General features: G+C 43.7%; 1 protein-coding gene across 1 annotated transcript; it reads right to left on the bottom strand.

Moving 5' to 3' along the window:
* Positions 1-15,862: 15,862 nt before the first annotated feature.
* LOC117355202 (thyroglobulin-like) lies at positions 15,863-57,424 on the bottom strand. The gene is made up of 8 exons (XM_033933390.1): positions 57,365-57,424; positions 52,243-52,407; positions 49,633-49,800; positions 40,317-40,498; positions 30,667-30,771; positions 21,614-21,754; positions 18,333-18,523; positions 15,863-16,479 (listed from the first exon to the last, which is right to left on the bottom strand). The coding sequence occupies exons 2-8, from the start codon at positions 52,375-52,377 to the stop codon at positions 16,358-16,360; spliced, it is 1,044 nt and encodes a 347-aa protein (XP_033789281.1). The 5' UTR covers positions 52,378-52,407; positions 57,365-57,424; the 3' UTR covers positions 15,863-16,357.
* Between the last annotated feature and the right edge of the window lie 14,665 nt (positions 57,425-72,089).

Raw genomic sequence — 72,089 nt, forward strand, 5'->3', positions numbered from 1 at the left:
TACTTCCATCCTGTAATTGATACTGGTTGCTTTTCTTGTCATTCACCACCCTGCATCCTCGCCATATATGTAACTATCATTGCATAGTAAACCGCTTCACCGCATTATTCTGTCCCTTGCATTGCATTTTGCTCTATAAGTCTCTCGCACTGCTTTCTCCACTATATAAATATCTCTGCTGTATATATACAGTCTCCTGCAAGGTAAATCTGCATTGTTCTTCGCTGTATAAACATCTTTACTGAATATGTACAGTCCTCATTGTATCTTCGCTGTAAATGTACAGTCTCTTACACTGTAAACCGCTCTGAACTGTTTGTGGTACTGCGGTATACAAAATAAAGTTATTATTATTATTATTATTATTAGATTGGTCAGGAGATGGATTGATGTGACCTTGGACTCCATTGGTTTTGTTTTACCTCCTTGGTCTCTGAAAGTGTTTACCAGGAATCAAACCGTGAAGCAACAGTCTGAATTCCAGGAAACATGGCCATGAATGGAAGAAGAGCACCCCTAGAGGAGCTTGTGGAACCAGCAAGAAATGTGTCTTATCAATGACAGTATTCAAGGAAATCAAGCCAGATACACTCTTGCTAATACAACAGATTTTGGTAGTTTCCAAGTTTATTTTCTATTTGATATGCAGCCCAGTGGCACAGCCATCTGAGTGGTTCCCAATCAGTTTTACAATCTAATCAGCTACTCTAAATATTTGCCCTATCTGATCCAATGGGCCCACAATCTAATTATGGTACCTGGAGCAATAAAGGCTTAAGCGACTTGCCCAGAGTCTCAAGGAGCAGTTATGGACTTGAACCTACAACTAGAGAATGACAAGGGGACAAATTTTTCCCCGTCCCACGAGAACTCATTTTTCTGTCCTGTCCCTGTGAGTTCTTTTCCTGTCCCTACCCCATTCCTGCAAACTCTGTCCTCATCTACACAAGCCTCAAACCCTTTTGAATCCTAAGTAGCAACATTCTAGAGCTCAGATTGTGATGTCATAATGCCTCATTCCACCAATGCCTAAGCTCTGTCCTCATCTGCACAAGCCTCAAACACTTTAAAATCATAAGTGTTCGAGGCTTGTTCAGTTAAGGCAGAGCTTACAGGAATGGGACAGAGACACCTCCTTTCCAACTGTCCTGCCAGCCCTACAGCCCTGAAATAAACCTGCTCTCTGCCTCCACGACTCTCTCGCTGGCTCCTCGGCTCTCCTGCTCTCCGTCACGACCTGCTTTCTGCCTCCCCCAACTCTCTCTCTGGCTCCCTGGTTCTCTGCCGCGACCTGCTTTCTGCCTCCCCTGCCTCTCCTGCTCTCTGCTGCCCTTTTCTGCAATGCAAGCCTATGGGTTTAACCCGTTTTATACCCACGGGTTAAAACCACAGGCTCGCACTGCAGAGAAGGGTGGCAGAGAGCAAGTAAAATAAAAAAACCCAGACAGCAAACACATGTACAGACCATCTACAGGCAAAGTAGATGGTCTGCACATGCGTCGGGATTGCTCCCTAGCGATCCGTGTCGGTGGATGGGGGCATGCCTCCAATCGCCCTCATTAGAATATTCTTGCTTCCAGAATTGATCGGGCATAGATCACTCCTAAGTAACCACATATAGTTAGAACAGCAAAAAGTTCTCTTTGTGCACACAAAAGGACTTGTGAATGCAAAACAATTATGGTATGCTGACATAAACTTGAACGGTAGTAATGCAGCAGCGGAAATAGCAGCTATAATTGTCAAAGGCGTGAAACCACGCAATTTAAGCATCATGATCAGGCATTGGTGACATTATGCCTTTTGAAAATATGTGTATGCATAATCGCCTGCCCTGCATATAACTACAGATAAATTGGGCCAGCAAAAAAATTGGACGATAAACATCCAGCACTGCTGAACGTACAAATAGAGAGTCTCTACTGGCACTTTACTTATCCAGTGGTCGGGCCCACTTAGAATCAGACCCATGGATTTCTTTTATTTAAATACATGCCAGTGACGATGGAGGCACGCGTGAAGTTTAAGTTCGGATGCTTTTGCTTTAAGGCACTATTCGGTTTAGCCCCTAAATATATAACTGACCTCTTCACCTATTCCGAGACCAAGATCCTTAGTGCCCCTTTTCAATCCTCCCCCCGCTCTGATCTACTCCCCTCCCCCCTACTTCTCTCCTTGCTGTTCGCAACTCTATGATTCAACTCGATATGTAACCATTTGTAACTACTCTCGCATTGCTGTTTGCTAATCTATGTTCAATTTGATAAATGTAACCACTTGTAATCTCTGTCTAACTAATGTGAACCGCCTAGAACTCTTCGGGGTATGGCGGTATACAAAAATAAAGGTATTATTATTATTCTCTTTCTCAAACAACAGACATAAGAGAAGCTCACACTTGAATTTTGTTTCCCCACCGGTTAAAGGATGTAAATTTAAAAAACACCATCAACATCTTCTCTCACATCAAGCGGCATTATGGGGCAAAGATCTGGAACAATTGCTCACGCCTACTACTTATGGGGAATTTAGGAAACACCTAAAAACATACCTGTTCTTGTACTAACCTGTACAATCCTACTCCACAATAACTGATCTCTAGCGATGTTAATAATTAGCTTCTAACCTTGTTAATTCTAATTAATTTGTAACATCTTTTAACCATTGTAAACCGCATAGAACTTCACGGTCCTGCGGTATATAAACTGCTATTATTATTATTTATGAAACATTCCTATTCTGCTAATCCAAGAGGTCGGGCTTTCAGCAGATTACAGTGGATGGCAATCTTTTTAAAAAAGTTATAAATAAACGTGCTGAGCGTAGAGACCATATGGCGAGCGAACGACAGCGAAAAAAATTGGTGTGCCCGCATAGAGTGAAATGCTCTTGGGCTGAAAAGAAAATAAACAGGAGGAGTTAAAGAAGCCGCCCTATGAACTCCAGCTATTTATTTCCGCAGGGGGAAAAGCCAAATCAGCAGTGCTTGTGTGGCACCTCACATTCCAGCAGCAGGTGGCAGGGGAGTGGTCCCTTTCATTCTCATCCAGTAGAAAAAAAAAAAAACTTTCTGGCCACAAGAAGGGTTGGGTTGAGGACTGAAAGCTGCACATGGTCTACTGTATCTGCTTTAAAATAAAATATGGCATGTGGCTGACCTCTCCCTTACGCTTATAGCTAAGAAACTCAGTGGGAGAGCTGGGACAAAGCCACCGCACTGCTCAGATATACTACTCCCTTCCCTACAGTGCCCTTCAATACTGGCTATTGTAGAGAATTATTGTTTATTTATTGTTTACTAAAAGCTTCTATACCAGGGGTCTCAAAGTCCCTCCTTTAGGGCCGCAATCCAGTCGGATTTTCAGGATTTTCTCCAATGAATATGCATGAGATCTATGTGCATGCACTGCTTTCAATGCATATTCATTGGGGAAATCCTGAAAACCCGACTGGATTGCGGCCCTCAAGGAGGGACTTTGAGATCCCTGTTCTATACTGTTACTAATGACTGGGGAATCAGTTCTGAGTGGTTTGCATGAGCTTCAGTAATGGTGCTACAATATATGAGCTTCAGTAGTGGTATTACAACACACGAGCTACATATATGAGAATCTGACCTATTTATACACCACTTATATACATATACTATAATTATTGTTTCTGTATTGTCATATACTCATCTTTCTTTGTATTATTTGCGAGTTCACCCTTTCGTGTTCCAAGTTTGGGGGGGTAGCCTGTTGCTTCCTCTGTGTTGCTATTCCCCCCTAAATGTTTCTTTATTTGCCGACGTGTTCTCTGAAGAGTATCGTCTTTATTCCTTTCTTGAACTTTTTGGTGTCCTTTTCTAGTTTTTAATTCCTTCAGAAGGGAGTTCCACTGCATTGGGGCCATCGCTGAGAACATTCTTTCCCTAGATGCTGTTTGTTTTGCAAAACATCCTTAATGGCTCACCAGCAGCCTAATGCTCAGAAACTCCTGCGCTGTTCTGTACAGCGCAGGAGAATACCACAAGAGGAGCGGGAGTGGAAGAAGGACAAAACGGAAGGAAATTGGAAAGAGCACAGGAAGCATCAGAAAGAATGTCACCGAGTGGTCAGAAAAGCCAAGAAAGAATACGAGGAGAGACTAGCCAAGGAAGCAAGAAATTTTAAACCATTTTTCAGATATGTAAAAGGGAAACAGCCAGCGAGAGAGGAGGTGGGACCTCTGGATGAGGGAGACAAGAAAGGAGTGGTAAAGGAGGAAAAAGAGGTAGCTGATAAACTAAACAAGTTCTTCGCATCGGTCTCTACAAAAGAAGACACATCCAGCGTGCCGGAACCAGAAAAAATCTTCAAGGGGGATCAGGAGGGTATATTATCATGCATGGAGGTAAGCCTCGAAGGCGTTCTAAGGCAGATAGATAGAATAAAAATTGACAAATCTCCTGGCCCAGATGGGATCCACCCGAGAATACTGAAAGAGCTCAGAGACGAAATAGCGGAGTTACTCAGGCATATTTGCAACCTATCCTTGAGAACAGGGATAATCCCGGAAGATTGGAGGATAGCAAATGTTACACCAATCTTCAAAAAAGGATCGAGAGGCGACCCGGGGAACTATAGACCGGTGAGCTTGACCTCAGTTCCGGGGAAGATGGTCGAATCACTGATCAGGGAAGATATCAATGAGCATATAGAAAAAAATAAACTGATGAGAATAAGCCAGCACAGTTTCTATAAAGGACGATCGTGCCAAACAAATCTACTACATTTCTTTGAGGGGATAAGCAAACATTTGGACCAAGGTAGCCCCATTGACATAGTTTATCTGGATTTCCAAAAAGCCTTTGACAAGGTACCCCATGAGCGCCTGCTGAAGAAACTGTGGAACCACGGGGTGGAAGGGGACGTCCACAGATGGATCCAAAATTGGCTGGCGGATAGGAAGCAGAGGGTAGTAGTAAAAGGACACTACTCTGACTGGAAAGGGGTCACGAGTGGTGTCCCGCAGGGGTCAGTGCTGGGACCGCTGCTGTTCAATATATTCATTAACGATCTGGAAACGGGCACGAAGTGCGAAGTTATCAAGTTCACGGACGATACAAAACTCTCCAACAGGGTCAAAACTGTTGAGGAATGCAAAGAACTGCAGAGCGACCTGAACAAACTGTGTGAGTGGGCAAAAAGATGGCAGATGAGCTTCAATGTGGAGAAATGTAAGGTCTTGCACATGGGGAAAGGGAACCCCATGTACAGCTATACGATGGGAGGAAGAGTGATGGGGAAAGGCACCCTAGAAAAAGACCTGGGGGGTATTGGTGGATACAACAATGAAGCCAGCGGCGCAATGTGCAGCGACCTCAAAGAAAGCGAACAGAATGCTGGGCATTATCAGAAAAGGTATCACTACCAGAACGAAGGAGGTTATCCTGCCATTGTATCGAGCAATGGTGCGACCACATCTGGAATACTGTGTCCAATACTGGTCACCGTACCTTAAGAAAGACATGGCGATACTTGAGAGGGTCCAGAGGAGAGCAACTAGGATGATAAAAGGAATGGAGAACCTTTCATATGCCGAAGGGTTAGACAAACTGGGGCTCTTTACCCTGGAAAAGCGGAGACTGAGAGGAGACATGATACAGACGTATAAAATCATGAAAGGCATAGAGAGAGTGGAGAGGGATAGATTATTCAGGCTAGCGGGGACAACAAAAACAAGAGGTCATCCAGAAAAACTGAGAGGGGACAGATTCAAAACGAATGCAAGGAAGTTTTTCTTCACTCATAGGGTGGTGGACACCTGGAACACGCTTCCAAAGGAGGTAATAGAACAGAGTACAATACTGGGTTTCAAAAAGGGACTGGATGACTTCCTGGAAGCGAAGGGGATTGCAGGGTATAGATAGAAGATTACTCTACAGGACAAAAGCAAAAAGCGTATGTGAGTTTTAGGGTAGGAGCACTATCAGGTCCTGGACCTGAGGGGCCGCCGCGTGAGCGGACTGCCGGGCACGATGGACCTCCGGTCTGACCCGACAGAGGCAATTCTTATGTTCTTATGTTCAGCACTATTAACGTGCAAATCATATGCACCTGTTGTGTATTAAAATTTCTTTCTATGTTTAAAGACTGTAGAGATATTTATGTGCCTCTAAATAATATCTTAAACTTATCTAAGAAGTAATACTCTTTTGAACTGAAAACACATGTATAAATATACAGTATGTGTAGAATGAGAGTCCTCAGTTTTCACAACTTACAAAGGGAAAAACCTTCATGCAGGAGTTGTCACTTCTCATTAACCCAATTGGGTAACTTTTCAGGAAACATCCCAGGACCTCTCTTGTGCAAAAACTCGTGAAAAATCAACATTGGGTCCTTCTAGTTAATCAATGTATCTCACAGTCTATGTCAATATAGCTGCATTTATCATATGCATCCAATATCCTCACTTTGTGAACTCATATAATGATCTTTTCATGAGCTGGATATTAGTCTTCTTGTGAGGATATTGGACGCATATAATAAATCTAATCTAATTTCCATCTTATATACCGGATCATTCCAGCAAGGACTCGAGCCGGTTAACAAAGATTTAAAAGAATATAATATAAAACAATAATGAAGGTAATAGAAAATTTTTCAATAAATTAGATCAGCCCTCAGTTAAGAATCTCTGAAAGAGATAAGTTTTCAGATTTTTCCTAAAAAGTGATAGAGATAATGACGTTCTGATAATCGAGGGAAGATCATTCCAAACAGCTGTATTGACATATATTGAAAAGGAAGGTCTCAACCGTAACCGAAAGAAACATTTTTGAGTAACAGCGCTAATTTGGTCGTGGTATGAAAGTTTTCCATCAAAGATAATCCCCAGTAATTTAATGATAGGAACAGTTTCTATTGGAATGGATTTAATCTCTATGGGGCTGGATAAAGAAAGTCCATCCCTAACGGGGAGGATCATAGATTTGGATTTATTGATATTAAGTGATAACATGTAATGTTCAGCTAGTCACTTATTTTTTCTAATTTCTGGTTAATGATACATAGGTCGTCTGGATTATCAAGATCAATTGGGTGGACTAACTGGATGTCATCAGCATAGGCAAAAGTGGTGAAAAACCAATAAACTGCCCTAAAGTTATTAGAGGGGCCAAGAAAATATTAAATAGTAGTGCTCCAGGCCCTCCAGATGCGGCCGAAGCTGGTTGTAGAAGAGAGGAGGCTTGCAGGAGGCAGGGCTGGGGGCGGAATGGGACAGGACTAGGGGCAGAACAGGGCGGAGCCAGAGGCAGAATGGGGCGGGGCTGGGGGGTGGAGTTATGTGTCCAGGGTTTTCTTTTTCAAAATAGGTTAACCCTAATAAGAACCCAACTCGGATTAATAAAGGAAAATAGAAAATGCTTAGCAGAAGGTTCGACACTGAACACCTTTGTAGGCAAACTGGATGGAGCATGCAGGTTTTTATCTGCCATTATTTGCTTTGCTACTATGTTACTGTAAACTAGGACCTGTGCCACATAACTAAAATGGTTTTTTATTATTATTATAGTAATGCCAAAATCCAGCCAGGTTACCAGACTTTCAGAAATCCAAGCCACATGTTTTAGCATGTGACTGGACAAAAATGCAAACCATATTTCAAAGCATTTTTTGGGGAACTATGACCACACTTTCCATCTTCAGTGTACATTTCAACTTTATCCTTTGCATGCTTTGATTGTCGATCCACAGTTTGAAATGTCTTTTGGTATCCTTGGCCTGAGAAAATTGTCCTTCCAGGAAGGCAGACCGGTAACGCCATGGCCAGGAGACTTTTGCTGAGTTGTTGCTCTGAGGAATTTTGCATTCTGTCTGCCTCTGTGGTTTTGAGGGTTACAGTATGACACAGAGCCCTGCATGTCGCAGCTCTCGACCCATCCCTCTCCTGGTAGAAGTTGACACTGTTGAAAGCTTGATCCTAGTTGAACAGATTGTAAATTGTGAGAAATGAAACTGTTTGTGGGTCAAAGCTGAGGGTTTTCATTCTTCCCCCCCCCCCCCATTTATTTATTAAATTTTAAAATACATGACAAGCAACTAAACACTTGTTTAAGCAAAAGGAAAAAGAGAGTTTCCAAATATAAATTATAATACAAGCAACAATTTGAATTCTTCTTAGACCCCCAAATAATTCTGTAGGGGGATTGTCCAAGGAAAAAAGGACTTAAATTTAACATAGGCAAGAAAATTAAATTCGAACTCATGGCATTAACAGTAATAGCTCCTCTCTATGTATCTCATCCAACTATCTTAACTCTTAGGGATATATTTAAAGTCCAAATAAGTCCTTAAATGGTCCGGAACAAAGAAAGTATATTTCAATCCTGCGTACTTAATTAGACATTTACATGGGTATGCCAGTTGGATATTGGCCCCCAAATTCTTTTCTTCCTGCCTCATTGCAAGAAAAAGCTTCCTCCTTGCTTGGGTTTCCTTGTTGACATCGGGATCTACCCAGACATGATGTCCCAAGAAGGGAGTCTGTGTATTTCTAAAATACATTCTCATTACAGCGTTGAGGTCTTGTGAGAAGACTAATGAGATACGTAGAGTGGCCCTCTCATCAATTGTTGATAATGCTGTCTCCAGAAGGGGTTTTCATTTTAATGTTTATTGGTATTTATAGACTGCTGGTTCGATACATCATCATAGCGGTTTACATAGTACAAAACAAGAAGAAAAGAACTCCATCCTCAATAGGAAATTAAAAATTCAGAAAACATAATGAATTACAGAGCATTCAGACTGTTTAAAAATAGGGACATAGTCAAGGGTGGGCCTAGGTAGGCCTGGGACCACCCACTTTGTGCTCACGCCCACCCAACAGTGATGTAGCCCTTAGGAGTGCAGGTTTGTTTCCTCCCTCCCTTACCATCTCTGCTTGGCCGCAGTTTTAATTCTACAGCAAAGTTGTACAAGACTGCAGCTCTCTGCATACTACAGCTGCATCCTCCGGGCCAGCTCCACCTCCTCCGAAAGAGGAAGTTATATCTGAGAAGGCGGGGTAGGGCCACAGGAAGCAGCCACAGTGTACAGACAGCCATGGTCTTATGTGGCTTTGCTGTAGAATTAAATCCTGGATCTGGCAAAAATGGTAAAGGAGGGAGAGAACAAAACTTGAAGCATGCTGATGGGTGGCTTGGGGGAAGGGCAGGGACATAGGGACAGGAGTACTGTTGTTGTGGAAGATTGATATGAGGCAATGCTAGGTGGGGTTGCAGGAACAATTGTTGGACATGAAGGGGAAGGAGAGATGCTTCACAAGGAGAGAAAGGAAGAATTATTGGATATGGATGGGGTGGTACAGGGAGATAAAAGCTGCACAGGAGTGAAGAACAAGAGGAAAAAATATTGAATGTGGCAGTGGAAGGGAGGCAGGGAGGGAGAGGTTAGAGAAAGGGGGATGTTTAATATGGTGGGGTGGGGAGGAGAGGGGAGATGCTGCACGGGGAAAGGAAGCAGAAATAGATAGATGCTATCGGTAGGTCGAGATATTAGACCAGAGGTGTAAGATTGGGGGGGGGGAGATGTGGACAATGGGAGAGAGGGAGGAGGGAAACGAGAGGAAGACATGATGGACATTGGGTTGGAGGAGAGGGAAGAAGAGGTGCACAAGAAGGAGAGGGGAGAAAGAGTGAGATGTTGGATCCAGGGACAGAAGGGAGTGAGGATGAGATGCTGGACAATGAGTAGGAGGGAAGAAAGGAAAAATTCTGGCCCACTGTGGAAGGGGCAGGAGGGGGGAAGAGATAGGTAGATACTAGGGAGGTGGAGTAGAAGAAACAGGGAGATGTTGGGCAATGAGGGTGGGGATAGAAGATTGAGGGAACAGATGCTGGGCTAGAAGTGTGGAGGGAGGGAGACACTAGAAATGATGGAAACTATGTGGGAGAGGTCAAGGAGGGGTAATGAGAAAGAAATGAATGATAGTGATTACAGAGGGTAGAAATATGGTAATGAAGATAGAAGGCTGGAGAAGCAGTGGGATGGGGAATGGGAGAGCTAGTGGATGAAAGAAGGTAATGGAAATTTAATAGGTACCTGAAAAGTAAAAGGTAAAGGAGATGGGACTTGATATGCTGCTTTTTCTGTGTGGTTACAATCAAAGTGGTTTACATATTTTAGACAGGCACTTATTTTGTACAATGAAGTATTATGTGACTTGCCCAGAGTCACAAGGAGCTGCAGTGAGAATTGAATCCACAACCTCAGGGTGCTGAGGCAGCTGCTCTAATCACTATGCCACTCTTTCACTCCAAAAAAAAAAGAAGGAAAAAGGTTAGACAGAGGGTGAAATTTGAGAGGACAGAAAAAAACTGAAAGGAGAGAGCTAAAATGTAAAAAAAATCAATATATCAGAGGCAGATGCAGCAAAGAAATGGAACAAGATAGAAAAAAAGACAAATGGACAGTAGCCGCTTGAAGGAGAATTAATAGACGATGGATAGGAAAGCAGAAAAGAGAAACTGGAACTAATATGATAGAAGAAAAAACGTCCAGAAAACAAAGGTAGAAATTTTTTAAAGTGAATTATGTTAGCCTAGAAAAATGTGCATAGTGGATGTCCTTTTATTGTGTTCATCGGAAACGGTAATGCATTTCTGTTTTTATTTCTCTAGTGTTGCATGAAGTTCCCAATTCAAATCTTGTCTGTATATTTTTATTTCTAATTTGCGATCCCATGTTCTGTATTTGGCAAGGGTTTGTCAAGTGTGATTTTAATGGCAGGAGGGGAGATGGAATGGGAAGCATGAAGAAAGGGGAACTGAGATGATCTTCTTTATTTTCTGCCCTGGGTCCCGGCACGGTTAACAGCAGCCCTGACCCTTGCTGTAACTGTCGGGGAGCCCCAAGACCTGCCAGCTGAGGACCTCTTTTGAAAGCAGCCAGAGCAGAAAAATTTGGCTAGATTGACCCTGGTTCAGAATACAGCAGTAAGAATGATTTATGGTCTGAGAAAGTATGACCCGTAACCCCCTATTACTGTGAGCTGCATTGGCTTCCAGTTGAGGCCCGGGTGATCTTTAAGTTGGGATGTTTATACTATAAAGTTGCTTTTGGTGTTGCCCCATTATACCTTGCCGATAGATTTGTTATTGTGGCGCATGAGAATAGTAGAAAATCTCATGCTCTATTTATGTTCCCTTCAGCCAAGGGCTGTAAAAGTAAGAAACATCACGGGCACTGTCTTTCCTACCAAGCAGCTTGCTATGACAAAGATTTCCGTCCATTATTAATTAGATCCACGTCTTATGAACATTTCAGAAAACTGTTGAAAACTTTTCTAAATTTCTGATCAATTAGATTTCTGTATATCATATTATTTCTGTATTTTCTCATAGCTTAATCTTTCGTTAACCGCATGGAACTTACAGCTATGCAGCCTAGAAATCTGCTATTAGGTTATGTTAGACGGGGGCAGCATCCTTGAGCCACCGACAACCAAGCATTGATGGCCTAAGAAGTTACTGCTGCCTGTCAAACTTGGTAAAAAGTGAGCTCTGGCTGTCTGTGGAGGAAATGTTCAGCTGACCTAGCTTGGGGATTCTTATCTGCTAAAATATTTATATTTTGGGAGGTGCTTGGGGGAGGGGGAGAACAGAGAGAAAAGTTTGTGCCCACCCACTTTGGGCTCAGGCCCACCTAAGATTGGCTGTCTGGCTACACCACTGTGTAGAATATTTGGATTTGGGTGTCCAACTGTCATCAGGTGGGTGCAAGGATTTACACCAGGTTTCAGCAGATGTAGGTCCTTGCGCCCAAAATTGGGCAAAGGAATGCACTCTAATGTCTATTCTATAAAGGCCACGTGATGCTTTTTTATGTGCGTCTCATCATTGGGTACAATTTTCTGAATCCAGTCCATTGTGTGTTCGATACAGGGCCAGCTCAAGGGACAGCAGAGTCCCAAGCTAACTCTCAAATATTAAATTCAGCGTCTTTTGAGTACACATTGGTCTGTCAGAGATGGTACAGTATGTGGTATGTTCATGTTATCCATTTGGAGACATGGTGAACATAAGAACATAAGAATTTCCGCTGCTGGGTCAGACCAGTGGTCCATTGTGCACTGCAGTCCGCGGCAGCCCATAGGTCAAAGACCAGTGCCCTGAGTCTAGCCTTACCTGCGTACTTTCTGGTTCAACAGGAACTTGTCCAACTTTGCCTTGAATCCCTGGAGGGTATTTTCCCCTATAACGGCCTCTGAAAGAGCGTTCCAGTTTTCCACCACTCTCTGGGTGAAGAAGAACTTCCTTACGCTTGCACGGAATCTATCCCCTTTTAACTTCAGAGAGTGCCCTCTCGTTCTCTCCACCTTGGAGAGGGCGAACCACCTGTCTTTATCTACTAAGTCTGTTCCCTTCTATTGTTTCAACATAGAGTTCTGGGATACCCTTTTATTAAATTGTGCTAAGCAGTTAGGGCAGGGGGTGTAACACTCGTCAGGTCACCTAAAGTTAGGTGCTGGGATGATGAACGTAATTGCCATTATAGAATACATCCGCCGTTATGTACCTACGCTAAATCAATGGCGAGAGTAAATTAACTGCTGTTAGTTTAACAATCAATGAGAGAATTCTACGAAGGGGTGCGGAAATGTTCTCCACCCGCCCAGCTTTCTTTTCTTTCTCCTAGGGAAGCCCATGCTGGGGCCCAGGGCAGAAAATAAAGCTCAACTCCCCGGTTCCCTTTCCTTCCTGCTTCCCCTCCAACCTCCCTACCTGCCATTAAAATCACACTAACAAACCCTCACCAAGTACAGAACATTTTTCCCTGTTCTGAGTGTTATTTTGCCACTGTAGCTGAAAAGAGTGTTATCTTATTTCATTAAGTGCCAATTTGCAGAAACTAAATTCTGTTCCTGACATTGTTTCAGATCATTGATTGAACCATATCCATGTCATTCTCCTCTTGATTGGGCTGAGAACTTTTCAGCACCCTCTCATACTTTAAGTCTCTGGGTAACCAGAGCTGTTTTTGTGACGTCATAATGCCTCATTCCACCAATGCCTAAGAGTCAACCTCATCAGTGATTTCACAATGGCTTGATTATCCTATACTCAGCTCACATAAGAATTGCCACACTGGGACAGACCAAAAGTGTGGCTCACTGGTAGAGCGGCTGTCTCTACACCCTCTGGCACTTGATCAGAAAAGCAATTGCTAGGCACAGCTCCTCCCTCCTGTCAGGCTGCTCTTCCTGCCCCAATCAACTTAGCCGCAGGGCTTCCCCTGCTGATCAGCTGTTCAGGCTTCCCCTGTTGGCTCAGCCCCTATCAGCTGAAGCCCTAAAAAGCTGAGCAGCAGGGGAAGCCCTAAATCCGCTAGTAGCCTTGGGGAATCCTATTGCTAAGTTGATTGGGGCAGAGAGAGCAGCTTTTTTTTTTTTTTTTAATGGGCACAGATGTTGTGCGTGTATTATAAACTTATCTCTGGAGGAATAGATGATTATACTCTGTGATGATAATCTATGACAATTTCAATAATCACAGCTCATATAGCAGATAAATAATATATAAATAATACTCTTATTGGAATGTGAGGTGCTCAGACCTTATAACCAGTGTTTTTAGTGTTATCACCAAAACGAGGTTAACAAGGGACCATCATTGCCTTCACTGTCCCCTGACCACCTGTATTGTATAGACAAACTCTAAACATGATTTGTTCATAATAAATGATGTACTTATCTTTGCCAGGTGGTAGTTAATGATGTTAAACCTCGTTCAAGCTAACGTAAACCTTAAACGTAAAATGATTATAAAGTGCGTGTATTATACACACATATCTGTGCCTATAAAAAATAAATTTTTTACAAACTGGGACCCCCCTCCCTTACTCTGTCCCCTGTACATTAGAAAAACAAACTCAGCAGGAGAAATGTCTACTCCCTCCTGCCAGTAGGCCCACCTCTTCAAAATGACAGGCCTTCCTCTTCCCAGTGTATCCTTGGGTGCACCAGGGAGGGCCTAAAGCCCTGATTGGCTCAGATGCCTAAGGTCCCTCCCCTTATATTAAAGTAGGATAGAAGATATCATTAGCACAGCATGGTCCACTGAGGAGAAAGCTTTCATCACTTCAGTGCTGCTGAAGGCTAATTTGTAGAGTGTCAAGCTGGCCTCAGCTGACATTGTCTGTGTTCTTGTCATCAGGTTTATGGCTTTTGCTTCACTGGGTAGACTTCAATCCATCATCCAATGAAAGTCTACAATGCTAGAGAATGGAGGAGTAGCCTAACAGAGCGATGGGTTCAGATCCAGGGAAGCCCAGTTCAATTTGTAACCCTCCATCTCCTCAGGTACAAATTTAGATTGGAATCCCTCCGGGATAGGGAAATATGTAGAATATCTGAATTATGAGAATGACACGGGGACAAATTTGTCCCCATCCCCGCAGGAACTCGATTTCCCTGTCCCATCCCCGTGAATTTTGTCACTGTCCCTGCCCCAATCCTGTAATCTCTGCCTTAACCGCATAAGCCTCAAACACTTCTGATTTTAAAGTGTTTGAGGCTTGTGCAGATGAGGACAGAGCTTAGGCATTGGTGGAATGAGGCATTATGACATCACAATCTGAGCTCTAGAATGTTGCTACTTATGATTTAAAGTGTTTGAGGCTTGTGCAGATGAGGACAGAGCTTAGGCATTGGTGGAATGAGGCATTATGACATCACAATCTGAGCTCTAGAATGTTGCTACTTATGATTTAAAGTGTTTGAGGCTTGTGCAGATTAGGACAGAGCTTAAGCATTGGTGGAATGAGGCATTATGACATTACAATCTGAGCTCTAGAATGTTGCTACTTATGATTTTAAAGTGTTTGAGGCTTGTGCAGATGAGGACGGAGCTTAGGCATTGGTGGAATGAGGCATTATGACATCACAATCTGAGCTCTAGAATGTTGCTACTTATGATTTTAATGTGTTTGAGGCTTGTGCAGATGAGGACGGAGCTTAGGCATTGGTGGAATGAGGCATTATGACATCACAATCTGAGCTCTAGAATGCTGCTACTTATGATTTTAAAGTGTCTGAGGCTTGTGCAGATGAGGACGGAGCTTAGGCATTGGTGGAATGAGGCATTATGACATCACAATCTGAGCTCTAGAATGTCGCTACTTATGATTTTAAAGTGTTTGAGGCTTGTGCAGATGAGGACGGAGCTTAAGCATTGGTGGAATGAAGCATTATGACATCACAATCTGAGCTCTAGAATGTTGCTACTTAAGATTTTAAAGGGTTTGAGGCTTGTGCAGATGAGGACGGAGCTTAGGCACTGGTGGAATGAAGCATTATGGCATCACAATCTGAGCTCTAGAATGTTGCTACTTATGATTTTAAAGTGTTTGAGGCTTGTGCAGATGAGGACGGAGCTTAGGCATTGGTGGAATGAGGCATTATGACATCACAATCTGAGCTCTAGAATGTTGCTACTTATGATTTTAAAGTGTTTGAGGCTTGTGCAGATGAGGACGGAGCTTAAGCATTGGTGGAATGAGGCATTATGACATCACAATCTGAGCTCTAGAATGTCGCTACTTATGATTTTAAAGTGTTTGAGGCTTGTGCAGATGAGGCCAGAGCTTGCAGGAATGGGGCAGGGGCAGGAAAAGAACTCGCCAGGACGGGATAGAAAAATGAGCTCTTGCGGGGGACGAGGAAAAATTTGTCCCTGTGTCATTCTTTAACCTGAATGTAGCTCACTTTAACTTATAGCTGAAAAAGGCGTGAACCACTACCCAAATAATACTTTCTTGTTCTTTGGATTTTTCTTTTGTTGAACCAAATTGTGCACCGAGATGATTCAATGATGTTACAACACACAAGCTACTTAATGTTTTCTGTGCTATGCTTTATTTTTTCAACAGTACAGATATGCAATCTGCATTAGCCGTCCGGCATTTACAAAACAGTAAAAGGAAGTAGCTCTATTTTATGCATTCTTTCTACTGCAAACGTAAAGAGTCATTTTTCCGATCTGTCAAGTAAAACTGTAGGCGTGCTTCAAATATTTTTCTATAGGTGAGTCGAGAAGGCGCCAAGGAGCTCAGCGTACTGAGGGGAAAAAAATCCATCGGTCTCATCAAAGATAGGCATTTTTTTCAGTCTGAGGTGCTGCAGTCTTGCACAAAATTTGAATCTACGATTTCTCACGTTAAGATTGAGGGGTTAATAAAAACCCTGGCTTCACAAGAAGCTGTCTGACAAAGCTATGATGAAGTAAACTACCATTCCTTGAAGGGAGACGCAATGCTGTAACATGCATCTGAAAAACATGGCCCCACACAACGCCGTAAATGGAAAGTCCAGAGCGTGGCATCGCATTCTAGCTGTAAGACTCTTTCTCCGGCATGGGTTGGGTGGGTGGAATTGTCACAGAATTAATCAGCGAATGGGAGTTTTCACCTCTGCTTCCTTCTGTGGCCTGAAGGCCATCATTCTTTGAACCTGCACATTAAAAAAAAATATGCAAAATAACTAGTAACAGGGTTTTGCTTCATATACTGCAATATACGGCTATTCAGTACTTGATGCATCGCTGTTTCTTTGCAACAGATCACAATGGATAAAATAACATAGACTAGCATAAGAATTGCCATACTGGGACAGACCAAGTCCTGTTTCCAACAGTGGCCAACCCAGGTCCCAAGTACCTAAAGATCCCAATAAAACAGATTTTATGCTGCTTATCCTAAGAATAAGTATTTCCCCCATGCATCTTAATAATGGCCTATGGCCTTCCCTTTCAAGAATTTATCCAAACTTTTTTTAAACCCTGCTAAGATAACTGATTCGCCACCACCTCCGGCAATGAATGCCAGAGTTTAATTACATGTTGTGTGAAGAAATATTTTCTCCAGTTTGTTTTAAATCTATTACTTAATAGCTTCATCACATGCCCCATGGTCCTAGTATTTTTGGAAAGAGTAAACAAGTGATTCATAGCTACCCTTTCCACTCTGCTCAGTTTTTTTACAGACCTCTGTTTCACATCACCCCCTGAGCCGTCTCTTCTCCAAGCTTAAGACCCCTCTGCTTTAGCTTTTCCTCAAAGGGAAGTCGTCTCATCCCTTTTATCATTTTCGTCATCCTTTGCTGTACCTTTTCTAATTCCGCTATATCTTTTTTGAGATACAGCGACCAGAATTGCACACAGTATTCGAGGTACAGTCGTACCATAAAGTGATTCCAGGGCATTATAACATTTTCATCTTTGTTTTCCATTCCTTTCCTGATAATTCCTAACATTCTATTTGCTTTCTTAGCCGCCGCACATTGAGCAGAGGATTACAACATATCCTCAATAATGACCTAGCTCCGGCTATCGAGGACCGGAATTGCCTACCCCTGGGTCCAGAGGAATGGACACGCAGCTCCTGATTGGTAAGGCCCGACTTAGCGCAGGAAGAGGCGGTCAAAGCATACGGCGAGCGATTTTCTGCACTCGCCGGCACTCCGGCTGTTCTCTCCTACCTCTCCCGCTGCCCTCTCCAGTCTCCCCCACAAAAAAAAAGTATTTGCGGTTTTTCAAGATTCATGGGGGCTCCTGGAACAGAACCCCCGCGAATATCGGGGCAGTACTGTAATTCATAGACAGGTTGGCCACTAGGATGGACTCGGGGCTCAAGGATCTCTCATACGAAGAGAGGCTGAACAAACTGCGGCTCTACTCTCTCGAGGAACGTAGGGAGAGGGGAGACATGATTGAGACATTTAAATACATCACCGGACGTATCAAGGTGGAAGAAGATATTTTCCTTCTGCAGGGACCCTCAGCCACAAGAGGGCATCCGCTTAAACTCAGGGGCGGGAAATTTCATGGGGACACCAGAAAGTATTTTTTCACCGAAAGAGTGGTTGATCATTGGAACAAACTTCCAATACAGGCAATCGAGGCCAACAGCGTGCCAGATTTTAAAGGTAAATGGGATGCCCATGTGGGATCCTTAAGAGGGTGGAGTTAAGGATGGGTCATTAGGAGAGGGATGGGTCATGGGGGGTGGGTCTGTGGAGTGGGCAGACTTGATGGGCTATGGCCCTTATCTGCCGTCATTTTTCTATGTTTCTAACCTCGGAAAATACTTTTTTACAGAAAGGGTGGTGGATGCTTGGAATGGCCTCCCAGTGGATGTATCTGAATTCAAGGCAGCTTGGGAGAAATACGTTGAATCTCTAAGGAGAGGAAGGGATAGTATACGGCATGGTCGAGCAGACTAGATAGGCCAATGGTCTTTATCTGCCTTCATTTTTCCATGTTTCTAAATTTGGCTAGTAATTTTAGGCTTTGGACTTAAACTTACCTGTAGAAGCTTTGAGTGAAGGGATATAGTCAGACCAGAAGGAACACTCAGCTTTTTTCAATCCTTTGCGGTTCGGAAGGGAAACAGTCAGCTCTTTGTAATTATCTCCACTAAGGTGTGCCAGAAAGGCAGGCCAAGGTGCCAAAGCCTCATTTAATTTTCTTGAGAAGACATAAGGATGGTTTGGATCTCTTAAAAACAAATAAATGAAGAAAAGTTACATAGGCATTAAATTGGCAAAGAGGACGCCACCTGCTGTTGAGGCAAACTGGAGGCCATTTTAAAAGCATCTTCACATGGTAAAACACCAGTATTTCATACATAGATCAGATCAGTGGCATAGTATGGGTGAGGGGTGCCCGGGGTGGTGGTGCTCCTCCCCCACTGCGAACCCACCCCCTTCCCTTTCCCCCTACCCCTTTTGGTATCACTACCTAAGCGTGGATCCAGGAAGTGACATCAAAGAGTGCCAAAAAGGTACATAGGAAGGCTAAGGGGTGCGCGCGGCAAGGAGAGGAGTGGAGAGCGAGCGGGCGGGGGAGCGAGCAGGGAGCAAGCGGGTGGGCAGGCAAGCGGAAAGGAGAAGGAGTACCACCGCGCCCTTAGGAAGTCTGTGCCCGGGGCGGCCCACACCCCCCAGATCCCCCTTTCTATGCCACTGGATCAGATGATGATAGTCTGGACTGACAATTTATAATGTATTCCTCATCTTACAATGGGAGTACATGGATATGCAAACAAATTTAACTGATGGGTTTTGCACCAGCTCAGAGGCATGCAGAGATTATAAAAACGTGTTTGTTTCATCCAGGGCTTTACACAAGGAAAGGAATAATTTGCCTTAATTCTCCATTTTTTCCCACTTCTGAATTGGTTTTTGATTGCTTTAGCATTTGTGTTCATCTGATCATCTGTTCTGCTTATTGAAGGATATAAGGCAGTGGTCTCAAACTCATGGCCCGAGGGCCACATGCGGCCTGCCAGGTACTATTTTGAGGTCCTCGGTATGTTTATCATAATCACAAAAGTAAAATAAAACAGTTTCTTGATCATATGTCTCTTTAGCTATAAATGACAATATTATTATTAAGACTTAGCCTAAAAGAAAGATTTATAAACTATAAAGAGTTTTACCTCATGCAAAATTGTCATTTCTTTAATAAGCCATTAACTATTTTTTCTGAGGCCCTCCAAGTACCTACAAATCCAAAATGAGGCCCTGCAAAGGGTTTGAGTTTGAGACCACCGATATAAGGGGATCTCATAAGTATCAAGTCTGACGTGGACGCATCTGGATGCTGTGGCACGCTGAGTTCTCCCGATGCAGCCCATTGACAGACGAAACATGGCCATGTTGGGCTTGATATTTGTAAAATCTCCTTATTTCCTTCACTACAAATTGTTCATCCGATCATTGGTTCACGTGTGAGCTTCTGTTCTTGCTCACTGTTGCTGGGACTTTCATGTCTACAGGAAAATGAGAACCTTGTTTCCGCAGGTGGGTGCATTTTAAAACTTCACATTTGGCTTCCCTTTGAAACCAGGCTCGCAGGCCCACAGGGATGGTGTCCCCATGGGCCTATGAACCCCTCTGGCAGTGTAAAATTGGAGAGAGAGTTTGCTTACAGAATTGCGACAAATGAGACAATGCCTGCGTTTGTACTAAATAACATGGTTTATGCCCTATTCTAAAGACTTCATATTTAGTGAAATTTTACCATGTTTTCTTGATTTGTTTATGTTTAAATTCATTGTATTGCACTATTTATATTTTAATATTAATAAAGATTTAAAAAAAAAAAAAAGATATATGATATATATATATATATAATAGAGAGTTGCGTGGGGACACCCATCCCCACTCGTCCCCGTCAGGATCCTCTCCGTCCCCACCAGGATCCTCCCCGTCCCCACCCATCCCCGCAAGGAATTACCGTATTTTCACATAGATAACGCGCACCCGTGTAAAACGCGCACACGGGTATAGCGCGCAAAAAACACATATTTATGTACATAAATTTTTATATACCGCGCACACCCGTATACCGCGCATGCTGCCCGACTCTTCTTTCGCCCGCCCCGACTCTCCTCTGGAAACCCTGACTCTGTTTTCGCCCGCCCCGACTCTCCTTTCCTCCTTGAAGTCCTGTCCCTACCTTGAAAGCCTGATGCCCCCCCCCCCGACGTCCGATTCACCCCCCCGCAGGACCGCTCGCACCCCCACCCCGAAGGACCGCTCGCACGCACCCGCACCCCCACCCCAAAGGAGCGCTCACACTCCCACCCCGAAGGACCGCTCGCACCCCCACCCGAAGAACCGCTCGCACCCCCACAGCCTCCCCTCCTCCCCCATGGAGAAGCTGTCTACCTTGTTTCCGGATGCCAGCGAGCCCAGCTGTTTCCTCTGCCGATGGTCCCGCCCCTTCTCTGAGCCCTGCTGTGCTGCTTTTTCTTCCGGCGGTCCCGACCTTTCTCTGACATCAGAGAAAGGGCGGGACCACCTGAAGAGGAAGCAGCGCAGCACAGGGCTCTGAGAAGGGGCAGGACCGCCGGCAGAGGAAGCAGCTGGGCTGGCATCCGGAAACAAGGTAGACAGCTTCTCCATGGGGGAGGGGGGGAGGCTGTGGGGGTGCGAGCGGTTCTTCGGGTTGGGGTGCGAGCGGTCCTTCGGGGTGGGAGTGCGAGCGCTCCTTCCGGGTGATGAATCGGGCGTCGGGGGGGGGGGGAAACTATGTAAAAAAATTTTTGTACAACGCGCTCATGCGTATAACACACAAGGGTATGCGCGGTTTGTAAAAACCACGTATAACGCGCGCGTTATATGCGAGAAAATACGGTACTTCCATCCTCGCCCGTCCTCATAAAAAGCAGTAATTACTTCTGACAGGATCATCAATTCCACAGTTTCTTTTGTGTTTGCGCTGCTGTTTTCCTTGTGGAATCTCTTTGGTGGAACCCTTTTTTTGTTTTCTGTTCAGATAAGGCTGACGTGCCCATTATATTATATGGATGAACCCTGCTTCCAAAGCCTTCCATCCCCGTGGGAGTCCCGTTGGCTAGAACGGGGTCCCTGTGGGAGTCCCGTGGGCCAGAGGGGGGTACCCGTGGGAGTCCTGTGGGTTAGGGGGGATTCCCGCGGGACACGCGGGCTTCCCGCAATCCCCGTTCCCATGCAGACCTCTAATATATAATGAATTAGCACGAAGGCGCCTTATTTTCTGTGTCACAAATATGTAAATAGCAGTTGGCCATAAAAATGTTATTTCAAATATTGCACATACCCAGATTTGACAAAGTTGGCTACGTATTGCATTATTTTTAAAGAAAGACTCTTTGCTTCCCTGGTAAATTGGTTCTCGTATTGCGAATGGAAAGGCAGCCCAAATATATATTTAACATCTTCAGGAAGATCCAGGCCGGAACTGAAAAAAAAGGCAAACCAAAGCAGCATAAACAAATAATCAATACTACCGTAATTGACTTTTTATTGACTGTCAGAGTAATATTTTGTCAGTTAGGTAGAGTTTGGAGATGTGCAAATATTCCCTAAGTTGGTATGTATAAATTTTCCAGAAAAAAAAATGCTCTAAGGGTGGTTGAACCATGCATCAGGTCTGCAAAAACTGAGATCAGCTTGACTTTTACTCATATGGAATAATTAAGGGTTGTATAACCACTCACATTTGGAAAAGGTCGTTTATGCAGTAACTGGAAATGGAGCCTTCATGAAGGTGGCTGGTTCAGGAATGTGTTTATGCAAAAATACCAAAGAGGCGAAAAGGGAAGGCACATGTTGACACATTTATAAAGATTACAGTGTAGTTAGATATGTAGCATGAATATAGATTGCCACTTGGCTCCTGACGCAGCCCTGGGTTTATCCCATTGCATGCACAGACTTGTAGTTCAAACTTTCCTGGAAGCTTACAGATCCATGGGAACTTTATATTCATGGATCTGAATGCTTACTTTTAAAAGGAATCTTCAAGTTTATTTATAATTTCTTATACCGCCTAATCAAACCTTCTAGGCAGTGTACAAAAATGTTAAAAACCATCTACTGACTAAAATACAGTTTAAAAAACACACAACATTAGGACAAATACTAGCTTTTAAGGACAAAAAAATTAACAAACGGAGACAAGCGGGAAAGGGGGCTGGAACTACAATATGTGGAGAAAAAGAGAACATGTAAGGGAGAAGAACAATAGGAAGGGGAACAGGTATTAAGATTCCTTCTCAATACTGGGTAGTCCTTAAAAGGACAATTAGGAGTTAAATGCGTCGAGAAAGAGAAATGTCTTTAGTTTTGACTGAAAGTCTGTAAGTGTGAGTTTTTTGCATAAGTAGTTTGGAATATTGTTCCAAAGAGAAGGGGCGCTAACAGAAAAGATTGAGGTCCTTAATGTATTTATATATTTTAATGATGGATAAGAAGAAGGTTTTGAGCTGTAGATCGCAAAGACCTTGTAATGTTGTAAGGGATAAGTAGGTTATTAATGAATTCAGGCTGATTATTTTCTCTGGTTTTAAAAGTTAATAAAAAAAATTTATAAGTAATTCTGTGAAGTTTCCCTTTGAAATTTTCTCCTACACACCGTGGATGCAAGAGTATTTATGGACTCGGCATCTTTACGTGAGTAGGTGTATAGTATGTTCACATCGAGACTACCCTCGAATTCCAGGATCCCCAAAACCTGGAATAACCTACCATTGTATTTGCGTCAGATCTCTTCCTACTACCATTTCAGGAACATGTTAAAAGACTTTTCTCTTTGTAATTCTCATGATCATCATTCAATTGTAATAAGAACATAAGAACATAAGCAGTGCCTCTGCTGGGTCAGACCAGAGGTCCATCGTGCCCAGCAGTCCGCTCTCGCGGCGGCCCAACAGGTCCAGGACCTGTGCAGTAATCCTCTATCTATACCCCTCTATCCCCTTTTCCAGTAGGTAATTGTCTAATCCTTTCTTAAACCCCATTACTGTACTCTGCCCTATCACGTCCTCTGGAAGCGCATTCCAGGTGTCCACCACACGTTGGGTAAAGAAGAACTTCCTAGCATTCGTTTTGAATCTGTCCCCTTCTATCTTTTCCGAGTGCCCTCTTGTTCTTTTATTTTTTGAAAGTTTGAAGAATCTGTCTCTCTCTACTTTCTCTATGCCCTTTATGATCTTGTAAGTTTCTATCAAATCCCCTCTAAGTCTCCTCTTCTCCAGAGAAAAGAGACCCAATTTCTCCAATCTCTCAGCGTATGAAAGGTTTTCCATACCTTTTATCAGACGTGTCGCTCTCCTCTGGACCCTCTCGAGTAACGCCATATCCTTCTTAAGGTATGGTGACCAAAATTGGACGCAGTACTCCAGATGCGGGCGCACCATCGCCCGATACAACGGCAGAATAACTTCTTTCGTTCTGGTCGCAATACCCTTCTTGATTATACCAAGCATTCTATTCGCTTTCTTAGCGGCCGCTGCACACTGTGCCATCGGCTTCATTGTTGTGTCCACCATTACCCCCAAGTCCCTTTCCTGTATACTCTCCTTCAATAATATCCCTCCCATCGTATAGTTGTACCTCAAGTTTCTGCTTCCCATATGTAATACTTTACATTTCTCAACGTTGAACTTCATCTGCCACCTCGTCGCCCATTCCCCTAGCTTGTTCAAGTCCCTTTGCAATTCTTCGCAGTCTTCTATAGTCCGAGCACCACTAAAAAGTTTGGTGTCGTCTGCAAATTTTATTATCTCACACTTTGTCCCTGTTTCTAGATCATTTATGAATATATTAAATAGCAGTGGCCCGAGCACCGAGCCCTGCGGTACACCACTCGTGACCCTCCTCCAGTCAGAGTAGTGGCCTTTCACTCCTACCCTTTGCTTTCTACCTTCCAACCAGTTTCTGATCCATCTATGTACATCTCCTTCCACCCCATGGTTCTTCAGCTTCTGGAGTAGACGTTCATGGGGCACCTTGTCAAAGGCTTTTTGGAAATCTAGATATATGATGTCTATGGGGTCTCCTCTGTCCATTTGTTTGTTAACTCCCTCGAAGAAGTGCAGTAAGTTCGTTAGGCACGATCTACCCTTGCAGAAACCATGTTGACTGGTTATCAGTAGTTCGTTCCTTTCGAAATGTTCATCGATGTTTTCTTTTATCAGAGCTTCTGCCATTTTTCCCGGAACCGAGGTCAGACTCACTGGTCTGTAATTTCCAGGGTCTCCTCTTGATCCCTTTTTAAAGATGGGCGTAACATTGGCTATTTTCCAATCCTCCGGGTCTTACTGTAATTATACCGGAAAATTTAGGAATCTTATTGTGAGCTGCAATAAATCCTTGTCGAAATTTGTGGGATATAAGAAATTGGATGGTATGGTATGATATGGTACATTTGGCAGCACTAGAGAAATGATAAATATGTTCCAAGAAGTATTGTTGGCCATTTTGAAATTGTGAGATATAGACATACATTTTGCTTTCAATCCCATGGTTCTAGATGATAATCTCCAAAGTTAGATTCATCTGAAAATTATTCACCATAATGAAGAGGGTCAACTGTTGGCATTCTATTTTTTACATCTCTAAAGGTCTATTGAATACATCTTTCATAAACCTTCCAGAATCTCTCTGAGTGTCCATATTAGCCTAAAATATACAGTATCCGGTCTGGACCCATATTATTGTTTATTTTTAGTTCTGGTAGTTATACACAACCTCCCCCTATGTAAATAATCTGGTATCTACTACACTGTTATATGTACCCTCCCAACAATTAAGACATTCTCCAATAACTTCTTTGGTCAACATTGAACAAAGTATTTGTATAGCATTCAGTCCTCCTTTCATCTCAGTCTTACAATTCCATCTCCGCACTTCCTCCTTTCACTGACATACCTGAAGAAAGTCTGCTTTACTGCTCATCCCATGACATTCCAACTACCTTCACTGTTTCTTTCAACTTTCTCAGATATTCACACCATGATCCTCTTTCTTAGATCCCTAAAACTATTTGAATGATCATCTTTTTTGCCCTCCCATTTTTAGCTGCCTCCTTTGAAAATCATATTCATCATCTTTTCTTCTTACTTTTAATAACTAAACTAACGTGGAGAGGAATTTTCGATATGACTTCCAAGTATAGGAGTAGACGTCTACCGGAAGATCTGTGTGCGTGTGTTTTGCTGAGTCAGACCAGTGGTCCATCGTGCCCAGCAGCCCGCTCACACGATGGCCCTTAGGTCAAAGACCAGTGCCCTATTTGAGTCTAGCCTTACCTGTGTATGCTCTGTTCCAGTAGGAACTTATCCAATCTTTTCTTGAGTCCCTGAAGGGTGCTTTCCACTATAACAGCCTCCGGAAGAGCGTTCCAGACCTCCACCACTCTCTGGGTGAAGAAGAACTTCCTTACATTTGTACGGAATCTATTCCCTTTTAACTTTAGCGAGTGCCCTCTTGTTCTCTCCACCTTGGAGAGGGTGAACAATCTTTCTTTCTCTACTAAGTCAATTCCAATATCTTGAATGTTTCGATCATGTCCCCTCTCAGTCTCCTCTGTTCGAGGGTGAAGAGGCCCAGTTTCTCTAATCTCTCACTGTATGGCAACTCAAGGGAGAAGAGGCCCTTTATTGTCTTTGGACCTAGCTTCAAGGAGCTGGGTGATTCATCTGATATCTGCAGATGTAGTGACAGAGAGTATTTACATGGAGTTGATTATTTTGTCCTGCACTGAAATGTACCGTGTTGACTCTCCATTAATTCCAGGAGGCAGCAAACTTTCCCTTGAGGAACATGACAAAGCAGAGCAAATTCTTGAAGATTCCCTAGTGATTTGAGCATTTCGCCTGCATGCGTTCTACCCCTTCCTTCAGCAGGCATCCAAGCCAAAAGAGAGAGAATCCAATTTCTCTCACCCCACGTTTGAACTGGCATCTGTCATTCGTAACTGGGATACTGGTAAAACTTTCCGTTTTACATTTTCTATGTTATTTACCCCCTCATTTACTAACGCGTAGTGTGGGTTTTAGCGCCGGCAGCAGCAGTAACTGCTCAGACGCTCATAGAATTCCTATGAGTGTCAGAATAGTTACCGCCGCTCGCCGGCGCTAAAACCCACGCTACGCGTTAGTGAATGAGGGGGTTAATTTGTGTTTTATGGCGATGTTCCTTATAGGATTGTACTTTACTATGCTGCGTACTGCTTTGGACGGTTATGTTGGGAAGGCGGTCTATAAACTGTTTTGGCAAGACCGACTTCAACACGGAATTCTGCCTTCCTACTGAATTACGTGTTGAACTTTCTTATATTACAGCCCTCTGTTCCTAAGGTGCGCTAACCAATTAGCGCACGCTAAACGCTAACGCATGCATGTTAGTCTATGGATGCGTTAGCATTTAGCGCGCGCTAATTCGATTAGCACACCTTAGGAAAAGGGGGTCAATTTAGAAGTTTAGCATATCCTTAGAATGACTATTATTCCTCACCGTAATAAGACTGTTTGGATTGGACCCTAGGGAGAGATTCCAGACTGCAGCTTTTAGATTTTAATTTTTAGGAGGTTACACGTGTTTTATCTCGCTTTTGGCTTCTTTTATCTTTTCTTCTGATAATAGAGTTCCTTTCGTTTGGGTTTAAATTTGCAAACCACTCTGCTGTTACTGCGAAGGGCGGTTTATAAGTACTGATAAGCATAAACATATTACATACATGATGAAGACCATTGACAATTTAGTAGCTGTCACGGGACAGATTCCATCTGGTTTCGTATCCTTGCGCAATCTCCAGAACTGCATGCAGTATGCCAAATGAAGTCTTGGCAGAGACTTACATCAAGTCAATACAGCCCGTTTTATCCTCCTCTCCCTACGTTCCCAAGCATCCTTCTGGGGTTTGCCAATGCCTTAACATCTTTTTTAATGGCTTACCCTTCTGTTCGTTAAAGCAGCTCAAGTTTATTCCAACACCTTCCTATTAAACTGTTGATGGGAACAAAGTATTTTGATCATGTTATTCCTTCATTAGCAGTGCAACATGGTCTACTTGTCTCATCAGACATTTTCCTGCTGTCATCCGGATACGGTTTGAGAAATTTGCTGTTCCCTCTTTTTATTCTACTGCCTGTCTCATACCAACTTAAATATGAGACCTGCATGTTGGCCCACGAAGCCTAACTCTTCAACCAGATAGACTGCCTTGCCTCTTTCATGTGACCATCTCTGGGAAAAGGCGACTAAAGTTACCAGAAACAAAAAAAAAAAATATGAGGTTTTAATGAATTATGTTAGAGCAAACAATTTGTAATACAGAGTCCAACATGCAACTTTTACAGATTGCTGGGGGCCCGTGACATGAAAAATAAGCCATTCTCAATATTTTGGATCTGCTACTGTGGTCACCTTTTCCCAGAGAATGTCACATGGGGTAATTCCATGACAACTGGTCCTATTTCAAGGAGGGTCCCCAGTCAACATCTTCCATGGATACAAAATATTGGCCCAAACAAAGGGGCCCCTAAATCTGGATCTAGTTGAGATCATGCCCTAAAATGTTGGAAATTCTCTGAAAAACTTTCAGCAATTTTTTGAGATTGTTGAGTGAGGGGTTCTGGACCACTTGACATAGATTGACTCATATCCCAACTTGGATGCTTTGCTCATCTCAGGCTTCCTTGCTTTGTCTCCCCCAAAATATTGGCCCAAACAAAGGGGCCCCTAAATCTGGACCTAGTTGAGATCATGCCCCAAAACGTTGGAAATTCTCTGAAAAACTTTCAGCAATTTTTTGAGATTGTTGAGTGAGGGGTTCTGGACCACTTGACATAGATTGACTCATATCCCAACTTGGATGTTTTGCTCATCTCAGGCTTCCTTGCTTTGTCTCCCCAAAAATATTGGCCCAAACAAAGGGGCCCCTAAATCTGAACCTAGTTGAGATCATGCCCCAAAACGTTGGAAATCCTCTGAAAAAATTTCAGCAATTTTTTGAGATTGTTGAGTGGGGGTTCTGGACCACTTGACATGGAATGACCCATATCCCAACTTGAAGCTTTGCTCATCTCAGGCTTCCTTGCTTTGTCTCCCCATCCCCCCCCCCCAATCTTCTCACCATATAGACTGGAATATTCTTGGCATTCTGGTTTTGCATTACTAGGTCCATTTCTCTGGAACAGTCTCCCAACTATATGTAAGACATGAACCCTTCTGGAAATATAAAAATTGCTGAAGAGTTTCTTTTTCCAGCAGACTTTTGGTCAGAAAGGGTAGGGGGCAGTGGGGGTTATGTAATAGGCTGGACTCTAATGTTTAGTTTTGTCACTGTTGGTACTTATTTTGCATATTGCAGCTAGTGTTGTAAACTGCCTAGGTGGGCCCTTTCTGCTCATAGGGCAAGCCCCTTTTGTCTGTACCCTTCTCTTCCAATGCCAACTCCAGACTCCGTCCCTTCTTTCTTGCGGCGCCGTATGCCTGGAACAGGCTGCCTGAATCAATACGTCGTGCTCCGTCCCTGGCAGTGTTCAAATCCAAGCTAAAGGCCCACTTTTTTTGAAACTGCTTTCAACTCTTAACTCCCCCTCACTACTGACAGATACCTAGACCCACTATAACCTACCCAACCCTGAACTATCCTGTCTAAATTAGATTGTAAGCTCTTCTGAGCAGGGACTGCCTATTGTATGTTATAATGTACAGTGCTGCATACGCCTTTCAGCACTATAGAAATAATAATAAGTAGTAGTAGTAGATTGGCAGTATTTTTGGAAATAAATAGCATTGAATTTGATCACCCTCAGATCTCACAAACTTCTAAAAGTTTTTAGTAAAGTTATGTCAGAAAAAGGATACACTAATACTTGTACAGGAAGAATCATACATAACTTAATTATTATCCAGCTTTCTGACTAGTTGAAGTAATCATATTATTTTGCAATTCATTATCAACGGATAAATGGAGGGCAATGGTACTCGGCTTTGAAGGCTTCTAAATAATGATGGATTCATGATCAAATACAGTTTTAAGATTTGATTGCTCTTTCTAACCTGATTTACAGGTCATGTTATAACTAAGCATTAATAAAATGAGAGAATAACAAACTTCTGGTCGCCATACATGAAGAAGGACACGGTATTACTCGAAAGGGTCCAGAGAAGAGCGACTAAGATGGTTAAGGGGTTGGAGGAGCTGCCGTACAGCGAACGATTAGAGAAACTGGGCCTCTTCTCCCTCGAACAGAGGAGATTGAGAGGGGACATGATCGAAACAGTCAAGGTACTGAAGGGGATAGACTTAGTAGATAAGGACAGGTTGTTCACCCTCTCCAAGCTACGGAGAACGAGAGGGCTTCTCTAAAGTTAAAAGGGGATAGATTCCGTATGAACGTAAAGAAGTTCTTCTTCACCCAGAGAGTGGTAGAAAACTTGAACGCTCTTCCGGAGCCTGTCATAGGGGAAAACACCCTCCAGGGATTCAAGACAAAGTTAGACAAGAACATGCGTTGGTAGGGCTAGTCTCAGTTAGGGCACGGGTCTTTGACCAGAGGGCCGCGGCGTGAGCGGACTGCTGGGCATGATGGACCACTGGTCTGACCCAGCAGCGGCAATTCTTATGTTCTGAAACTGGCCTACATGTTGTAGTATAAGCAGAATACACAAATGAGCTACTCCAGGATCCTCAAATCTGAGCTGCAATAAAATAAATTCCAGTTTATTACAAAAGACAACACAAGGGGTTAATGTTAAAACACGATTAAAGCAAAATTTTACAATTTTTTTTTATTGCTAATGCACTCATTTGTATCAAATTAAGGCAATTCAAATCAAAACATAAGTCAAAACCACTTCCAGCATTAATAAATTGTCCAGCATCAAACCTATTTTTCCAAAATCTAATCTAATCTAATCTAAACCTTAAGTTTATATACCGCATCATCTCCATGAGTATGGAGTTCGACACGGTTTACAAGAACTTAAATAATAGGTAGAGAAGAAGAAAAAGGTTTACATGAACTTATGTGTAGAAGGGAGGAGAAAAAGGGGGGAGGATAGAGTTACAATTTGGTGAAAAGCCAAGTTTTCAGTTGTTTGCGGAATAATTGAAGGGAGCCCAGGTTCCGCAACGGGATGGTGAGGTCGTTCCAAAGACCTGTGATTTTGAAGAGAAGGGATTTTCCCAGTTTGCCTGCATAGTGGATGCCTCGTAGAGAGGGGAAGGCTAGTTTATACCTTTGGGCAGTTCTGGAGGAGTCGGGACTGGAGGAATTGAAAGATAGTGGGGATAAGGGGGGGGGGGGAGAATGCCGTGAATAAAATAAAACTACTTGCTGAAGTACGTCTTCTTACCTGCTCGATGAACTGTCAGGCACATAGTACATGAAGGTATTCCCTTTGGAATTTCCAGCCCAATACTTGGCCATATTCACAACCGGACAGATGATAAAATGATCACTAATTGAAAAGAAATAAAAGTAAGCAAATGCTGTATAATAAAAACTTGCTAGTATGACCCTTGAACAGACCTGCACTGAATCCACTTTTTCTGCAGAGCAACAAAGACCATTTTGTCACCGAACAAAAGAAAGTCTGATGGAAGACGTGTAAAAGCAGGGACTTTGCAATTACTGTGGGGGATGTAAAGACTGGAGATTCATGTTTGAGGAGGAGTGGGAAGTGGGCCCAGAAGGGGAATAGAGTGGAGATGGAAGGGTAGAGAAAAGGTAAACACAAGAGGGAGTTTAAGGGTTGGATTGGCCACTATTAGAAACGGCTTTATGGAACTCTTTACCATCTAGTTAACGTTTTGAATCATATTCTCGCTTTTGAATTCTTTTGAAAACTTAGGGCTCCTTTTATCAAGCCGCGCAAGCGGGGTTAACGCGCGCGATGTTTCATCACGCGTTAACCCCTGAGCGGGCCTAAAAACTACCGCCTGCTCAAGGGAGGCGGTAATGGCTAGCGCGGCCGGCGGTTTAGCACGTGGTATTATGCGTGTTAAACCGCTGGCGCTCCTTTTATCAAGCCGCGCTAGTGGGGGTCAATGCGCGCGACGTTTCATCACGCGTTAACCCTGGCGCTGGCCTAAAAACTACCGCCTGCTCAAGGGAGGCGGTAGCGGCTAGCGCGGTCGGCAGTTTAGTGCGCGGTATTACGCGCGGCTTGATAAAAGGAGCCCTTATCTTAGAGGGGTAGAGATAAAAAAAAAGGGCATGGTCAATACTCAGCCTCTGTAGTCTGCATTTTTTTCCTAAGATAGTGGCGGTAGTCAGAAAAATAAAAGAACAAAAAAGAACCCAGCAAGTCCGCAGTGAATCCAATGAAGAGAAGCACAAACCAAAACTGCGGAGTTGATGTTCATGATAGTAACATAACATAGTAGATGATGGCAGATAAAGACCCGAATGGTCCATCCAATCTGCCCAACCTGATTCAATTTATTTGGTTTTTTTCCCCTTCTTAGCTATTTCTGGGCAAGAATCCAAAGCTCTACCCGGTATTGTGCTTGGGTTCCAACTACTGAAAAGTTCTTTTTATTATCTAGACTTACACCAAAAAAGCATTACAATTCAATACATTACAAAGTGACAGCAGTAAATATCATACAAATAATACAAACATAAACTGACACTTCACTATCCCCACACCAAACCTGTACATATGAAACTAAACATCCCCAAACCCTGTACACAAAATGACTAGAACCCCCCCTCCTAGCAATAAATAAACATAAATACAAAAACTCAGTTAAAACAAAAACTGTAACACTCGTCAGGGAGGCCGAAGCCGCACCCCCTTCCACAGTAAACGCCACTGCTGTTCACTCCTTCTTTTTCTCTCTGCTTCTACAACTTGGCACACTGCCCGCACCACATCCATCGCCACTGTGTCCGGTGCCAGCTGTCGCTGCCTCAGCGACATCTGGCAACGTGCCATCCAAATGAAATACTTCAGTATGGATAAAATAATAAAAAAAGTTTCACCATACACCCTCTTCCCCCCCACCACCCCCATAAACCCAATCCGCATAACTCAGACTTTCAAACAAACCCACCTGAAACCCCAAATCCCTGGCCACCCTCCTCCCCACCTCAACTGAAAAGGGGCAAAAACACAAAAAATGTTCCATTGTCTCTAACACTCCCTGGCACTCCCCCCTTGGACACTCCCTGTCAGTCACAGGTCTACACTTTAGATTCGCCCGGACATACATCTTGCCATGCAATGCCAGCCATGCCACATCGAAGTACTTAGGGGGCAGGCGTGGCATCGCCACATAACGGAGTGCCTGCTGTTGACGTATCCCCGGGCAATCCTTCAGCAGAGGTTCCACCGCATAACACTGGTGCAGCACTCTTTCCATCCATGTCTTCCTCCCCTCCACCACTTCATCCACTGTTACCCTCCAACTCCTAACTAAACGGGCCATGTCCGCCTGACCCGGCACCCCTGCCAAAACCCCCACCACCCGCTTCTTCCCTATTTCCACTCCCCCCAACCAGTCTTTCCAAAACACTGTACTCCACGTTTGAACACTTTCTACCCATGCCACCCTTTCCTGCTGTCCCCTCACCAACCCCCCCAAATGGAACTGGAGGAAGAGGGAGGAGAAAAAAAGAATGGGGTTCACCATCCCCAAGCCCCCTTGTTCTTTTGCCAAATATGTTACCCCCCTCTTTATTGGATTTAAGCGGTTACCCCAGAGGCACTGAAAAAAAAGACTATACATCGTAGCGTGCAACCCCTGCGGGAGCAAACACACATAACTAAGGAATAAGAACAAAGGAACCAAATATACTTTCATTAGACGCACCCGTTCCAGAAATGTCAGCTTCCACTGCTTCCAGGCTTCCACCTTCTGCCGCCCTTCCTGGATTTTTCCCTTCCAATTCTCCATTTGATACGCCTCATCCCCACTGAAGACAACCCCCAGCACCCTAACCCTCCCCTCTGGAGGCAAGAATCCACTTGTACTCTCCACCTCCCATGCTGGATCCCCGAGTTTCAACAAATGACTTTTATCCTGGTTAATGCACGCCCCTGTGGCACCTGAATACTCTCCCAGTTTTTCCTCCATCCACCTAAACTCTCTATTTGAAGACACAAACACAGAGATGTCATCGGCATATGCCACCACCCTGACCTTTGTGCCTTCCCCCATATCTATCCCTGTTAAACCCTCACCCTTCTCCAGCCGCTGCAGCAATGGATCGATGGCATATACATATAGCAATGGACTTAAGGGACAGCCCTGTCTCACCCCTTTCCCAATGGAGAAACGCTGCCCCCTCCACCCATTCACCAAGGGAAAGGTTGCTGCCTCCCTATACAGAGTCTTCAACTCCTCCACAAACTGCACAGGAATCCCATACTTTGTAAGAACCCCCCACAAATATTTGTATGGCACCCTATCAAAGGCTGTGGCTTGGTCCAAACTAACAAGCACCCGCCCCCCCTGGGCCCTCCGACCCCTCTCAACTGCCTCTCTTACTGTTACCGCTGCTTCTATCGCCTCCCTCCCCTGCACGCCACACATCTGTGCTGGTGCCAGTACTGATGCCGCCACCTCTCCCAGTCTTGCGCACATCATCTTTGCTAAAATTTTCCTATCTGTATTAAGCAAAGAAATCGGCCTCCAATTTCCCACCCTTGACCCTTCCTTCCCTGGCTTCGCAATCAAAACCAATACCGCCTCCCTCATGGACCTCGGCAGAACAGGCTGACAGCTAAGCTCCGTAAACAGCCGCACCAAGAAAGGTATCATCTGCTCACAAAATGTCTTAAAAAACTCGGCTGTCAACCCATCTGGACCGGGTGATTTCCCTCTGGTCAGGCCGGCTATCGCCCGTCTTACCTCCTCCACCGTCCATGGGCCATTCAGCGCTTCTGCCTGCTCCACTGTTAACCCTCCCCCCACCCCCGGGGTCCCCTCTATATATTCCTCCCACCCCTCCCTTTCCTCTTGCCCAACTTCAAAGAGCCCCCCAAAATGCTCTCCCACCACCCTCAATATCCCTTTTCGTGACTCCTGCTCTATCCCCTCATTGTCCCACAAACTCCCCACCTTCCACCACCTGACCCTCTCTTTGCATGCCCTGAAAGGGTCCGGTGAGATGAAATGCCCATAGTCCCTCTCCCACACTAAAGACCTATATCTATCGTACTGTAGTACTTCAATTTTTCCCTTGAGTACCTGAATCCCCTCCCCCTTTTCACCCCCTTCCATCCTCCAATTTAATTCCTTCCTCAGGGCTACCAGCCTCCCCTCCCTATTTTGTGATGCCCTCCTACTTATTTTCTTGAAAAAACCCTTGATCCTACCCTTCACAACCTCCCACCATCCCCCCAATGACCCGTTCGCGCTTACAGTAGACAGCTGGTCTGTCCAGAACTCCCTAAAGGCCTCCTGTACACTCTCCTCCTAGAGCCATGCATTGTTGAGCCTCCACAGACCCCTACCCATAACTGGGTTCTTCCCCCCTACCTGTATGCTCACCAAAGCGTGATCTGTAAATTCAACATGCTGCACTTGGGGAGGGTCCTGACAGTCTTCCCTCCTTACAAAAAACCTGTCGATACGACTGCGGCATTTCCCCCTGCCAAACGTAAAACCCCCTTGCTTCCCAAAAACTGTATAAATATCAACCAGCCCTGCACCCTCCCCCACCTGTTTCAAAAATAATTCATCATATCCTAAAGAAAATTTCCTCCCTTCCCTATCCTCCTGCCTCACCACTGCATTAAAATCCCCTCCCCACACCACCCTCCTGGCCGTGTATAAATATGGTCTGATCCGGGAGATTAGAGCTTTACGCTCCCACTTCCTCTGAGGACCGTAGATGTTCACCAACCTTACCTCCTCTCCCTCCACCCTTACATCCAATATCTGCCCCCTCCCCACACCCAATTCCACCACCCTATGCACTTCCACCGCCCTGGAGTTAAACAGAATTGCCACCCCCCCATAAGCCTCCTGGGCTAATACCCAGTATGACGGCCCCCATTTCCAGTCCCTTTTAGCTTTCCACAATAAACTTGGGTGGTCAACCCTTGTTTCTTGCAACATGATAACATCCAATTGTTTGGAAGCCAGGAACTCATAAACCAGAAACCGCTTTCTCTCCGTTCGGAGACTAGCAACATTCAAAGTTGCAATATTCAAACCGGGACCCCCCATCATGACACTAATTTAGATTTCTTCCCCCCCTTCTCTCCGCTCCCTTCTTCCATTCTCCTCTTCACCACCACCCCTGGCGGGACCGCCTCGCCCTCCGCCAGAATCAACTCTTCCCCAATTCCTTCCCTTTCCTTATCTTCCCCTTCCTTAATCACATCCCTCCCAACCAGCAAAACATCCCCTCCATCTACTTCCATACCCTCCTTCCCACCCACCTCTGTATTTAGAAAAGCCCCTCCCCCATCCCCTTCCTCTCCCACTGTCTCAACCCGCAACCTCTCCAGAATCACCGCCGGGTATTCCTGCTGCCCTCCCTCCCGACCTTTCTTCCCTTTCCTCTTCTGGGACACCCCACCTCCATCCTCTTCCTCCTGTGCCAATACACTAAACCTATTAGTATCCTCAACCCTATCTCCCCTTCTTTTCCTCTGGTGTTTCCCCACCTTCTTACTACGTACCTTTTCCCATGTACCCTCATCCCCACCCCCACCCTCTCTCTCCCCCTCTGCTTCCTGCACCAGCCCTTCACCCTGCCTCACCTTTTCTTGGCTATCTTCCTGACCACCCTCCTGAAGCCCAACCCCAGAACCATTCTCAACATCCTGTCCCTTGTTGGCATATTCCCCACCCCCACCCACTTCAACTGAACCACATTTCTTCTCTTGAAAATACCCCCCTCTCCCCCTCCCCCGCTACCCCACCCCCCCACCATTCCCATTCCCTCCACCATCCTCCCTCCTCCCCCCACTCTCCCCTTGCACATTCCCCTCCCCCGATTCCTACCCCCCTGTCCCGATCCCCCAGCCACCACATCTGCAAAAGATATTCCCCGTTTAACCCCTTTCTGGGCACCATGCCCACCACCACTAGATCCCCCACCCTCTCCCACCCCCTCCCCCTCCCCAACACCCCCATTCACATCCATAGGGATCTGTCCTGCATTCAGTTCTTTCAACTGCAGTTCTTTAGAACAAGGCAAAACTTGCTTTGTCCATTGCTGCCGTTGTGGCAGCACAGCTTCATCACCTACAGCCACCTCCTGCTGTATTTCTCTCTGTAGATTCTCAGGTTCCAGCTCCTGACTCCACTCCACTCCTTCCAACACACTGGAAACACCTCTTTGCTGTACTCTGCACTTTGAATTAGGCTGAGTTCCCTCAGCACAGCTCAGAGAAGACTCCACCCCTTTCTCAGTCACATTCTCAGTCACACAAAAGATTCCACCCACCAGTTCTTGGGAACTCCTCCCCTGAGCTGCATTCTGGGATTTTCCTTGCCGATGGAACTCAGGTGTTTCCAATCCAGGCTGCTGATCAATCACTTTCAAATCACATTCCTCCTCCTCCTCCAAGAATTTTAGCAAGTTACTGGGCAAACTAGTCTCAGCTGCCTGCTGTTCCAGCACTCCCTCAGGTGCTTTTATTAAAGTTTGTGGTAGCTCAATTTCTGTTTGTGGTTTCTCAGTCCCTGCTAATACTTGCTCAAACTCTATATGAAGTTTTTCAGTCCCTGCTTGTTCCAGGTAGTTCACTCTTTGTGTGGCTTTCTTCTTCCTGCGCTCCTTTGTCCGCCCCTCCTCCACTCTGGTTTCTGCTGTGTCTGCACTCTTTTCCCAGCTGTACCAATTCAGGCTGTCTCCCAACTTTTCTCCAGTAGCCTCTGTGGTAGCTTTTTCTTCCACTGCTGTGGGAGTTTCCTGCACTTCTTCCAATTGTCCTGCTTCTGAACAGGGTTCTTCTGCAGAAACTGCTGCCTGTAATTTCCCCTGGTGTCCCTGCAGCCCTGTCATTCTCTCTCTGTTCCGATACACTTCAGCCATGGGGTTAGACACATCTTTTGTAATACCAGCCATCTCTGTTATGCAGTTCTCCACCTGCCGCTGAAGGTATTGCTGTTCTTTCTTATACTTTTTCTTTTGCTTCTCTGGAGCCAGCTTATACAGAGTGGACACCATACGTTGTTTCTTTTGTAAGTCCTGCAGCTTTTTCTCCAGTCCAGCCATCCCCTTAACTGTTAATATGGCTCTTGTGGCCAAATCCATGTCCTTCTCCACCTCCTCCTCCCCACTGAAAATATCCTCCTCTGACCCTTGTGAGTCCTCCATATCCTCCACCACTGTAACAGCCTGGGCTTTCTTCCTGCCCATCTCTACCTCCAACTCCCAGGCCCTGCCAGACCCCTGTTGTACCTTCATGCTCCTTGGTGTCAATTCTGGAACAGGAACCCTTCCTCTAGGAGCTCTGGGGTCTGGCTCTTCTGGCCTCCTCCAGCCTGATGGCCCAGGCTTTTCACCATCTGGTTCCCTCCTTCCTTCCATAGTAGGCCCTCCAATCCAGGACCTTCCCTGGGAAGGGACCCCAGGCTTCATAGCTCTGCCTGGGGCACAGAGCTAGGCCCAGCTCCCACCTTCCACAGGCCTCTGGTTCTCAGTTGCAGCTCTCTCTTCAGCTCCTCTCACAACCACAGTCACACACAGACTGGTTCCAACTACTGAAGTCTCCGTCAAAGCTCACTCCAGCCCAGCCATTGAAGCCCTCCCCAGCCCATCTTCAAACAAACAGTCATATACAGACACAGACCGTGCAAGTCTGCCCAGTACTGGCCTTAGTTCTTCAATATTTACTGATTCTAGATCCTCTCTTGTTCATCCCCAAGTTTCAGACCGTAAGTGGATACTAAAGTGATTCTACATCATTTGATTAATTGAGTAAACGCTAACATTCAAATCCCTACTTCATAAAACTCCTGCTTTCATCTATAAATTACTAATTCCATATACTTCTAATAGAATGCTGAGATCCAATGAACAACACTTGCTGACGATCCCTTCACTTAAAATTATTAGTACAAGACAGCAATTTATCTTTTCTATTACAGCCCCCCAAACATGGAATTCGCTTTCTATATATTTGAGGGAAGAACGTAACTTGGAGAAATTTAAGAGTAAATTAAAGAGCTTTCTTTGATAATTAGCTAGCTAGTTCCCTAGCTAATTTTAATTTTACTACATAACCTTATTGAAGCATTTTAACTTCCCCTACCTCATGTATTTTCCTAAACATCTTGCTTACTTTCAAATAATTTGTAGTTCTTTTCCCTTCCTTTCCTTGTGTTCTTAAGTTTGTCAAGTTTGTCAATAGTCTTGTAAGACTTAGCTCTTTTTATGCGTTGTATTGTTTCCTAAATCTTTGTAATTTTATCACTATGTACATCACTTAGAATAATGATTAAGCGATTAATCAAAATTTTATTAAACTTGAAACTTGAAACATCATGCAGATTTGTTTTGGTAGTCAAAAAATATGCAGATAGTCAGCATTGAGAGAACTGTCCATTTAATCCCACTCTGATTTCTATCTTTTAACCAACTCCCAATCCACAACTGATTACCTCATCGCGTGGCTTTTTAAATTTCCTCAGGAGTCTCTCATGAGGTACTTTGACAAAAACATTCTGAAAATGGATGAACTACATTAACTGGCTGTTAATCATGCCTTCAGAAAATGTAACAGACTTGTGAGGCAAGGCTTCCCTCGATTAAATCCATGTTGACTCAATTATGATTTTTTTAATAGTTTCTTTCATTTAAATCAGGGGTGTCCAAGCTTTTTGCTTCCCTGGGCCGCATTGGCCGAAAAAAATGTTTCTGGGGCCACACAAACGCGCAAACACTGCAACAAGACAGAGGAGGGAGCTGGCAAGACGGTAAACACCCGGGGGCAGCAGAGGAAAACACTGCATTGCCCTCGACCGGGGCCGCACAGAATACTTCACGGGGCCACAGGTTGGACACCCCTGATTTAAATCATTGATAACATTAAGCATACCAGTCTATAATTTCCAGGTTTACCCATAGAATCCTTTTAAAAACTGAGCATAAGAGGAGCCATACTGGGTTAGACCTAATTTTTCCCATTCTATGCAAAAAGCTACCAGAAAAGAAAAATTAAATTAAAAAAGAACAGAGGCATAGTTCTAGAGACCACCTGAATTATTACAGTTTGTTATGCATTCCAGTGACCCAACCTAAGCATTTTCCAAATATGTCACTGGCTTTTCAAGATCATAAGGGTCTAGGGGGAAAAGGCAGAAATACGCTTTCAAAGGGCCAAATAGTCAGTGTTGTTTAGTTGGTAAGGAATGGCTCCTGGCTGGCTAAATAGCACATAGCTATTCATCCGTAGATATTCAGTAGGGGTAGCCGGCTTTCTCATGCTGAATATCCCAGTCTCTGGATTGGCCGGTGACCAGCTATGTCACCCAACACAGACAGTCACTGCCAATATTCAGTGGCTCACTGGCTAAGCTCACCGGCCAAAGACATGTGTGTGGCGCAGTGGTTAGTGCTACAGTCTCAGCACCCTGAGGTTGTGGGTTCAAATCTTAGTGATCCTGGGCAAGTTAATTAATCCCCATTTGCTCCAGGTATATTAGGTAGTGTGAGCCCACCAGGATAGATAGAGAAAAATGCTTGAATACCTGAATGTACGCCACTTAGGCTATAAATTGTATATAAATATTACAAGAAATAAATAAAAGGTTGGCATATCTTTGACTGCTTAGAATTAAACAGCTAGCCGTTGAATATTAGTGTAGCTGGCCGGCCAAAAATAAACTGGAAATTTAATGCCAGTGGCATTGAATTTCTGGTATCCCCACCAAACGTGGGAGATCATCAGTGGTCTCCCGCAATTTGAATATGAGCCTGAAAATCTCCTGGATTTATGCATCTCTGGATAACTCTTTTGCTGGTTCAGGAAAAGGCAGGGTCACCTGAAAAGAACCTAGAAAAAGAAAAGCGTTCAGCTGTCTAGTTCTTTACCGTGTGGAGTTTTCCAAGGCCCTGGAAAAGACAGAGTAATCAGATGAGGTATGCTGCAGTGAGTAATACCAGACAGCTGCGTCTCGGACAAGGGGATTCTGCTCTTCTCCTCCTAAGGAATTCTGCAGGGCCTGGTAAAATGAAGTTTTGGTGTCTGTTCTTCCTTGGCTTTCCTCAAATTTCTAGCAAACAATAAAAATAAACAGTTTTCACATGGTTAAAAAAATATGAGGCGTGCAGCCTATGCAGCCTAAACAAAAGCAAAAGCCGGAGGTGAAATCTAGTTTAATAAAATGCAGCTGTCTGTCACTCCTGATAACTACTCACCATAAATCCTTTCAAGCAGTGGAAAAAAAAAAAAATCCAAAATCACCGTGATGGCTGACTCTTCTTTTAGCATACAGTATTTCTTTTATAAAGATGAAATCCTTGTAGTTCTTTGAGGAGAACAATTTTCAAAGCCATACACAAGGTTAGATTGACCTCTCCAAAAATTGCACAGCATAAGTATTAAGTTGCGTTCACAACTTGCAGGAGATTGAGGGGGGACACGATCGAAACATTCAAGGTACTGAAGGGAACAGACTTAGTAGATAAGGACAGGTTGTTCACCCTCTCCAAGGTAGGCAGAACGAGAGGGCACTCTCTAAAGTTGAAAGGGGATCGATTCCGTACGAACGTAAGGAAGTTCTTCTTCACCCAGAGAGTGGTAGAAAATTGGAACGCTCTACCGGAGTCTTTCATAGGGGAAAACACCCTCCAGGGATTCAAGACAAAGTTAGACAAGTTTCTGCTGAACCAGTTAGGACGCTGGTCTTTGACCAGAGGGCCGCCGCGTGAGTGGACTGCTGGGCATGATGGACCCCAGGTCTGACCCAACAGCGGCAATTCTTATGTTCTTATACGTTTAGATGCATTAAAATTGAGCACTGACTATCACGACAGAGCACTACAACTTAGTAAAAGAGCCCATGTTTCTATTTGTTGAGGGCATTTCTTCTTTTGGTTTCTCCCGTATTAACACGCATACACACAACTCCACCTCAGCTCTGCCCAAACTATGCCTAGGAGTTCGCATAAGGGTCGATTCCATCCTTCAGTGCGCCTACGTTGTACACACACATCGTATATGTCCCTGCAAAAGTCTATAGCCTACTTTACATGTAGAAAATGCTTTAAATTAGCCTCCACAGAGGGCAGTGATAGGAACCATATGCATGGAGATAGCTAGAGCTGCTTTAAAAATAATAATAATAATTTATTCTTGTATACCGCTATACCCAAGAAGTTCTAGGTGGTTCACATCCGTTAATTAAGATCCGCGATGACACACGGATTTACAAAATTTTGACAAAGTTACAAGCAACGAAGAAGGGAGCGTGGGGACGCTTTAACAGAGTTTTATCAAAAGTACAAGCAGCATCGAAGATAGGGATGGAAGGTAAGAGAAAATGAGAGAGGAGACCAAGTATAGGGGGAGGAGGAAGGGGGAGGGCAGTAGGAGCGGTGGGAGAGTGGGAGAGGGGTAGTTGCAGGTGGAAAGGGGTTATAGGACCTGTTCGCGGAAAAGGTGCGTTTTGAGTAGTTTTCTGAAGCTAAGGTAGGTAGGGGCCTCGAGCATCAATTGGGCTAGCCAAGGGTTCAGCTTAGCCACCTGGTAAGCAAAGGTTTTGTCAAGGAATCTTTTCAAGTTTTCAAGTTTCAAGTTTATTAGGATTTTATATACCGCCTATCAAGGTTATCTAAGCGGTTTTTACAATCAGGTACTCAAGCATTTTCCCTATCTGTCCCGGTGGGCTCACAATCTATCTAACGTACCTGGGGCTTTGGAGGACTGAGTGATTTGCCCAGGGTCACAAGGAGCAGCGCGGGGTTTGAACCCACAACCCCAGGGTGCTGAGGCTGTAGATCCAACCACTGCGCCACACGCTCCTCACAGTGAGGTGACATAATTTTATGGAGGGGAAGACGAACAACTGGATTCTGCAACCACCAAAGTGATAAAGAGGAAGCTCAACAAGTGAACTGGCTGGACCCTTAAATCTCTATCTGCACCCCTCAGCTTCCTAAAACGAAGAGTAATTTTTATTCGGTCTTCGCCAAAAAAACTTTTTGCCTCTTACACAACACTGTACCTAGTTTCTGAATATCTCTTTTGATGGCAGTATTTTGGGAGATATGAAAAGGGGAAAAGATCTCTACATATCTATTCCCATATTTCGAAGATCATGAATATAAGATGATTCACATATACTCAGAATTGTGTAATTTGACGAAGAGCCGAAGCTCCTATAGCCAAACCCGCCACCCAATCACTGTGTATGGATTATGGAATAGTGACAAACAATAAAGAATTACTATATAGTGATTGTTCAAAGATCTTTCTTCATTCAAAAAAGCTATAATAGTAAATATAACTTAGTTTTTGGGATGTAAATGAGACCCGTTTATATCCCAAAAGCTAAGGGCTCCTTTTACTAAGGTGCGTTAGGGCCTTAACATGCGGAATAGCATGTGCTAGACCTTAACACCAGCATTGAGCTGGCATTATTCTAGATGTGTCGCGCAGTAATTTCATGTGTGCGCTAAAAATGCCAGCGCACCTTAGTAAAAGGAGTCCTAAGTTACTCAAAATATGTGATATTCAAAATATGTGAATATATATGTAGAGATCTTTTTTCCTTTTCATGTTGATTTATTTTGATCTCTATTTCTCGTGCAATACTTTATTACACAGATTCCCTACCCCTGTTTTGTGACTTAGTATTTTGGGACATACCATGATATTCAGCAAGTACTTAACCAGTGGAGGACCCCTCCTCTGCAGCTGAATTAACTTCATTGAGGCCGATATTCAGTGTTATTTAGCCAGCTGGGAACAGCTCCCTGCTGGCTAAATAGCTCATAGCAACTATCACATGCTATTCTATAGATGTTAATCAGGTTATGCTATGGAATCAGGTTTTCTAGTCTACCTTTACCTATTCAGTTCAAGGTCGGATTATATTACAAGAGGTTGGGTCAGTTACCCAGGAAGTTGCAATGGGCAGATTGACTCGGACATTCAACTGGGTTCCTAGTACAGGTAGATCAGTGTAGTTCTTAATACAATTAGGTCATAGTTTCAACTATATAGTTACAAGTAGGTCATTGTTGGTTCTTTGGCTATATCCCGTTGAATATCCAGCTTAGCGGATTGGTCGATGTCAGGCCCGTTTGATGGAAGAACGTTTTTTTTAAACAGGGGATATCCTAAAAAAGCAATCAGACAGGGATTTTGGAGGGCAAAATATGCACAACGGGAGCTGTTGTTAAAAGAGGAATCTGTTGCTGAGGAAGAGGGAGAGATGATCGCTTGTGTAATTCCGTATTCATAGGCAGCAGGTACACTTATACAAATTACGAAGAATTATTGGTATATATTACGGTTACATCCCCCTCTGCAACAATTTCCCATGATATCTTTTAGTAGAGGGAAAAATTGAGCTATCATAATAGCATAGGGGATTTTGATGGTAGGCATACTGGTTGCGGCAGGTGCCAGAGGTGTTCTAAAACTATTGAGGGCAGTGAATGGTTAGTCCCAAGAAAAAGTTTTTGATTAGATCTAGGCAATTTTATCCAAAGTTTTGGCATTGGCGAAACCTTTTGCATCAGTTGGCCATCTGGGAAGCTAGAGATGCTGGAAGGATGAGGAAGTGAAAGATGTTGTTTATGCAAATATGGGATCCATATTTGCAAGCCTTATTTCCTAAAGGTCGTAGTGTGGTTTTAAGATGGGTGTCCTAAGTGTGATTGAGGAGAGGTAGAGAGTACCATTGGAAGGGGAAGAGAAGGGAGGGTTTGGGGAGGGAAGGTAGAGGGTATTAAATGATTTAAAACATGTAGTCATACATAGATTGAGTGGGATTTGATGGGGGATGAAGGTATTTTCTAGGTTTATATGGGATGTATTTTACTCGATGCCTCATTATTATACTATAAATCAATGGACCGGATCATATAGATTCGCAGCTTTTATGGATTAGCCTCAGCCCCACCACTCCACCGTTGTAGTATCTCGTGACCGCGGGAAGATTTATGTGGCACTTCATCACTGGCTGTCCATGTTTATATTTTCATACTCAATGTTTTATATTTTTTTTTTAGTTTTGTTCGTTTAAAAAAAATATATACTCTATGTTTATAATTTTCCATCAATAGTAGTATATGTACTTAACTTATATCAGCCACCGCCTGGGAGTCTGACCCTGTATCAAGGGTCTCCCTATATACAGTAGAAAGACCATATACAGGAGTTGCTTAAGAATGATAATATTATTATCATTAAGGCAGATAAGGGTGGGGCTACAGTGGTGATGAACAGACAAGCCTATGATAATGAAGCCACAGTTGAATGACACGCATGCTTACCTTAGACTAGACCAAGATCCTACAGATAGGTTAGGTACAGAAATATTGGAGCACCTTAACATTCACCTTAGGAATGGAATGCTGACCTAAAAAGAATATACCTTTTTATTTGAAAAGAATCCTAGGATTCCTAGAATCTCCTTTGTTCCTAAGATCCATAAGACCTTGATAGAACCGCCCGGTCGCCCTATACTTAACACACGGTAATCCATTCTTGAACCCCTTTCTAAATTTGTTGACTATTTCTTACGGGATGAGGTTCCTAAGATTACATCTTATATTAAGGATTCATCTCAATTTTTTAAGAAATTGGAGGGACTGGGCATAGATATGTTAGATAAGTGGATGGTGACCTTGGATGTTGTATCCTTATACACTCAGATTCCTCAAGATGAGGCACTATTATTAATAGGGGAGATATTGCAACAAAGACAGGGCCCCCAACGGATTTCAACAGAGTTTTTGACCCAATTGGCCTATTGGGTCATTCATGACAATTATTTCCAGTACCTGGACCAATTTTTTCAGCAGATCCAGGGGGTGGCTAAGGGGGCCACTTTGGCCCCCTTGGTCGCCTCCTTATACATGTCTAGTTTTGAAGAAAAGTTTATATATGGATCCATATGGCACCCACAGATTTTATACTGGGGCCAGTTCCTGGATGATATTTTTTTGATATGGCAAGACACTAGAGAACGTTTGGATCAGTTTGTGGACCACCTAAACTCCATAGATGCCAATATAAAATTCACAATGACATGCCACAATACATACATTGAATTTTTAGATATAGCGATCTCAGTAACCGAGGGAAAGATTAGCACTTCCTTATATAGAAAACCAGTTACGAGAAACACTGTCCTCCACTTTGATAGTTTCCACCCATTTAAACTTCGGTTTAATTTACCTATTGCCCAATTTTTGCGGATCCGCCGAATATGCTTCTCTGAAGGGGAGTTCAAGATTCAGGCTACTCTCCTTTCAGAAAGATTTAGACAGAGGGGCTATCCGGAAAAAGCGATTAAACAGGCATACTTGAGGGCTAGATTTTCCCAACGTGAACTCCTTCTTCAGGAGGTCACTAATTCCCAGGACACAGAAGGAGAGACACTGACGTGTGTGCTCCCCTATTCTAGGGCAGCTAATACGATGGTTACAATGATGAAACGTCATTGGTACATTGTACAGACTCACCGAGCTTTACAACAATTCCCTAGGATAGCATATTCTAGAGGCATCATGCTGGGACAAAGATGTAATTTCCAAAAATACGGGGTGGCTTCTAGGAAAGATGGAGGTCAGCACAGGAGATGTGGTAAATGCCAATGGTGTTCATCTACCATTGAAGGGAAATCATGGAAGGTCCCCGGGAGGGATATTATTTTGTGTTCCAAGACTGACACAGACTGTACCTCACAAGATGTGATATATGTTATTGTTTGCCCGTGTGCTTTGTTATACATAGGACGGACGTCGAGGACAATCCGGGTCCGTCTTACGGAACACAAATCAAGGATTTTGAACAGAGTTATTAATGCCCCTTTGGTAGATCACTGGATCGCACATAATCATAAACTTGATGAGATTAAGTGGCGGGTCATAAGCAGAGTGACTGGGAGGGATGGTGGGAAAGACCATAAAAAGCTGAATGAAATTGAACAAAGATACATTTTTTCATTGAATACAGCTGTACCCCACGGACTGAATGGGGAGATTGAGTGGATTTCGGTGATTGGTTAGTGGTTGGACCAATGAGCCTCAGGGGGAGGGGTTTTGATTATGAATGATAGCTGAGTGTATATTAACCCTGAGGTCAGACGCCGCCGCCATCTTACTCTGGATATTAAACTGAGTCGGATGACACGCGCGACCTCGGTAAGCACTAATTGGGTAGAAATGCATATGAACTATAGAGGGAGGTTGGTTAGAACTGATATTAACGGCCTCTTTTCTACTGTATATAGGGAGACCCTTGACACAGGGTCAGACTCCCAGGCGGTGGCTGATATAAGTTAAGTACATATACTACTATTGATGGAAAATTATAAACATAGAGTATATATTTTTTTAAATGAACAAAACTAAAAAAAAAAAACATTGAGTATGAAAATATAAACATGGACAGCCAGTAATGAAGTGCCACATAAATCTTCCTGCGGTCACGAGATAGTACAGCGGTGGAGTGGTGGGGCTGAGGCTAATCCATAAAAGCTGCGAATCTATATGATCCGGTCCATTGATTTATAATACAACCATTTGGGACTGGTAGAAGTATACTATTAAGGTGTTTGCCATATAATTAGAAAGTCATTATTATACTAAGCACCTGGTGTTGTATGTAATATTGACCACATCAATATGTTCATCATATTATTATATTTGATGCATCGTCATTGTTATACAAGTTTTAATGTTGAATTTGTTGTTGTTTGCATCAATAAAAATTGTTTGAACTTAATAAAGCTTGGGGTTTTTAAAAAATGTTTTACATTTTAGTGTTAAAGTGCTCAGTCCCCCAATCATGAAGTCACATAAATGTATGACCAACTGTGGCTAGGTGTTTCTATTCACAGAGCCATCCATGACGCAGTGATGACAGGCATGTCATGTGGCAAGTACCGATTCGAATAAATGGCAGAATACCCCAAATAAGCAAAGCAAATTACGAGTTGTATTCTTGATTTGTTTTCATTCTCCGGGATTTGCCCTGCATAAATGGCTACCTCAATTAACTAATGTCCCAAGAAACCGGAATCTGCTGTATTTAAACAGGGAAATCCCCTTTTCTGAATGAAGACCATGGTACCTCTGTTTTTATTTTTTTTTTTTTTACAATTTATATTCTGCATATCCTACAATTCTATGCGGATTACAAATTATTCAGGTACTCAAGCATTTTTCCCTAACTGTCTCGATGGGCCCCCCCTCCTTCAAGTTTTAAGTTTATTAAAAAAAATTTTAAACCGCTTAATCAGGTTTCTAAGCGGTGTACAATATAAAAACATAAGAACATAAGAAATGCCTTCACCGGATCAGACCGAGGTCCATCAAGTCCGGTGATCCGCTCACGCAGCGGCCCATTTAGGTTCTCTATTATGAAAACCTGAAATTACCGTATCCCTCAATATGATTTGCAAAAAGGTGTATATCCAACTTGTGCTTGAAACCCTGAAGAGTAGTCTCCGCCACAACATCCACAGGAAAAGTTAGGGATACTAAACAATACCAACATAGATTAGTAAGACACATAATGAGACGTATGGAGTAACTTCAAACAGAAGGGAGGAAGGGTGAGAACTACAACTGTGAGAAAACGAGCACAATAAAAGGGGAAAAAACAATAGGTTAGGGTAAAAAGCAGTGAAGCTTATTTTAGTCCTTAAAAGGACAGTTACTGTCCAAAAGCATCCTGGAACAAGAATGCTTTTAATTTTTATTTTGAATTGATTTATTACGGATTCACTGCGCAAATGATTAGGTAGCGAGTACCAACGAGAAGGGGCAGCGACAGCAAAACTGTTGGATCGCAGCGTGTCGATTGATTTTAGTGACGGTACGCGGTAACAGCTCCGACGCTCCTATGAGCGTCGGAGTTGTTACCGCCATGGCCAGCGCTAAAAACATTAGTGCGATTTTGTAAAACGGGGGTGGGGTAGGGGGGGGGCGCGTGGTAAATGTCTGCATTACATCTGAGAATAGCATATTTGTTTGGAATTATTAACTGCCTTTTACATGAAGAGATTCACCCAAAGTGGTTTATAATACACTGAAAAGTAATCAGGTACTCTTAAATATTTTCCCTATTTGTTCCAGCAGGCTCACAATCTAACACTGGAGGGATAAAAGCCAGATCCTATAAACGGCGCCGTTGTCAGCAGCCACCTTATAAGCGGACGCCGATTGCGTGTCAGTCGCATGATGGCACCGTTTATAGAATAGTGGCTTCGGAAAAGGAAGGCACCGGAAACGTAGGCCAGGGTTTTCAAGGCTTACATTTCTGGCGCCTGCCTTTTAGGTGACGGGATACTCGCACGCCAGACGCCAGCACGCCGACAATCCAGCGCCGACAATTCGGCGCAAGACAGAAGCGCGCGGGGGAAAAATAATTTTTAAAGAGCTCCGACTGGGGGTTTGGGGTGGCAACCCCCCCACTTTATTGGTTAGTGTTTGCGCTGCCGTTGCGAGGGGGTTATAATGGAGGTTTCCAACCCCCCGAACACCCCTCCAACAGCAGCGCGAACACTAACCAATAAAGTGGGGGGTTGCCACCCCAAACCCCCCGTCGGAGCTCTTTAAAAATTACTTTTTCCCCCGCGCGCTTCTGTCTTGCGCCGAATTGTCAGCACTGGATTGTCGGCGTGCTGACGTCTTGCGCTCCACTGTCTATGAACCGCCTTTTATGTGAATCATGCTTATGGAGGCGTTTTACAATACCTAACGCCACTTCTGGCATTAGCCACACCTACAGTGGCATAAGGTGTCGTAAAGCACCTCCGTAAGCGTGATTCCTGTGTCTTTTTTTTTTTTAGGCGCCTTGAATTTTAACACCATTTTAAACAGTGTTTTGCACTTAACTTAGGCGCCAATAGGGCACTTACTGGCACCTACATTAAGATGCCGATTATAGAATATGGGCCTAAGTGACTTGCGCTGGAATCAAACTCGCAACCTCAGGATGCTGAGCCAGCAGTTCTAACCACTAGGCCACACCTGCACTGCATTTGCCAATCCACTTGATGTTGACACATTTCTATCGCCTCAAATTCAAACTGGAATTCATAAAGAGGAGGCTTTTGTTCTTAATTGCATCATTCATATATTAGCACAGATTATTTTACTTGCGATGATAATTTCTAGCAGTTGCTTGAAGGCTGATTATCCTAAACACTGCAATTATACTCACCTTAATTGCCTTGGCCCTATTGACAAGACCATCTTGTTCAGCACTTCCGATGAGCAGATCCACTTTCTGGAATCTTGAACGCTTCAGTGCTGTGGCCGGAGACTCCCGAAGGTAGGCCCCATCAACCACTGGGCCCCAAGACTGAAAAGGTCCACTTATGGCCAAAAGCTACAGAATGTTAGAAAGACAGACAATATATATCTACAGTATATCTATTATTATTGTTATTTAAAGATCAATGCTGTGAGTTCAGAACTTCTGAGTTTTGGGGGGGGGGGTATCAATAAACCCACCACCCCACTAGGATTGCCCTATATGCAAAATTAGGGTTACCAGATTTTAGTTCAGTAAAATCCGGACTCCACTAGACCCGCCCCCCAGGCCTGACTAGTTCCGCCCAGTCCTAGCCCCAATCCCGCCCTAGCCCCTCCCCCCCACCGCTGCCTGCTTTCGTCGGGCAGGAGGGCATTTACACATGCGCGGAAGTGACGCAATAATGTCATATGCACGTACGTGTGACATCATCGCGTGGCATCCGCACATGGCCTGACGCAATTTCGAGGAAGCTTTTCAAAACCCAGACCAAGTGCTGGGTTTTGAAAAGCCGTCCGAATCCCCGGACATGTCCTCAAAAAGAAGGACATGTACGGGGAAATCCGGACGTCTCGTAAGCCTAAGCAGAATGACTGATGACCCCTTTAGATAATAATTATTCAAAGAGCAATACTCAAAAGGCTTTATTTTGTAAAAGAGTATGCTACCCTCAGAAATGATGGCTTTGAATACTGTTTGTGGGTAGAAATATGCACATTGTTCAACACCATACATACTTCTACCTTGGATGGAAGACATGGCCGTAGGAACAAGAGAAAGAAGAGAGATTAGAACAGCCCCTTTAGTTTTAATTATTCAGCACTATATGCAACACTTATAATGGAAAATTTACGTGCAGAAAAAGCAGGCCCAAATTTCTGTGGGTAGTGTAATTTTTTCTTAGCCAATCATGATGGCCAAATGACTCAGCGTTCATGCGTTCATTATTGCTACAAATCCTGCAGCTAGATTTCCTGCAACCCGCCAAGCCAGTGTGGGATGAAAGGACTTCAAATCATAGTTGGATATTGGCAAAACTCTAGGGTGAAGGACTTCCTCTGCAACCAGACACATCTCACTCAATGATTGGTTTATTATAGATGATTAAAAAACGGTAGCTGAAAACTGGAGAGGAAGTGGCAGAGTTCAAAATCTGCTTCTGACACTGATGCAGCTTGTGAGTTTGGATGAGTCACCATGGGACAGAAAAATACCTGCTGTACCTAAATATGAAAGACATTTGCAAGCCTAAAAGCTATTGAAATGGTGCACATTCAGGTTCAATAGATATTTTTTTCTGTTCCAGGAGAGCTTACAGTGGGATTTGAGCCAGGACCCCCTGATTCTCAGCCCACTGCTCTAACCCATTAGGCTACCCCTTGGCTCTGTAGGGATGTCTGTGCGGCCTTTCGTTTACATGGATGTTCCTCTGATGCTATTCAGATACCCGTGTCCTTTGTTTTCCCTCTTCCATTTCAGTTTGAAAAATGAGTTTTCATGCTGGATATTTCCAGTGCATGATTTAAAACTTATACATTCTTACAGATATGTACAGCAAGAACGGTCTCTATTTTACGAGAAGTGCTAAACTGGAATTTAATTAGTCATATGGCCTGAATATTTACATCTCAATTTTACAAAGCCAGGACATGAAAGTCTACTCTAAAACTTAAGAATTCCAAAGGGGTGTGGTCTGGGTGTATTGTGGGAGGGACTAAGGCAGACCCCCCCCAAAAATTAAGTGTTCATACTCCATGTCAGAAGGGGAATGAATCTCCATATCCAAAAACATGGACATCAGCATGTGTCCCCTAGGACATCTAGTTTTGAGTAAAATGCTCCAATGGAACTGAGCTCTACTGCAGGGTTTGAGGAAGGTCACTCCCTTAATACTCTGTAGTTGCTGTACCCCACCTTCCCCTCCCCCAAAAAAGGAAACAAGGAATACCAGGTTCTGGGCATTGTCAGAAAAACTGTACATCTATCTTTCTAAAATGGCTAAAATACCCCCTGATACTCAATGGAACTTAGCCAGCTGGGTCCTATTCCCAGCAAACAGTCTTATTTGGCCAGTTATACTCTGAAAATCAGCAGGAGATAACCAGCTACCTCCTATTGTGCAACATAGCCAGTCACCTCCGATTTTCTTCGGAGCTAAGGCACATGGCCAGATAGACTCTCCTAAAAGGCGGTTTTGCCTTAGTCGGCCGGCTGATGAAAATCATCTTGGCAGCTAGGTGCAAGCTGCCAAACTTTGCCTCATATATTCAGTGCTGAAGCTGGATATGGCCCCAGCACTGAACATCCGGGATCACCGCAATCCGCAGGAGGTAGCTGGGCTGCCTCCCGCGGGCTGAAATCGGGCCCAGAGATTTTAAATAGTCCTGTTTCTAAAATGGATATCCCGGCCGAATATAATCAACGTATAAATGTCCATTTCAGAGCAAATACTAGCAGAACTGGAGATATCCTGACCAGGACGTCCTTTCTAAAATGCATTTGTAGCACTATCGGTACCTTGGTTTGTGCAGCATTAAGCACGTCCGCAGGGAGATCACGAAGGCAGGCCACCGTCTCTTCATCACTTGAGGATGCACAGCCAACCTCCTTAGCCAGAACCGCCACTTGCTTCGTCATTTTCTCACCTCTCATCACAGAAACTGGAGAAAAGGCGGACCCACCCTAGGATGAAAATATTGCGCATGCATTCGTTAGTACTGGCAGCTCATTTTATGACTTAACAAAAACAGGCAGAAAAATATATTAAAGGGCATCCACCCCGTGGACCAATCTCAAATAAAAGCACTTGGAAAACTTCAAAATATAATGTAATGTAATGTAATTTATTTCTTATATACCGCTAAATCCGTTAAGTTCTAAGCGGTTTACAGAGAAATATACATTGAAGAGTATAATAAAATAAGATAAATGAATAAAGAATTGGTACTTTGAAATTCCCTTACTGTCCCGAAGGCTCACAATCTTACTAAAGTACCTAAGGACAAACAAATTAGCAAATAATAGAAAGGAAAAATAAAGAATAGAGTAAATGAGATATAAAGCATCCTAACAAGAATACATAGAAAACATTGATCTCATTACGGCCATATTCTTTTGAAGCAAGTGTACATCCCAGCAATATTAAAGTGGGTAAAGTAAATTAAATTAAAATTATTTGTATTAAAACTAAATATATATAAATGAATTAATTAAGAGAGAAACCAAAAAACCGTTAGACAATGGAATTCTAATGAAAATTTAAAATAAAGATGTAAAACAAAATAAATAGAAAAAAAACCCAAAACAAAACAGTAAAAATAAATGAAATTTTAAACACGATGTTATAAGAGTCAGGAGGGTCTCAATTTCACTTCTGTCAGATCATCATTCTCAGCGTCTCTAGTCCATCAGCCGTTTTAACCGATCAACCGCCATTATCATCCACAACACGCAACTACAGGACACCTCCTCCGATGTAAAAGAAACCTCCCTCCGTCTCCTCAACGGTCAGTGCGCTGAACAGCTCCGTTTCCACACAGATCATGCCGACTTCAGTCAACTGCTCCCTGGTCCGGACTGCGCCTCACTCTGCCAGCCCTCGCTCCCGTAGACACCGCCTCTCATCACACCACAAATATAAGATTAATTAAAGAGACTTCAGTACTAGGGAGCTACTCTAGGTACCAAAGGCAGTTTAACCTGCGACGGTATCTCAAACGTGGCACTAAATGAGTCCGCTCCGTACCTCATAATGTCTCTTGGGATTTAATGCAAAACAAATATCGAAATCCCAGTGAATGTGTCCAAATGTATATTAAGTGCTCCTTTTGGGCTAAGTCCATTCAATCCATACTGTGTAGACTGTCCCATCTGCCACCCCTACTTGAAAAATCATCTGAATTTTGGAGCGTGTTAGTCACCTATGCCATTTTTACGTAAGAACATAAGTATTGCCGCTGCTGGGTCAGACCGGTGGTCCATCGTGTCTAGCAGTCCGCTCACGCGGCGGACCTCTGGTCAAAGCAGCGTTTTATTTACAGATGCTGTTTTTGCAGCGTGAAAAGTGTGAATCTGTTTCTGCCCCTGAAGATGGATCGAAACAGAGCTCTGTCGGGCAGCGACTTTGATTCCTCCTTGATTCAGATACGTTTTGCTTTTCATTGTTCTTTACTGTTTTCCGTTGCTTGTGATTTTTGAAAACCGATAGTCACTTTTTATGATTTTTCGAGTAGGGGTGGCACATGGACAGTCTGCGCAATATTGATTGAGTTGACCTTTAATATATTTTTCTGCCTGTTTTGGTTTTGTATTGTTTTATTTACTGGCAGTTTATTGGAGGAGTTTTTTTTTTTTGTATTTACGAATCATTTTATGAAACATTTTCTGCATGTAAACTGTATGAGGTTATATGCACGTACAAAGCAGATACACAGAAAGATAGCTTCTCCTTTTACCTCATATTCACACAGGAAATCCTAGAGGCGTTGTTTAGTTGGAGCTGCAATGTACACGCTTACTTTGTGTTGGAGAATGACACTGGGACCGTTTACCGCAGTAAACTGTGGTCACCGCAGTAAATCCGCAGTAATGGGGACATTTGCAACAGATTTACCGCGGTGAACAGTCTTGCTCCTGTGGTAAAAAAATTGCACCCGTGTCAGACTCGGCATCTCCTCCCCAGCTCCTCTTAGGCCTATTTTACCTTCAGAAGCCAGCTATGCCATGATGAAGGAACCCCAAACCAATGTGATTTGAAGAATAAAATTACTAGACATAAAAGGTAGAAAAAACCCATTTATTTTATATTTTGTGATTAGAATATTTCAGATTTGAAATATGTATCCTGCTAGAGCTGGTGTTAGACATAATTGGGAACTGCAAAGCCCAGGCTGTGCTTCGTTAACTTCCAGCTGGCTTAGGGCTCTCTCTCTGATCAGGGGGCAGTTGCCCTAGTTGCTTTCCCCTAACACTATTCCTGCCATGTGTGACTGAAGTATTCTCTTATCTTGATTTTTCTATGTAGCATTCTGTAATAATTCGGTTTGTTGAGTTTTAATAATAGTGGAGGGGATATTTGTGAAAGGGAGGGGAGACAGGGGTTTTGTTGATCCTTGCTCTGTATTATTTGTGTTTATAAAATGACAATTGTACAGAATAGTCTCTTTTTATACTTTAATAAAATAAGTTCAGTATAAAATCATAACTATTCGAGGCTTGTGCGGGTGGGATCTGACAGTTTGTAGGCTGGGGACGGGGAGTGAGCTCGCGGGGAAGGGGCAGGGATGGGGACGAGCTCAAGGGGACGGGGCGGGAATGGTGATAAAATTTTTCCCTATATTATTCTCTACTTTGTATAACACATATGTATACTTGTAGAGCGGGATTCGGTAAATGATGCTAAAAGCTAGGTTCCCGGAAAGATCTGCACTAAGGGAAGAAACGGGCGCTAACCACATTAGCGCATGTAAAATTCTAAAGATGCTAACTGAAACCTCAAGCCCTTTTATAACTTTAATCAATCTCACCTGTTCAATTACTCTCCATAATTTATAGCTTGAGTACCTGAATAATTTGTAATCCGCATAGAATTGTAAGCTATGCAGAATATAAATTATTTTTAAAAAATTAGAAAATAAACACTTAGCTTGTGATCTTGAAAGTCTTCCTGCTTTATCAAGGCTGTTCTTTAAGCCACCAACATTTGTCCTGACCACTTAAGCATTAAAGATACAGTACTTCCCCTGATATTCAAAAACCATGAATACGGTTTATCGCCTGGGATGACAGGAGAAGGCAGCTGGAGCACCGGCGAGTGGAAATCACTCGTGGTATGCTCCGACCGCCTCTTCCTGCACTAAAATCAGGCTTCACCCATCAGGAGCTGCTTTGACACTTAGCTCCTGATTGGTGAAGCCCAACTTTAGCACAGGAAGTCCCGGTCGGAGAAGACCGCGAATGTCCGGGACCGCGGACCGCGAATGACCGGAGGAACGCTGTATTTGAGCCCGGTTGGGAGAAGTCATTATATTTCTTTGGGGCATCTTTAGTGTGTCCACTGTGCGCTAATATGCTTAGTGCATGCAAACACAGTAGGGCCCGTTGAATTCCCCGCTAAACCTGTATTTTACCAAGGGTGATTTGTACTAAGCACCCTTTATAGAAAACTGCTCAGCACCGATTCCCAAGTCCAACTTCAGGCACCTACGGCTGCTGAAACCTGGTGTAAATTCTGGCGCTTAAATTTCCTCCCTGATTCGCCCACGTCCCCTTTGGAGATGCGCACTAGAATTTTTAGGCGTCCTTGTTGCGGACCAGCGACGAGGGCAGATGCAAGTGCAAATCAAATAGGGCCAATTTTAATTACTGATTGTAAATGCCTTAACACCTTGTTAAATAATTATTTTATGAGCGCATCTGCCCCGTGCGACAAATTTTCACTGTTATTTTGTGAATTATACCAAGAGTAATTTGCACTATGTAAGTTTATTCGCTACATTTATTCACGCACAGCATGCTCCTGTGATGGTGTTGGGGCTAAGTTGTGATTCTATTTCACTCTGGGAAAAGCCCCGGAAGGTCGAGCGTGGTGGCTGTGGTTCTTTTTGAACTTTTGGCTGCCTCAAGCTTGCAACCGCACACTGGAGGACATACTTCACTATTATTATGGTAGTATTTTGGTGTTAGTGGTACAGTGGAATTCCTTCCCTACACTTCATTGGCAAGTCCGATTTATCGGACGATGAATGCTAAGGCGCCCAGAGAATATAATGGATGCCTTAGCATTTAGCATGCGCTAAATCGTTTAGTACTCCTTAATAAAAGGACCCCATAGTGACTTTTAAGATATTCAGCAGCAATTAGGGTTTCTTTGTTTTTCCTTTTTCAGATGAGCTCTCTGCCTCTGATTCTTCACTAAGCCCACTGATCAAGTCCCAACCACTCAGCGACCCCTGTGCGACCCGATTCACTAACCTCTTTCCCGATCATCCTTTGATCCGCGCATGCAAATGAGGAGGAACGGCACTCAAATGTAGGCAGGCAGCGATTCACTAAACAAATCTGGAACACCGACCGGGCTGGCCGATCAACAAAAGAAGCGGCTGCTGGGGACCAGTCGCTCACTGCTTTCCGACTGTATCTCCTGCTCTCCTGCCCCGACTCTCTTCTCGTCGCCCGGCTCTCTGCCCCAACTCACCGCTCTGCTGCTCGACTCAACGCCCTGCTCTCACCCCGAATCTCTCCTGCCGCCCCGACTCGCCACCCTGCTCTCGCCCCGACTCTCCTGCCCTTCCCCACACTGTGAGCTCGCGGTTTTAACCTGCAGGTTTAAAGCGGGTTTAAACCATGGGGTCGCGAAGAAAAGGAGAAGTAAAAAAAAAAGCAAAAAAAAAAAAAAAAGGTCGCTGCTCTGTAAGCATGCGCAGACCATCTACATTTGGTCTGCGCATGCGTTGGGATCGCTATTCAGCGATCACTATAGTCGGTTGGGGGCATGATTCCGATCGTCCTCATTTGCATGAGGACGCGTCGTGACTCAGCCCCCCCGGACCCGGATCGTATCGGTAGGTCCGTTTAGTGAATCTAGCCCTAAGGGACGAAAGATATTCCACCCCATCCCCTCCCTTTTATTCCATCACACCTTATTAGGGATTCGTCTCAAAATGGTGTAGCTCCAATCGGGAAAGTACTGATGCAGAAATACCTTCTTCAATGAATATCAATACCAGCTGCATTCTGACAGCAGTAGTTTGTCCCAAATTAGAAAAAAAAAAAAAAAGATATTACTAGTTTAAAAGATATTTGGCAAGTTGCTGTAAGGACTGAAGAGTGTATAAAGTTAACCGTTCCACAATCATGTAATTTCTCTCAGCAGACTGTTTACAAATTTCATGAGATGGATTTAAAAGTAAACTGGCATAAATATCTGCATTTATCTCTAATGTTCAATCAGCTTCTTCAGCTTTTATTAGAGAAAGTTAGAATGTCTAGATCAGAGGTAGGGAACTCCGGTCCTCGAGAGCCATATTCCAGTCGGGTTTTCAGGATTTCCCCAATGAATATGCATGAGATCTATTTGCATATTCATTGGTGAAATCCTGAAAACCCGATTGGAATATGGCTCTCGAGGACCGGAGTTCCCTACCCCTGGTCTAGACCAGGGGTTGGCAATTCCAGTCCTCGAGAGCCGGAGCCAGGTCAGGTTTTAAATATGCATGAGATAGATTTGCATCTCAAGGAGGCAGTGCATGCAAATCCATCTCATACATATTCATTGTGGATATCCTGAAAACCTGACCTGGCTCCAGCTCTTGAGGACCGGAATTGCCTACCCCTGGTCTAGAAAATCATAACCAGTTGGTACCTTTCCACATACTGTCACTGATGTAGAGAGTGCTGGATGTACTTTCTGCCTCCTACATAGAAAGTGACAAGTACAGTAGACTCTCCATTAACTGGAATTCAGTCAACTAGCACTCTCAAACAACTGGCAAAAAAATAAATCGCCCCCGCCCCCCCCCCCAGACCACCTTCACTGCTACCTTCACTTCAAACCAGACATGGGCAACTCCGGTCCTCGAGGGCCAGAATCCAATTAGGTTTTCAGGATTTCCCCAATGAATATGCATTGAAAGCAGTGCATGCAAATAGATCTCATGCATATTCATTGGGGAAATCCTGAAAACCCGATTGGATTCCGGCCCTCGAGGACCGGAGTTGCCCATGTCTGCTCCAAACCCTCCCCCCGAGGCCACCATTGCTGCTCTCCCTTCACGGCCAATATGATCGGTGCTGCTGTCCATTTCCTTCCCCCCACTGGTCGGCACTGTGCTAACAGTACACGTGCAGGTGCCGAAAGAGCCCAACGCTGATGTCCTACACTGGGCCGCTGCAAAGCCTTGAGCCTCTGCGCATGCCCAAAGCCTTCTGGCTCCCGCCCTCTGTTGTAGTTTCTTCCTATTTCTTCTACTGTAAACCGTGCCGAGCTCTACAAACGTGGAGAAGATGCGGTATACAAACCTAAAGATTAGATTAGATTAGATTAGATTAGATCTTGAGCACGTGCAGATCTCTGCTCAAGGCTCCGCAGCGACCCGGCATAGAACATCAGTGTCAGGCTCTTTCCACACCGGCACACATATGGTAAGACCAGTGCCGGAGGAGGTGACTGCAGCGCCACACGTCTTGGGCGTGAAGGGAGGAGAGTAGCAATAGTGGCCTCGGGGGAAGGGTTTGAAGTGAAGGTAGTAGCAATGAAGATGGTCTTGAGGGGGGGGAGGGGCAAAATTATTTTTTTTTCCCATCCCTGGTGGCCTGGGGGGTGAGATTTGCAGTTCCAGTGGCCTTAGGAAGGGGGGTTGGAGTGGAGGTAGCAGCACCGGTGGCCTCGTGGGGGAGGGGGAGGAGTTTGGAGTGGGAAGACAGCAACCTATTTTAAATAGTAACTCTCAAGCATCCAGAAACGACATTTATCCAGCATCTACCAATCCCTATGGGTGCCGGTTAACTGAGAGTCTACTGTACATTAAAGCTTTTTGCAATTGCAAATATCATGTGGTAAAGGTTTTCGACAGTATGTGCAGTGGCTATGGGAAGATGCTTGGAACGCCCCAGTATACTGTATATTGCATAGGCTTTGCACTTACTGCAAGTAAGTGTGAAATTTTACCACGCTTTAATAAAATTGACCATAATTTCCAAAACATTTTAAAACCATTAAACATTTGACAAAACCGACAGTTTACAAGTGCAACCTTCTTTTCAATGCTGTGGCAGTAAAAAGGGAACGTGAGCCTTAGGAAAATGTCTTTATAATCCTACAAAGATCTCAAACAGTTCTTTTCATCCTCTCATCCGCCCTCCCTTTAATCTGGACTTAGCTTCCATCTGGAGCGCAGAGGACAGGACAGCATAGATATTACAGATGTGGAGCTGGACTCATCCTCACATGATAGTGTATGGAGCGCTGGGAACGTCGCCACTGAAAAGTAAAACATTTTCAACCCCCGCCACCCACTAGCTTTACATCTGCAAACCGTTCAGCATTTCAGAAGTCAAAATATTCCATGTCTGTGAAATGGGAAGAATTCTGTTATTCACTGAAATATGTAAACTTATGCCACATTCTAAACAATAAGAATGTCCTCTGGAAGTAGGTTTCTCTCTATCCTATACTACTAGAAACATAGAAAATGGTGGCAGAAAAGGGCCATAGCCCATGGAGTCTGCCCCTGCCAATTATCCGCCCCCCCCTGAATTTACTCCCTTAAAGATCCCACGTGAGCATCCCATTTTCTCTTGAAATCCGTCACGTTGCTGGCCTCTATTACCTGCATTGGGAGTCTGTTCCACTGATCCACCACTCTTTCGGTGAAGAAGTACTTTCTGGAGTCGCTATGAAACTTCCCTCCCCTGATTTTCAGCGGATGCCCTCTGGTGGTCGAGGGACCCACGAGACAGAAAATATTATCTTCCGACTCGATGCGACCCGTGATGTACTTGAACGTTTCAATCATGTCTCCCCTCTCTCTTCGTTCCTCAAGTGAATACAGCTGCAACTTTTTTAGTCTTTCTTCATACGTTAGATCCTTGAGCCCCCGAGACCATCCTGGTGGCCATTCGCTGAACTGACTCGATCCTCAGCATGTCCTTACGGTAGTGTGGTCTCCAGAATTGAACGCAGTACTCCAAGTGAGGCCTCACCATGGATCTGTACAACGGCATGATGACTTCAGGTCTCCTGCTGACAAACCTCTACGGATACAACCCATCATTTGTCTTGCACTGGAGCTCCGACTGCAATCTTGAAAACGGCTCTAGGGATTTTGATGAAATTGGGTCAATCTACGGTTTTCAGTGCGAGAAGGCAATTTAGCTAGATCTGGAGTTCAGCAAAATTGATTTGGGACCTGAATAATAGCCAAATCATACCGTTGTGGTGGGCACTCTTGTAATGCGAGATGATTTTCTTTCATTAGCAGTTCTCCAAAGCAACTACATTGCGCAGCAGCGCTTGCCTTTAGACCAGGGGTCTCAAAGTCCCTCCTTGAGGGCCGCAATCCAGTCGGGTTTTCAGGATTTCCCCAATGAATATGCATGAGATCTATGGGCATGCACTGCTTTCAATGCATATTCATTGGGGAAATCCTGAAAACCCGACTGGATTGTGGCCCTCAAGGAGGGACTTTGAGACCCCTGCTTTAGACCATAACGGTAATGTTTTGAAATAAGAATTCTATGAGGGGCAACGCTGGTTATTCCCCCCTGAGGAAGTTCTGCTTTAGACAGATTGAAACGCCTGTTTCTCCTGTCAGAAGGGCGTCGGGAGTTGTACATTCTCAAACAGCGCTGGTTCATGGTTCAGCACTGGTTCATGGCTGGTTCACTGCTTTCAATGCATATTCATTGGGGAAAATTAGTCCTCGAGAGCCGGAGCCAGAGATAGATTTGCATCTCAAGGAGGCAGTGCATGCAAATCCATCTCATACATATTCATTGTGGATATCTTGAAAACCTGACATGGCTCCAGCTCTTGAGAACTGGAATTGCCTACCCCTGGTCTAGAAAATCATAACCAGTTGGTACCTTTCCACATGCTGTCACTGATATAAGTGTTGCTTTCCCTCTTCACATATAATTTGAGGGTTGATATTTAACATTTTTGTGAATAGTGTTTTTTTTAAATCTTTTGGTTTTTCATTATTATATAATATATTTTGATGATACAGCTCATGAAGCACACACCTGCAGATGTGGTTCTATAGGTTTCTTTTACATAAACTAGGTGAGGTAGGTAGGATGGGACAGGCGTAGGTGATTAAAATTTGGAGTCAGGTTGTGGACTTGAAATAATATGGAAATTATAAGAGGTCCTATGATCTGATTACCCACAATTATGATACGCCTGTCTCTTGCCACAAGTACATCTATGGTTTGGTTTACATTACATTACATTACATTAGGGACTTCTATTCCGCCTATACCTTGCAGTTCAAGGCGGATTACAAAAGAGCTAACTGGACATTTCCAGTGAAGTTACAACAGTTGTTTTTTGGGGGGTTTTTTTGGGTTACAAGCAAGGAGAGGTACCTGGATTAATTCCGGAAGAACTTGCAAATTGGATATTAAATTGACTGTACGTTACTGTGTGATATAAAAAAAAACCCAAACAAACCAACAAATAGATTACAGTTAGAGTACAAATAAGATTACGTTACATTTCAGGGATCTGAATACTTGGTTGGTGTTTTGGGGAGGAAGAGATTATTTAAGTGGAGGTTTTGGGGGAGAATTTATCTAGGAGGAGGAGGAAGGGTTGGGTTAAGATATCTGGATAAATTTTTTGAAAAGTAGGGTTTTGATTTCTTTTCGAAAAGTTTTGAAGTCGCCCGTTGCCGTCAACAGGTTGGAGATGGAGTGGTTAAGTTTTGCTGCTTGCGTCACCAGAAGGTTATCAAACATCTTTTTGCGCTGAGTGCCCTTGAGTGGAGGGAAGCTTATTTTGTTTTATTTGGGAATAGCTAACACTGAAGATAGACATACTTAAATAGCCTGTGGTAGGCCTTTTTATATATTCTTCAAGTCTCTTGGAAACATCCATTTTAGACCCAATTTGCTCTATGCCATATGTTTTTCTGGATAGGATGATTATACAATAAGGAAGTCCTCTTGGTTTAATATTTGGGTTTTGGCCAGCTACTAGTGACCTAGATTGGCTACTATGAGGAAGGGCTACTGGGCTTAATGGACCATTGGTCTGACCCAGTTGGGCTATTCTTATGTTCTCTTGTCTTGAACTAATCCAGAAGCGTGTGGGTCACATTTGTCTTGTGTATATGTTTGTGTCATTACTTGTTTTCTGTACTCACCCTTAAACCATACAGAATCTGCAATCTGTTATGGGAGCACCCCCCACCGCCCCCCTCCTGTAAATCCTACAGAATCCTGAACTGCCATAAATCTTGCTCAAAGATTATAATAAAAAAAAAAACCCCTAACAACTTCTCCTTGGCTTGGAGCATGAGCGTGTTTGACGCTTCTCAAGGATAAGTGATAATAATCACTGGTGCAATTCATCACGGCCCTTTTTCCATTCTAGCAGATTCTCAGCAGCGTGGCCTCCCATAAGATATATCTGTAGATTCTGGCACACATCCCAGGCTAACAGTGCATATGTATTTTAAAAACACATGTTCAGCACTTCCAAATATACGCTCACCCACGAACAAGTTTTCCACAGCTCGTAGAGTCAGACAGAAACCTCCCCCCCCCCCCCCCCAACAATCTGAAGACTGGTAGGCTAAAGTCAATCAAACGTTCACTTCAGTCCTCTTGCCTTTTAAAAAGAAGTCTGAAGAAAAATCAGGCAGGCAGGCATCTGTTTGTAGGAACTAATGGGCTATAATATTTATTTATTTATTTTGATTTCTATCCTGTTCTCCCAGAAGCTCAGAAGGCTAATAATATCTCAAGAAAGAGAGGTAGAGATGTGAGGGAGATTCAGTTATTCATGACATTAGATGGGCCAAATGGAGTGGTAGGAACTAGGGATGTGAATTCCTTAAAAATGTTTGGTGAGTAAATGTGTGTACCACATATAAGTATGAAAGAATGATGGTGGAACGTTTGGGGACTAGTAAGTCCTTTAATGATGTCTGGAGTCCATTGACTACTTTTGTTGCATTACAGTAAGGGTCATGTTTCTTCCCTTTTCATTAGATTTCTTTACACATCCAGGTGGGTGGGGGGAGGGAAATGTACTTTGAGGAGTTAAATTATTTAATTATAATATTGAAATCACATCATATGTATTATTGTATTAATAATTGAGATGAGGATGGGAGTAAATGAATGTATAATGTAATAATTGTATAGTTATTAGTGCGTTCTATGCAGTATTTATGATTTACCAATTGTATTGTACTATCAAAGTTTGAAAATTAATAAAGATTTAAACACACACACACAAAAAAGAGGTGCCTAAGTGGACTTAGGGGTTGCTAGGCATCCTAGAGGTAGGTGTGTGGAGGGGGTCCGACCCGGGCACTACATTGGTAAAGGAGCAGGCACCCATCATCCTCTCTGCCACCCCCCTCCCCCACTCCTTTCCTGGCCCTCCACTGCTGCACGTGTGTGCCACTTCCCTTCCCCAGTACCTTAGTAATATTCCTGGCGCAAGCAGCAGTCCCCAAGCTGATGTCATGCCAGGGTTGGCTCTTCCTCTGATGTCACTTCCTGGACCCGCGCCTGGATTGGCCACCGGGAGAACAAGCTACTGGGATTGATGGACCATTGGCTATTCTTATAACTGCACCTCCAAAATGTCAGGCAGACTGTGGGCAGCAACAACTAAGTGGTGAGCAGATCAAATGCCAGCTGGAGATAGTGAGTGTTTAATAGTGATTTAAATTTTGGCAAAGAGAGTTTGGCTCAAAAAGCAGAGGTTAGTTTGTTCCAGAGACTTAGTGCTAAATAAATTAAAAAAAAAAAAAATACTGATGGCCTAGTCACTAGTGGTTTCATAATGAGTGGACTTCAATGATGGCAGGATCAGCAGCTGAGCATCTAGAGAACGGAGTGAATGGATTGGAGTATATGGAATAACCTGTGAGAATAGGTAAAGAGGGGATCCTGTGTGCATTGCTTTATGAGTGATAATCAGCCTAAAGCTGCTTTAATGTGCCAAAATTTAGTGCACGCCAACTTTCACCAGGTCAATGGAGAGCAGTGGCGTGTGATGAGGGCTTTCAGGGGATTCAGTGAATCCCCAGCTCTACTGTACAGCCCTGCTTTATTTATTTATTTTTTTTTTTGTTTCATCCAGTTTGATTTGTTGAGTAGGCAGCCTGTTCAACCAGTCAAACTGCATCAAACAAAAAGTAACCACACAAAAAAGCAGGGCACTTGGGCTGGGGATTCTCCGAACCCCCTGAAGGCCCTGACAGTACTGATCTGAATTTGATTGGCTGAGCAGCATCTGCCTGTTGCCTGCTCACCAAATCAAATTCAGAGCAGTGCCATCAGGACCTTTAGGGCGAACCCCTGAAGGCCCTGACTGCATGCCACTGATGGATAGTATAAATGTGCTTGGCAATCCAAATAACCGATTGCATTCTATAAGCTTTATATGTTGCTTGGCGACCCACCCATGGCCCTATAGCACTTAGGAGCAAACTTAAAGAACAGTAGCTACTGCACATACACACATCCATAACTGCAAATTATTGTTACTTTAGACACAAGCAAGTAGGGTATGAATCTAGGCACCAAGCTATAGTGGAGAGACTAAATGAATTCTTTCCTTTGGCCTTTAAGGAAGAAGATATAAGAATCTACCTGAACCAGAAATGGTTTTCAAGGGTGATGAAGCAGAGGAACTGAAAGAAATCTCGGTGAATCTGGAAGATGTACTAAGCCAAATCGACAAGTTAAAAAGTGATAAATCACCTGGACCAGATGGTATACATCCAAGGATACTAAAAGAACTCAAACAAGAAATTGCTGACCTGCTGTTAGTGATCTGTAACCTATTGCTAAAATCGTCTGTAGTACCTGAAGATTGGAGGGTGGCCAATATTACACCGATTTTTAAAAAGGGTTCCAAGGGAGATCTGCGAAATTACAGACTAGTAAGCCTGACTTCAGTGCCAAGCAAAATAGTGGAAACAATTATAAAAAATAAAATTGTAGAACACGTAGACAATCATGATTTAATGAGACAGATTCAGCATGGGTTCAGCCAAGGGAGATCTTACCTCACCAATTTGCTTGACTTCTTTGAAGGTGTGAATAAACATGAGCTGGTTGATATAGCATATCTAGATTTTCGTAAAACTTTTTGATAAAGTTCCTCATGAGAGGCTCCTGAGAAAATTAAAAAGTCATAGGATAGGTGACAAAGTTCAGTTATGGATTAGGAATTAGTTTTTGGATAGAAAACAGAGGGTGGGGTTAAATGGTCATTTTTCTCAATGGAGGAGAGTAAACAGTGGAGTGCCGCAGGGGTCTGGGACCGGTGCTATCTAACTTATTTATAAATAATCTGGAAATTGGAATGACAAGTGAGGTGATTAAATTGTAGATTACACTATACTGTTCAAAGTTGTTACAACGCATGTGGATTGTGAAAAATAGCAGGCAGACCTTAGGAAATTGGAAGACTGGGCGTCCAAGTGGCATATGAAATTGAATGTGGATAAATATAAATGTGATGTACATTATAAAGAATAACCCAAATCAAAGTTACCAAATGCTGGGATCCACCTTGGGGGTTAGTGCCCATGAAAAAGATCTGGGTGTCATCATAGACAATACGATGAAACCTTCCGCTCAATGTGTGGCGGTGGCCAAAAAAGTAAACAGGATTCTAGGAATTATTAAAAGAGGAATGGTTAAGAAGACTAGGAATGTTATAATGCCTCTGTCTTGCTCCATGGTGCGACCTCATTTGGAGTACTGTATTCAGTTCTGGTCTCCTTATCTCAAGAAAGATATAGCGGCACTAGAAAAGGTTCAAAGAAGAGCGACCAAGATGATAAAGGGGATGGAACTCCTCTCGTATGAGGAAAGACTAAAAAGGTTAGGGCTCTTCAGCTTGGAAAAGAGACGGCTGAGGTGAGATATGATTAAAGTCTACCACTGGTCTGATCCAGTAAGGCTATTCTTATGTTCTTATGCTCTAACTGGAGCAAGCTTTGGACATATCTTACCTTGGTATCTATTTTGGGTATTTTTGAAGCTTTGTAACTAAGAGAAGCAAACTCTTAGTCTCATGTGAGAAAATGAACATTGCGTCTCATTGTAAGTAAATTTGTCCTCTTATCTCCTGTTATCCCTCTGGTGACCACTTCCTCTGTTGCTCTGTTAATCTCTTTAAAATGTCTTTCAGACACATAGCAAATTGTACATTATAACTTCCTCATGCTTCAGCCCTCTCCAGAGGGGCTTGCTCAATTCACTTACCAAATGAGTAGTTAATGTAGGATGTCAAGTGAAGAAGGGTATCATAATAACATGTACAACTTTTTAAAATGGCTATAGAGACTGGACTGTAGCTACCTTTGTGTTGCACAGAACGCAAGGGAAGCTGGAGGGCCAAAATTGCACCCTCTCCAATGGCTTCCCTTGATGATGTCACTGAAGTGAGAGGGGTGGCAGCATGATAGGAGCCTGTCACACAGGGTGCGAAGCTTGAAGAATGGTCTGAAATTTGGCAGCTAAAATTTAATGCTAAGAAATGCAAGGTCATGCATTTGGGCTGCAAGAACCTAAGGGAACGGTACAGTTTAGGGAGTGTAGAACTTATATGCATGACAGAAGATTGGGAGTTGGGTGTGATTGTATGTGATGATCTTAAAGTGGCCAAACAGGTTGAAAAGGTGATGGTGAAAGCTAGAAGGAGGCTAGGGTGCAGAGGGAGAGGTATAGCTAGCAGCAAAAAGGAGGTATTGATGGTCCTGTATAAGACTCTGGTGAGACCTCATTTAGAATTTCGTTTACAATTCTGGAGGCCGCACCTTCAAAAAGATATAAAAAGGATGGAGTCGGTACAGAGGAAGGCTCCTAAAATTGTATATGGTCATCATAATAAGGTGTACAGGGACAGACTTAAAGATCTCAATCTGTATACTTTGGAGGAAAGGTGGGAGAGGGGAGATATGATAGAGACATTTAAATACCTACGTGATGTAAATACGCACGAGTCGAGTCTTTCATTTGAAAGGAAGCTCTGAAATGAGAGGGCACAGAATGAAGTTTAGAGGTGATAGGCTCAGGAGTAATCTAAGGAAATACTTTTTTAAAGAAAGGGTGGTAGATGCATGGAACAGTCTCCTGGAAGAAGTGGTGGAGACAGAGACTGTGTCTGAATTCAAGAAAGTGTGGGCTATGTGAGAGGAAGAGATAATGGTTACTGCGGATGGGCTGTTTGGCCTTTATATGCCATCGTGTTTCTATGTACTAAAGTTTTATGACCTCACAATGCAGGTGTAAAGAGCCTTAGCCAATAGGGAGAGGAGGAGATAGTGGATGCTGAAGATAGGCAGATTGGATGGGTCGTTTGGCCTTTATCTGCCATTGTGTTTCTATGTTTCAAGTGAATCTGGTCAGTAAAGAACAATATGTTCCAGTTCCTCTACATTCCGTTAGAAGCAGAAGTTCCCACCGTGAGAGATTATTTCCACTCCACAGGAAGGAACTGACTTTTTGTGATGCTGTGACCAGTGGTTTTCAATAGCTCTATCTGTTGTGCTGTATATATATATATATTTTTTTTATTGTCATTAACTGCCTTTACAAAGAGATTCACCCACCACAGTGTACAGCAAGTATAGTTAAACATAAATTTTACATTTTTTTAAATAGCATAACAAATATAAGCATAAATACAATCAATGAGATAAACTTAGGAAATAGCAAATTGAAACCTAGTAATATGGCCAACATGAAACAGTATCAGAAGTGTCTTATATTAATTTTGCGTCCAAAAAATGCACTAGTACTGATTTTCGGGGATGTCTTATTTTTTCATGTACAACATTCATCTCCCCCTTCCTCTCCTCCACCCCAATTCTTTCCTTTTTCCCCTCCCCCCTCCATGTGCAGCATCTTTCCTCCCCTCTCACCCTTCTGCAGCATCTTTCTATCATGCCCTCCCTCCCATCCCCCTGTGCAGCAGAACTCCGCCAACCCTCCCACCGGGAAACTGACATACTTCCGCTCCGAGGCCTGATGTCGTCAGTGGTGCAGCAGAGGGAAGGCCGCAAAGCGGCAGGAAAGGCCATAAAGCAGCCCGTTCAGAGCGCTGCTGCCACTGCTGTTTTGGGAGACCTCAGAGGTATAGTATGTCAGTCTCATGGTAGGAGGGTCGGTGGGGTTCTGCTGCACAGGGGGATGGGAGGGAGGGAGGGATAGAAAGATACTGCAGAAGAGGATGGGTGAGAGGGGAGGAAAAATGCTGCACATTGAGGGGGGGGAGCCCTGCTGCCTGCAAATCGAGCAGCACCAATATCAGGGATGGAGTCGGGGAGTGTCGGGGACATTCGAGAGGGGCTTCGGGGATTGATCTTAACTAGGACTTATTTTTTGGGGTAGGGCATATATTAGGAGCACTTTAAAAATCATGCTAGAGCATGGGTGGGCAACTCCAGTCCTCGAGGGCTGGAATCCAGTCGGGTTTTCAGGATTTCCCCAATGAATATGCTTTGAAAGCAGTGCATGCAAATACATCTCACGTATATTCATTGGGGAAATCCTGAAAACCCGACTGGATTCCGGCTCTCGAGGACTGGAGTTGCCCACCCCGTGCTAGAGCTCATTTTTGGAATATGTCTTATTTTCGGGGAAACAAAGTATTTAACAGCATTATAAAACAAACATATGGGACTAAATTTTCTATATGGTGCCCAAAAACTGACCGCTAGTCACTATTCTAGAAATGACACTCTGTTTTGGGCGCCGTTTATAATGCCGAGATCCATATCTTTAACTTTATTGGTGCTTGATATACCGCCAGCAGGCCTACATCTAAGTGGTTTACTTCAAAATAACATATACAAAATAATCATACAAAGAAAGTCAGTAACAATACATACTTATATATAAAATAAAATAGAGGCCCTTGAGATAAGGCAGACGTCAGGTATTTTGCAGTTCAGTCAATTGGTTAAAACTAGGCTATTTCCCCTTATAATTTGGGTTTTTCACTTCTTGGTAATTCTGAGGGGAGTTTGCAACTGCTAGGTTGAAATGCAAATTAATATTGCTACTTTGTTTTTAATGATGATTTTATTTTTCATGTTTCTAATGTTGCTATGCTATATGTTTTTGTAAGTTATTTTACTATTATGTTATGTTGATACCCGCCTAAAACTGTAGGATATGCGGCTAATAAATTTTAAAATAAATATGGCTACATTTTAATTAAGCACCGAATGACTATGAGGAAAGAGGCACCAACTGAAAACTGGTATAAATCCCTGTGTCTATGACAGGAGTGGGCAACTCCGGTCCTCGAAGGCCGGAATCCAGTCTCACGCATATTCATTGCGGAAATCCTGAAAACCTGACTGGATTCTGGCCCTCGAGGACCGGAGTTGCCCACCCCTGGTCTAAGGCAGTGGTTCCCAACCCTGTCCTGGAGGACCACCAGGCCAATCGGGTTTTTAGGGTGGCCCTAATGAATATGCAGCAGATTTGCAAGCTTGTCACTTCCATTATATGCAAATATCTCTCATGCATATTCATTAGGGCTAGCCTGAAAACCTGATTGGCCGGGTGGTCCTCCAGGTCAGGGTTGGGAACCACTGGTCTAAGGGGTCCTTTTATTAAGGTGTGCTAACCGATTTAGCACGCGCTATATGCTAAGGCATCCATTATATCCTGTGGGCATTTTAGCATTTAGCGTGCTCTAAATCGGTTAGCGCACCTTAATAATTAGTCTCAGATCTGCCATATTCTGCAACACTGCATGCAAATTTTTAGAATGTCTATGATTCACCCATGCCCCCCATTTCCGCTCCACACACAAGAATTTACGCACATAACTTGATTGAATCGTGCCTAGGAGGATGCGCATATAAATTCAAATTTTTGGCCTATTAGTGCCAGTAATTAGTAGCGCCCAATTATTGGTGCGAATTGTAATGCAATTAAATGGTGCATACAAATGGGGCACATGTCCAAATTTGCATGCATAGTTTTGTGCACCATATATACCGGTAGTATCTGGCAATAATGGGACAGATATTAAAAAAAAAAAAATAAGCTCCCTAAATTGACTCCTAAATTTGTGCCTATTTCCAGCCAAAAACTAATGAGACTAAGGGGCTCATTTTCAAAAAAGAAAAAATGTCCACAAAGTGGCCCAAAGGGGCAAATGGATGTTTTTCTCGCCAGCCCCTTCCAGTTCGCTATTTTCAAAACCTGTTTTCTAGACAGATTTATATGCCGTTCATCTAAATCTTCATGGAGCATGTTAGAGGTGAAGAGGGGCATAATTGAAAGGGACGTCTAAGTCAGTTTACGTCCATTTTGCAAATCGTCCAAAGTCAAAAAGAGCCTAAGTCCCATTTTCGAAAGAGACGTCCAACATCTTTTGACTTTTGAAAATCGTCCAATTATACGTCCTGAAGATCTGATCGTCCAAGCCGCTAAAACGTCGATCTTTAAAGCACATTTTCGTTCAACTGTCTGTCCAAGTCCAAAACGTCTAGAACAAGCCCTGTTGGATGTGGGAGAGGCCTGCAAAGTGATGGACAGAACACCCAGACAGGGCACCTAAATAATGGGGTACTTTACAGGGCACTGCTGTGAACTTCACAAACAGAGTGCCATGGCTTCTCCTCACTACAGCTCCCTTATAGGTGACGGTGAGCCCCCCCAAACCATATCCAGAATCCCCTAGAACCACTTATCTACCACCCCAATAGCCCTTATGGCTGCAGGAACCACTTATAATAATAATAACTTTATTCTTATATACCGCCAACAATCTTGCGACTTATATATGCCAGTAAAAAAGGGTTTTGGGGGTGTATAGGGGAGTGCACATGTTTAAGTATCAATGCAGTGATTACAGAGGCTTATGGGCATGGGTCCTCCTCTCTATGGGTCCCTAACCCACCCCCAAGACAACTTAAGCTGCCTCTGTGCTGGACGACTAGGCTTTCCTATGCCAGGCTGCCAGGTGATGATGGTCTGGAGGCTGAATTTTAAAGTTGTGATTAAAATTTTTATGGGGGTGGGGGGGGGTTGGTGACCACTGGGGTAGTGTGTGGGGGTCTGTTTTACATGTTTTCAGTGCATATCTGGTGAGTTTAGGTGGGTTTTTGTGACTTAGACCAGTATTTTTCAACCTTTTTTGGGCAAAGGCACACTTGTTTCATGAAAAAAATCACGAGGCACACCACCATTAGAAAATGTTAAAAAATTTAACTCTGTGCCTATATTGACTATATATAAAGTAATTCTCTTGAATAGGAATCAAATAAACACAAAGAAAGTATTTTATAATGCTGCCACCGCCAACAACACCGTTGGCGACGGTGGCACTCAAGTGGCTAAAGAGCCGCAGTTTGCCGGCCTAGGGACAACACTGGAGGGTGGCCAGCTGTGCACCCCCTTGGGACGTAAACCCGGGGTGGGGCAGACCGCCCCCCCCCCCCACCCTGGTATGCCACTATCTGTACCTCACTCCCTCCCTATGACCAAAAATTCTCCTTTCTTCTATTCCCCGTGTACACAACCATCTCTTTCCCTCCCTTCCTCTCTCCAAAGTCCATGCCTTCTGTGTCCAAACACTCATTCCCTCCCCCACCTCAGCATCTCTTTCCCTCCCTTCCTCTCTCCCAAGTCCATTTCTTCTGTGT

The sequence above is a fragment of the Geotrypetes seraphini genome, chromosome 2 (assembly GCF_902459505.1).
Source record: "Geotrypetes seraphini chromosome 2, aGeoSer1.1, whole genome shotgun sequence".
Classification (NCBI taxonomy): domain Eukaryota; kingdom Metazoa; phylum Chordata; class Amphibia; order Gymnophiona; family Dermophiidae; genus Geotrypetes; species Geotrypetes seraphini.

What these genes read in the sequence shown, in the direction of transcription:
- LOC117355202 (XM_033933390.1), bottom strand. Translation starts at nt 52,377, where the DNA reads ATGAGAGGTGAGAAAATGACGAAGCAAGTGGCGGTTCTGGCTAAGGAG. An exon ending in CCTGACAGTTCATCGAGCAG is followed by an intron (nt 21,755 to 30,666) that starts GTAAGAAGACGT and finishes CTTTTTTTTCAG; the next exon opens with TTCCGGCCTGGATCTTCCTG. An exon ending in TTCACTCAAAGCTTCTACAG is followed by an intron (nt 16,480 to 18,332) that starts GTAAGTTTAAGT and finishes TTTAATGTGCAG; the next exon opens with GTTCAAAGAATGATGGCCTT.